Raw genomic sequence first — 72089 nt, 5'->3', positions numbered from 1 at the left:
TTTGTCTCTTTCTGAGTGTTGTCTCCCCTCTTCTCTTTCCTAGTTTCTCTCACAATCTCTATTAATCTAACCTACCTTCTGTTATATGTTCTCTTTCTCTTATTTTTTCCCTTTTTACTTGTTTCTTCAATTTACATACTCATTTCATTATATTCAAACATCATATTTTTTTAAACCATGAATCAAATGATACAATATTCCCCTGGTATTCACAAGAAAAGAAGTTGTCTTTTTTACCAAAAAATGGAGATAATAAAACTATGAGGTTTTTTATATTAATTTACAAAATTTTTACAAATATATGTATCTGCATCACATCCCAAAATCAACCACACCCCACCCTAGAGTGGGTGTATGGTTCTTGTGATTTTGTGGGCCACAAGATAAAATACAAATTATGTCTGTGTACAGATAGATTATGACAATACTTCTTTCTTTTTGTCAAAGTTGCATTCCAAGCTAGAATATCAGGATCTGATCTTCCTTATTCTAATCACCATAGTGATCATCTATCTATGGCATGCCATTCACCGCGCACGCACACAAGGGAATTATTGTCATTGCCATTTTTCGCTTGATAAGGTTCTTCCAAACAGTTTTCTACAATTTCCCTTTTGTTTGCCATCATCAATACTATGTCTATATTTACACAAGGAAGCACCGGTGTGTCTGGTTGTGGGTCATCCCTTATCTATCAAGTGTTCAAATCATCCCTTTCATGTCAACAATTAATTAGCTGGGTCTCTATCAGTCTGAGTTCGCTCAGGCTTTGGGGCGCTGTCACATCGTTCATTTCATTTCATTTATTCCACCTTCATGTGTAAAAATAATTAAAATGTATATTTACAATGTGTAGGCCTACAATTAAATCAAGCATTGATACATAAGGTGTGGGCCCTTTAAATAGCTAAGAGCTTATCACCAGGGGCCCAAGCATAGCATAGCATAGTCTTGCGGGATGAGTTACGGGCAATCCCAATGGAATGGTATCAATTATACATCCATATTGAACCTGAGCTAAAACTTCATATTTTGCAAAATATAAAAATGAAATAAAAAAATAATCATCTTGAGCTGAAACTGACAATATTTGCTTTAATTGCAAATTAGCCAGAGATGTGGTAGTGGTAATATGTTAACATAAAAAATTAATTTTCAGCAACATGGAAGAAAAACATGTATAAAAATAATTAAATGTCAATCACGTCCCCCCCCCCTGCCCCGATCAGAATAAGTTAGAAGTTTTTGTAACATTTGGCTGATAAGAACAAAACATTGGCATCCTTATAAAGTTTACAGTTTTATTATACCAAACTGATTAATTCTTAAGATTAAGTACAATATAACAGACCATCGCACAATAAAAATAATAATCTTCACATATATATAGTACATTGTAGATGTAAGCCTAGGTGTTCTTCTCAGAATACCCATCCACTCCCTTATCAGAATGATTGGGCTTTTTAAGCTTACAGTTTTACCAAACTGATAGGACTTAATTGAATCATAAATTATTTAGATTAAACATGACTATACTACATGGATCATTAACTTTACTATTATTTAACTATACATTTTTTTTTTATATTTCACATGATATTATATTGATCACCTGTTCATCTCCCGGAATGAATAACTCAACGAAAAGCCTAAAGTGTAATTTTTTGAACAACTGAAATGATGTATCTTCCTAAAAATTAGAGTTTTAGGTTTAATTATCACATAAGAATGTGAGATATATTGGGAATTGAAAGACAACAGAATAGACCTACATCCTAAATTCCTAAAGCATGTATTTGTATATCCAAGCCAGCTTTAAGTAGATTACTGAAGTTAAAAATGGACCAAGTTCCATAAAAAGTGACTTCCCATAGAGCAATGCAACTTGTTGAGAGCAAAGTAGTGCCTTGTACTATAAATCAATTACATTGTTTCCTTGTCAATTGATCAATGAATTTCCAACAAGTTTCCTTTTGTTAAAACAATATGCAACCCTAAAACTATTTACCCTAATTTCGTATCAAAACTTCATCTTATTCAGATATTCATCATCTCATTATATATTCCAAAAGTGTAATCAATCACAATCCGATGAACCAAAATGGCTTAAAATCTTATCCTTTATTGGGGCAAAGTTATTATTACAGGTAGGTACATGTATATATATATGGAGATCAAAACCATACATATTCTGTAGTTTAAAACCACCATATGAGATAATTATTTGTAGAGAAAAGATAACAAAACTAAAATAAATCATTATTCATTCCAAATTTCCCATACATCACACCTAGATTGACAACTGCAGATGTGCTCATGAATAATTGTAATATATGCTAAAATAATAGTCATGATCATGGGTTTCCTTTTTTTCTTCTGTTTTTGCTTCAATTACCAACCAGGTTTGATTCAATTTGAATAACTGTTTTTTGTTCACAATTAAGTTTTTATCGATAAAATAATTATACAACAATCAAGAAAAACGATTACATGAAATATCACACATAGCATTACAATATAAACAAAAATTCAAGAAAAAAGAATAGAAAAAGGATTAAAGGAGCGACATGAATTTCAATACATAGAGATTAATAAAGATAACCATGAACATTCACAGCAAATTACAGCTCAAATCCCCATTTGTGGAAATGAAGAGTAACCTTGCTTTTTGGCTATCCTATACTCTGTTTCTCTACTAACATTGAAATAAATTTTAAAAGCTTGGTGAATAAATGTGTTTTTTTTTGCCAATGTCTGTATTATTATTTGATTCCCATATCAAAAACTGGCATGTTCATAATGATTTTCACATACAGCTCAATATACCCCCTCCTCATCTCAACCCATGCTTTGTCTAAACAAATGGAATTTAATTAAGGTAAAGAATGTAAAGATTAGGTATCTTTCAAACATAGCACAACATCTTGTGAAAAGAAATGTGAGAATGGACAACATTCTACCGTCTTATCTTCTTGATATCAACTCCAATATCCTTGGAAAATCATCCATATGTCCAGTCTTGTCCAGACACCCAGGGTCATCCAACTGACCAGTAATTACTTCAGAGGTGCAAGATATCACATATGGGGGATATGTGATGATACATGTTGTATGGGGAAATATGTGATGTTGTTCTAGGGATGCTGTTGAAATGGTTTTAAAAGGAAAAATTCCTCTGCAATTGTGCAGGGTGGTTATTTTGTAATTTTCTTGCTTATTTCCTTTAACTTATTGTTATTGTGTTTCCTTCTTCAGCTGTTCTACATTTCTGTTAAATCTAGTTTATTCTAATTGTTTTGTTTCAATAAAATCAATTGGATGCTGCTTTTTCCAGTCCAAGCCCCTAAAAAGGATGTAGCACTAAATAATTTGAGTTTTGCTCCAGTGAGATATAAGAGCTTTTTTAGAGTCTACTGCACAGCGCACACACCTTCAATTGTGCAGCAACCTTTTTTTCATGAATTTAAAACATTAATATATACTACCAGAATATGAATTTTCTCTCAGTATGAGTTTATTCTTACAATACTAAGCAACATTATTAAAGAAAGGCAAAAGAGAAAATGAGAGTCATGTCATTCAACAAGTTGTCATACAAAGCTTAAAAATAAGAGGGAAGAAAAGGGGATGGAGAGAGGGGGAATGAAGAGAGAAGGTGAGAAAATGACTTAGGGGAAAATATATATATTACTATTTAAATACAGAGTCAAACTCAACAAAGAGTCTACTTTGAAGATTCAAATTGTCATTCAATTTTGCTTATTTAATCTCCTAATTATATGGGCAAACACATTCACAGGTAATAATTGAAGATGTGAGAACGTTACGATTTACAATGAAAAATTCTGATCACAGAGACAAAATACAGTTTAATTTTGGGGATAGATCGAATCACTTGATCAACCGATATCTGGTGATAGAGATACGGGAGAGGATCGGCCTGGGCAAGCTCATCAGCTCGCTGACCTTGGGAGTTGGAGGGGGAAATCTCGCTGCAAAAACATCCGCGCATACCAGGGGCTCAAATGCGAAAACTCAGCTCTAAAAAAAAAAAAACTGAATAGCTAGAGTGTTATAATTTAACACACAAACCACGCGGTCCGAATCAGTGAAAATTGTCCGCAAGGTTTCTTTTCATGAATAAGCGAGGAAAAGCGATGCGCATGATCTCCATAAATTACGAGTCCATGCAGCCTACACCGTCGGCCTGGGATTAGACGAAGACAGGCTGGGGGTATCATAATGCCTAACTATCAAACCACGTCAATTTTCTCACCTGTATTCGTCAACTTCCTCGCTTTGGCTTTCGATCGCATGATCCCCGTCGAATCCCCAGCTCCCTCTTTACTATACGAACCGAAACGTTCACTTTCCAACGGATTTTCCTCCGCTTTTGGCAGGTCCAGTGTTTCGCTGGTTTTAGTCCCGTTCATGCAGTTTCTTGGGGTTTTTTCCTCAACGTAGCAAAACCTTTTTTTCACCAAATATAACAATTTACCGAAGTGGATCCGTAAACATTACTCGCACACAAACAAGCGATCGACACAGACGTATAAAGTTAGGCACCTCGTGCGATTCATCGCATCGATCGTAAACTTTATCCAGGAAGGAGACACATTTACATAAACCACCTGTACGCCTGCGCAGTCTCTAGACTTTCTTCACCAATCAGGGCTGTGGGCGGGGCTAAAAGTGATTTTCTTCGTTTGGGAGCAGACGACTTTGCATCAAATGATTTTGGGGTATTATAATTTTTCTAAATATCGGTCTCTTAACTCGAGAGAACCATCAAATCATCCGAGTGTTTTTGACGGTCGTTTTGACTTGAACTTCCCCAGCTTTTTCTTGTATTACCGTAACAAAAGCAAGCCAAGACGCTCCGGGATACTTGAATCATGGACCGTTTATAGATGGCGTGAAAATTCATTTATTCAGCGCTGGAACTCGCAGCTAGTACATTGTAACTTATTTTATTCCAATGATCTCTCAATTTGGAGAGGGAGAGGGGAAAGGCCACTACACCACACTGCTGCTTATTAACTCGCGAAAATTCGAGTGTATTTTGATAATATGGGCAATGAATACAAAATAAGATTGAGCGAAATGGTCTTTCCAGTAGAACTACCAGTATTTGTGATATTTGTAAATTCCCCTAATTAGCTAGAATGTTCGATTCTCATTCACCACAAAATATGCACATAATCAAGGATTATTTTTTAGAATAAAACATAATTTGTTTTATCAGATTTCTTTTCATACATTGTCCCAAACTGCTACTCAAAATTAAGAATAACCGGGCATGGTGGCTCAGTGGTTGAGCGTCCTCCTCATGAACGGGAGGTCGTGGGTTCGATCCTCGGCCGAGTCATAAAAATGGGACCTCACAATATAATTGTATAGGGCCCGCTGCCGAGAGCAATTTCCTAACTGAAGTGGATACCCTGGGAAATAAAACGTTATATTATTATTGGTAGTAGTAGTAGTAGTAGTAGTAGTAGTAGTAGAAGTATTCATATGTTCCGATAAGTACTTGGAATTGGTAAAGTGCTATTTTAATATCATTTAAATTATGTTCAATTCTTGAGTTATCTTGCGACATATTTTGCCAGCAGTTTGAGTGTATTTTTGTGATTGTGCAATGTTTTTCGAGTTTAATGTTCAATCCTCAGTTATAGTGTTTGAAAATAAATCATTTTCAATTGTGTTTCTATTCATTCTATCAAGAAATCTCCTATATTTTTATAAGCGCATAGAGACGTAATGTTATCCCTGTGAAAATGCGCTATAATAAGCAATGTTTAGTATTATTATTATTTATTAATAAAAGGGAAATTTATAAATCTTTATTTACTAGATTTAGAGATTCACATTATTGTTATTTTGTTTATTTGTCCTTACTATCGCATCAAACATAGTCATATTACAAATAAAAAACAGACCCAAAACAAACGACTTCAAAGCTGATTCCCATCTCGAAGCAGTATAATAATATCTGCTCCTTTTCATTCCCGACGTCCCAGCAATTATCCTCCCAACACATTCGCACGGGTATTATCATGATTATATTCTCCTTTCATGATCCTAGTATCTATCCTCATCAACAATGATACCGCTCGCGTGTTACCATTTAGGATTACCTCCTATTCTCCTCGGCTCATCATCCTCTTCGCATCCCATTCTTCAGCGAGGAATTACACAAATTGGCGCCTTTATGAGTTTGTATATAGAGCTGCGCGCTATAAGAAACGGACCCCGTGTTGAAAAGAGATAATCGGATCGCAATACGTTGTTAATAAAGAGGATACGCTTATTGATGCTAATCAATTAAGTGCTATTCAGATGGACACAAGGTGTAAAACATGCTATTGTTGTAATAAGGTTAACGAGAATTTGGCTTTTGATTGGGTGTTGTATGGTACTCATCATTTTGATCTCTCGAAATAAAATTGTGTGTCAATATAAAATGAGAAGACACAGAGAGAGAGAGAGAGAGAGAGGGGGGGGAGAGAGAATAATATGTTGACAGATTAAACAACTATTTTCAAAATTTAAAATGCAACTTTTAACCGATAAATATTAGAAATTGAACTTTGCTGTATTTTGTAATATTTTGTTTAAAGTTCAGACACTTATCATTTTTACTGATGCAGCCAGAGCATTTATTTTCTTTATTCATCTAATTGTTTCTGGGTTTTTTTTCCTTCCTTTCTTTCTTTCATTCATAACTGTATTTATTTTTTTCATTAATGCTTTCTTTCTTTAGTTCTTTATTCAGTCATTTATTTCAATCTCCCTTCATTTCATTACTTCTTTTGTTTCTTTATTTATTTATTTAGTTCATTTATTTTTCTGTATTTCTTTCCCTTTATCTTTCTTTGTTTATTTCTTTCTTCCATGCAAGCTTTCTTCCTTTCTTTAGTTCTTAATATAAATATTTGTTTATTTATCATTTCATGCATTTTTGTTTTTTTTTTATAATAAAACATAACACAGCACGAAGTACTATATATACAGAACAGAGATAATGATAATACAACTAATGTGTGACTTAAATACAGCACAATCAAAATAATAAATCTGCGGCAAAATTGTATTTCTCCATATACTATCAAAAAATTAATGATACAAAATAATGTAACATAAGTGTTACGTTCTTAGAGTATTTCTGCATTTATATTTCGCGTACAAATTTAACTCCTATACTTCCATTCCATAAAATCCAAATAAAAAATCTTTCTTTCACAGTGTCTTTCTTTCTTTTTTTTTTTCTCTCTCTCTCTCTTGTTGTCTTTCTTTCTTCCTTCCTTCCTTATTTCTTTCTTTCTTCCTCTCTCTCTCTTGCTGTCTTTCTTTCTTTCTTTCTTCCTTCCTTCCTTCCTTCCTTAGTTTCTTCCTTAGTTCCTTCCTTCCTTCTTTCTTTCTTTCTTTCTTCCTTTCTTCCTTTCTCCCTTCCTTCCTTTCTTCATTTCTTTCTTTATTTCTTTCTTTACTCTTTTTTCTCTCTTTCTTTCTTTCTTTTTATTTTCTTTCTTTATTCATTCATTTGAATATTCATTTATTTATTTCATGATTTCTTTCTTTTCTTTTTTCATTTATTTATTTTTCATTTATTTATTCATTTTTATTCTTTTATTTATTTATTTATCTATTTATATAAATCTTTCTTCCTTTCATTCCTTCTTTCTTCCCTTCTTTCTTTTTTGTTGTTCGTTTCTTTTTCTATCCTTTTATCTTTCTTTCTTTCTTCCGAACTTCCTTCCTTCCTTTTTTCCTTCCTTCGTTCCTTCCTTCGTTTCTTTCTTTCTTTCTTTCTTTCTTCCTTCCTTATTTTTCTTTCTTTCCTCTTTCTTTCTCTCTCTCTCTCTCTCTCTCTCCTTCTTTCTTTCTTTTGAATCTTCAATTTTATTTCTTTATTCATTCATTTTTTATTTCTTTTTTTCTTCTTTATTTCTTTCTTTCCTTTATTCTTTCTTTTTTTTTATTTGTTGTTTCTTTTTTTCCTTCCTTTTTCCTCTTTTCTTTCTTTCATTCTTTCTTTCTTTCTATCCGTCTTTCTTTTTTTTTTTCTTTCTTTCTTATGTAAATAGACTCCTTGCAACATATAGGTTGTTCCATCTTAAAATAATCAACGTTTTTCTTTGTCATTAAAGGTATTGTTTAACTTTATGAGCAGCCGATTAAAAAAATTTTCAAACCAAGATGAAACATGTGTACAAGTGCATGTATTAGAACTAATAAACCCTGAAAACAACCATTATTGAGAATGAAAAGCTAAAACTACAAGGCAAACCCCGATTTTGTAAATAGGCATCTTATAGACGCCTAAATAGTACACATAAGTGTATGGGATGAAATTAAGATGGTGTTTTCGGTCACTTTATATTTCAATTTTTGAAGCACTAAATAATTATTTTCGAACGCAATATTTTATGGGCTTCATTTTTGTAACATATCACAGACACAGGTGACAAGTGTGACCTTCTAACTCAGATTTTTTAAAAGTCAAACCAATGTTAACCAATCACTTTAACTCACAGTTTTGGAAAGTTCCGAGTGGCCCCTCTTTACACAATACTCTTCTCGTTATAGCATGTATATAGAGTAGACATCAGGCTTGGAAAAGATATGAACTTTTGGCAAAACTTAGAACACTTAAACTTTGTTTTTCTATATGCCATTGCCAAAATCATACCAATTTTAAATTACCACAATAGTAATGTCATTTGATTATACATCTGTCTGATTGGTTTGTGCTTTTATCGTGGATAAGGAAAATAACCATTAAATCGTGATTTTATCAAAGAATTTCTGATAAACCTTGACCTTGGCTTTTAATCTATAAACTCTATTCAGAAATAATTTGCCCTTTGCTCAAATGTCATACCACGTTACAAAGTTACAATTTCTTAATTTGCTAATTTATTTTGAGTGACGCGTTTTGTCCATCGATTTCGAATTGCGTACATGGTACCCAACCTCATCGACTTTATCAACAGTCAAAAATTATCTAACAATTTATTTCAGTGCTGTACCGCTGGCTTGTTAGCTTGAAGAGAAAATGAAGTCCACATAAAAACTATATAAGAAATGCTAACAAACGTGACACTGTGAAGAATTCCATTGTCAACATCAAGCCAATTTGTACGCATTTATCACATTATCTCATTATTACCTAGTTGTATGGTGGCTTGTAGAGGAAAAAAGGAAAATGCGCTGGAGAGGTGGATAGGTCTGGCAAACGAAATATTCTGTAATTGTCTCCCTCTCTCCATCTTGAAGTGAGAATGAATTCCAAGAGCAGCACGATCTATTGATGGGCATCACGGGATACTGAGGGTAATGGGAGACTGAAATTAGCACAGGTCGTGATGAAATGAAAGAAAACAAAGTTTGATTTGTATTTTTTTTTATTCTTTACTTGAATGATTCAAGGAATTATAGGCCTACAGATCATCGGGTCAAAATCTAGTGAATAGAGGTACATCGACTTTGGTTTATGCACGTCTGTGACGTAATTAGCGCAAAAAATTGAGAGATCAAACATGACGTTTGGGGCAAAACGTCGAACAAGTCACGAGGGAGTGAAGCGAGCGAACATAAAAAAATACGAAAAGCTAGTTTTCGTGATAGATTTTGATAAATATTCCACATGTCTTTTTTACTTTTCCATTTCTTTCTTTCTTTCCTTTTTAAAGGTCTAACGGAAAACAAAATGACAGAGAAATTCGAAGAAAAATAAAATACATCATTGATGGTGTATAAGTCCTATTACAAATATGGACATAAATAAAATCCAACAATAACTAGAAATGGTAATGCGCTATTTCTGTTGAGATAATATGTCCGGATAGGCAGTCAAGTTCATATCAGGGAACATATTCTCGACTTCGGACAATGAAATTTTTGTTTTGTCTTCATAAAAACGTCGTGGACAATGTTACCATTCGTTTTTAATTGCCTGCGGAATGAATGGTTTTGTACTCTTTTCCACTACAGTTCTTATTAAGTGAAACTCAAATAAAATCATCTTACCTCTTAAAAAGGATCAAGAAAATAACATGTTTTGACTGCATGCCTATCGCATTGGCGTTTTTTTTTTGTCTATAGAATATAATAAAGGAGTAAAATGACAAGGAAGGCACCCAATAGAAAATTATCGTCGCACTTGGATGCGCGCGAAAACCAACTTTCACAAATTTAATGCAGCCGCACGCGCAAGTCGAAGTCTATCGTCTGCAAAGTCTAACATTTCACTGTGTGCAGAAATTATTAGACGATGCCCTTTTTTCTCTCTCTTTTAAGCTTTTTTTTTCATATAAATCATCGAAACAACGAACAAGAGACCTCCCTTCTCTTCCGACAACAAAACATCTTCTAATCTTCTTTCCAGAGTCTGACTTCGGATGAAAAAAAAATGATGATGTTAAAGTACAGAAGAGAGGAAAAAAAAGTTTTTTAAGGGGAAGTGAGAAGTAGCTTCGCCGTCCAGTGATTTTGGCGGGAGAATTGACTGAAATATCACGTTTATCCCGTTGTTGTGAAGATGTTGATCCTCTTTTTGGAGACAGTCGGGCGGCAGGTCCTCTTTTCTCTCTTTTAGTTGGTATCGATAACAAAAAAGACGATATTCGCATCGCTTGGCTGACAACGATGATTAAGGTTCTTGATCGACTTAAAACTTTGTTCCAAAAAATGGAAAGATGAAATGTTTTCCTTGACCTTATTTGAAAGGGGAGCTGGCCTATTATGCCTAAAGAGTTCGAGGTGTAAATCCATTTTTAGGATTACATACTCGCAAATCTTCGTTCCTTCATTTTCTTGCAGGGGGGGGGGGGGTGTGGGCGTATGACCATGGTGAAATACCAAATCCTGGTTTTTATCCCTCCAATGAAATTAATTTACAAAATGGTTTACATGAAATAATTGTGTCGCAGCCAAAAGCTGAATAAAACCATGAATATAGGCCTACATAGTTGATTTTGTTTGTACTTTAAATCACATTGCAAAATGGGTACAATGAGTAGCGCTTGGAGACTTTCGATAAACTACGCGCTATAAAAATTGATTATTATTATCATTATTATTTTAAAAGATGACACCAGTAAAACAAAATGGATGGGGATCATTAATCAAGGAAATAAGTTCTAAGTCACGTTAAACATTAAGCAAACTCGTCCTTTATTATTTTTTCACTAACAGAAATAATAATAATCCCTTTGGATGGAGGCGTTGTTGAAGATAACATGCACTGGGTGTCGGTGAGCTCTAAGGATACTGTGATAATTCTAACGACCTATAATATGAGAAAGTGCCCCTGATTATATTCTGATCACAGTTTGATTGTGTATATTGTTTTTACCGCGATGCAATCGTTAACAGACTAGGGCATTGTGAATGCTCTTAATTGTATTGAAGACAGACGATTTGCTTCGCGCCCAAATAAATGAAAATAAAGACGACTCTGAAACAGATAGCACCGATAGGTCCATGCTCCGCCATACCCGGTCTCGACAAAGGATGCATTTAACCTTGGACATAGATACAAGGGATGGAGTTACGGAATTCGCAGACCCACGCGGAGATAGGGATGCAAGGCAGAGAAGATCGGAAAATAAAAACAAGATCAGGGGTGTCTCCGGTCTGTAATGGATCGGGAGGAGGAGGGGGTGGGGGGGGGAATATATAGGCCGATCACCAGAGATCACGAAGATTAAGAAGCCGATCATCATCAATGTCATCATTATCTTCATCATCATCATCAGCAGCAGCAACATCAACATTATCATCACCATTAACATCATCATCACCATCATCATCATCATGATCATCATCAAACAACCATCATCATTATCATCACCATTATCATCACCGTGGCCATCATCATCATCATCATCATTAAACAATCATCATCATCATCATCACCATCATCATCATCATGTTCATCATCAAACAACCATCATCATTATCATCACCGTGGCCATCATCATCATAATCAAACAATCATCATCATCATCATCAAAACCACCACCATCCCCACCACTGACCATCATCATCATTATCATCATGTTGTTGTTGGTATTGCTATTTTCGCTGCTACGATTGTCAGAGAAATCTAACAATTCAAAATTACGCATCATTGAATTTCTTCTGATCTCCTCCAAAGATTAATCCCTGCATGGACCCTATGCCATACACATGGATCACACGGAAGGACACCCAAAGAAAGCATAGCTTGCTCTAGAGCCATTCAGAATTTATTTTTGAACCAATCAGAATAAAACTAACTAATGTGATGTATGCTGTTGATATGCAAATGGTGATTAACACAAACTGGTTGCCGTGGATACAGAATAGCGGATTCCAACAGTCGCGCTTCGTCAATGTTTTCCCCCCTCTTCTAAAGTTTCGGAATTATTTTTTCGGGAATAAGACTTCGTTTGGACGAAGATTATTTCAAAGATATTCCTTGATGTGAAGCTAAAGGACATAGATACCAAGGATGCGATATCATTGATAGATATGTTGAGGATATCGGATAGACCCACGCGAAGCTAACCCGTAGACATTGAAAGATCTCTAACAAAAATAAAACCCATCTACCAATGAACCTCATGGAATGTGCATTTAACATTATGCAGAGTCTTCTCGACAAATATACCATGCATCTTTTTCAGTTTTACATAACATTTATTTTCTTCGATTCCACAAATTTCTGCATTTAATAAAGTTTTTATAAGTTAAATACAAGTTATGTTTATTGAGGAAGGCGTAAGTCCCTATAGAAGCAAAAGCTAGTAGTGGGATACGCCTCTAGACATAATTATAAAAAATATATACATTATTATATAAATATGTAGCTGTATATAAAATGATTTCCGCGAGAAAAAAAAAAGGAAATTTTGTTGATGCGTATAGGTCATTCCTCTTTCTGAGAGCAAACTATTTTGAGAAATTAAAAAGAAAAACCTGTGGTTACAAAAGTCTATTTTTGGACATGTTCTGACATCATACATGTATTTTTAAAAAAGTGATATTTCAATCTTCCCCTTTCTTTTTTTTATTTTCTCCCTTTCCCTTGTCATGACACAATTGGGGGCCATGACCCCGACCCCCCTCCCCCATCTCTACATAAGTGATTTAGACCGTATGTCGGTATTAAAGGGATGCTCCGGGCTGAGAATAATATGATTTAAACAGATGAAGAAAAATCAGACAAACAAAACACTGAAAATTTGATCAAAATCGGACTGGGAATAACAAAGTTATGGCATTTTAAAGATATGCATTATTCTGGTGAAACAATTCTAGGCATGTCTTCATGAATATTCAATGAGCAACTTGATGATGTCATATCACCACTTGTTCTTTTGTATTTTGTTATATGAAATTAGGTTTATTCATTTTCTTTCTACCAAGAAACTGAAAAAATGGATTGACAACTGATTTAGTGCATGATATATTCATTGCTGCAACTTATTTCATTATAAAGGAGACACATCATTCACACATGTATGAAAAAATGAAACCACTATGATGTCATGTAATAACATAAGAAAAAGGAGAGTGGTATGTGATATCATCAGCCCACCTAATGAATATTCATGATGACGTGTATATAACTATTTTCACAAAATATTGCATACTTTAAAATTCAATTATTTTGTTATTTGTTATCCGATTTTGATGAAATTTTCAGCATTTTGCTTTGTGAAATTTAACTATATTTATTTAGATATAAATAGTTTTAGCCCGGAGCATCCCTTTAAAAATATCGACATTGATATTTTATCTTGTTAACATAATCATATAAACCCTATAGTTGTATAGGGGTTAATGTGCTTGACTGATGAAGACAAAAATATTATTTGGGGCTTATATACTATTGATAAAAATAATTTTGAAAGGAAGGCTTCCTTCTACAAGCTCCGCTTTTCTTTAGCATGTTTAGCAACCTATGACATGTATGATAATCTTGACTATAACGCAGAAATTAACTTTTATGTTCTAGTGCTTATATCAAGATGTACGAAACCAAATACTATATTGTAATCGCTGGAAAAGGAAATAAAAGAAGTAAAATGAATGAAATGAATGAATGAATGAATGAATGAATGAATGAATGAATGAATGAATGAATGAATGAATGAATGAATGAATGAATGAATGAATAAATATGCATCGCAGGACTATACCCAAACCCCATTATTACATATCACTCCCTATAATACTATACCACATTTTTATATCATTAATAAATAAAAGAGGCAGCTAATCTGAACCTATTTAAATTACTCATCAACAAATTTTTCTTAATTATTATTGATTCGATCAAATATTTTGTGAACTTCATACTTATCCACGGTAGTGTTAATTATTTTAAATTCAATATTTAATTTTGTATATAGTGTATATGCATTCGTGTTACAGTGCTTATATATATATAAATTTATAGAATTTTGCTGATTATTTATCATATAACCCTTGTATAAAATTTTGATAGGGGTCTACATCTTACAAGCTTTGCTTTTCTAGTAGGCCCCTCCACTATTTTCATTTCATTGGTACGTTTCTATCCTGCATGTGTTATGCAGTTGATGCATCTTTTCATTGTAAAAATTATTTATTATGAAATGTACTTTGATGATTTGTGGAATATGAATATATCAATAAATAAATAAAATCAGTAAATTCTGTTTTAGGCGAGAGCTCATATCCAACCTGACACCCTTCTTTGCTCTGGCGGATATAAAAAGGAGGGTTGAGATCAGGTCTGGTGGATTGAACAGGAAAATTGATTAGCTCAATCAGTCTCATCCAATTTATCTCACATTTGGCTTCGCTCAGTCGGGCTCACACCTCAAATTAGAATATATACACGAAATACTTCATATTTTGTTCATAAATCATATGTTAAATGTTGATTTTATGTTTTTACGAAACTATCAGTTTGGAGGTCAATTAAAATACCTCATATTCAAAAGCTTGGGGTGTCCCATCCCTCCACCCCTCCAGTGCCCTTTGAATGGAGCCCTGTACCCCATGAGGTTCCACTCGCCTCACTCTCTAAATATTTTGGATAGTGCACTCTAAGCTGGATCACTGTCCAAAAGGATTTGAAATGACTCTAGGGCCCTGGTCGGAGCAGGGCCCTAGATTCATTTCAAATCCTTTACTCGCATGGAATCCTCGATTTTGATTGGCTGTTGATCAGCGTTACCCTGGTAGTTGCAAGTTACCATTGGATGGCAAAGTTACCATAATAGTAACTTTTATGCAACGGGACCAGATTGTCTGCGAATAGAAATCACTAGCTGAATATTCGATTAACATTTAAACATTTGTGAATTTAAATATATAAGCGTAAAGATTTAAATTCAAATATTTTGAGATTAATCCTTTTAAAAGATTAATAAATACATCCAATATTCGGCCGGTCGCTATTCACGGCCGATCTAGATTTTTTTCTTCAATTCTTTGATATTTAGCGTGTGGCACAATACAGATTTCCGCTTAAAAAATATATTGTGGTTCTGGTCTGGTGACTTGATAGAATGAATGATACAATACCCCCCCCCCAGCTCCATTTCTAGTCTGCTGGGCAAACCCTTCACTCGAGTTAAAGGGTCTGAATGTGCAGCCTACTCATGCCTTGTGTACTGACGGCTCTCTCGCTCAGGTATTGCAAGGAGCTTCCTTGGAACAGCAAGTTTTGTATTTGCTAGTCTTTGCGTGGAAGCACACTTGTTGATCAAAGTTCCAACCAGGGTCTGTGCCTGCAGACTACTCTATTTCGTCTCTACTTGGTTGATAGGTGTATAATGAAGTCCTTCGTTTAAAGGTCTCCTTCCTCTTGTCTCTAGTTATACGAGGTTGAAGTGACATGATCTGAACTACTTGATGAACAGCAGACAAAGAAGACAACAGCCAAATGTAAATAGACACTCTCTCCTACAATTTGATTTTTTTTATCACTTCTAAACCACGAAGGAGAGCCCGAGAGAGGAAGTTCAATTTTTTTTTGAAGCAGCAGGACAAGATATGGAAAAGGCCTTGTGTTCAGACTAAAAAGGTTCAAGTACTCCCTACAGTTGGTACACAGTCATGACCATGGTCGTATGCAGCCGATGGGGGGGGGGGGGCAGCCCACGTTAATTTGGAAAAATTTACATGCATTTTTAAATGAAAATGTTCATAAAATTCATCATAAGAGTGTACAAAATCGTTCATTCAACTATTGTAAAATGCAAAAGCGCCCCCATGACAAGCTCGGTCACTTCGCCCCTCTCGATTCGAGTTTCTTCGAAAAAAATATGTGTCTTGCGCCCCCCCCCCCGAAAGAAATGTCTGCGTGCAGCCATGAAGAGGACACAAGCTTGTCGACGCACAATCAACCAACAACTACAAGCAATCAAACAAAAAACAAACAACAACTCCGTTCAGTGCTATACGGGAGCTGGAGAACAAAATTTAATGGATGCCAGGTATAGGCTCTTTCAAGGGGCGGAAAAAGATCACGGCATTTTGCCATTCTGCCCCACCCCAAAATTTCAACTGCAAAACACATCTTCATGAATACCATTCGCTCGATTCGCTCACTTGGAGTACCTTACCTTGTACCTTGTAGTTCCATTCCCTGAAGTCCTCCACCAGCCGAAGGGTAATTCAGGGCCGACGAGAGTGGGAGTATTATTACTCTGTTTTGTTTTGTTGCAGGTTTTGCATATTTAGTTTTCTATAAAAAAAAAAAATAATTTCGATCACTGGCGTAAACCCTTGCGTCACACTCATTGTTCTTTTGCCCCCCCCCCCTGAACAATCGATGCGACGCAGGGATTTACGCCAGTGATTTCGATCCCCATAATATTTCTTGAAAATATTAATGTTAAGGCGGTTGTTTTCATCGATGTCATGTATTTCATCCCCATCTTGGTTAGTGCCGATTCAGTGTGGCCTGTAGCATGTTTAGGCAGATGGGCCGCACTCGGTTGAACACGGAAAAAAAAGCAAAATGTGTTAGGGACCAATGGCATGGACCTATCCACGGAGGATTATTCTATTGTTACTGGGGGTGCTGAACATTGTCACAGCACCCCCAGTAACAATAGATAATCTTCTGTGGATAGGTCCATAGGGACAAGTCTTTACATTTGCAGATAAGATGCATATCAGAAATAGGCCTTTTTTATGTTATATAGAATTCTCCATTTGAGTTATAATCATCACTATTATAGTTACTGCAGTATAAAATAAAGAAAACCAATAAAAAAAATTAAAAAAATGAATGAATAAATAAATTAATATATAAATCAATCAATCAATCAATCAATAATCATCACTATTATAATTACTGATACATTTATTTCTGATATAATTTTCAAACTTTTTAAACACTTTTCTTGGTGGATTTTTGCGGTGAATCGTTTGATTGTCTGAACAGAGCTTGCGCCGTGAGAGAAGGGGGCAAGGTGAATAAAACCTTAATATGGATAATTGCAAAAGGTGACAAGGAAAAAGAGAATGAAGACATAAAGATATGGATCTCCACACTGATTCCGACCGCATCTCTACCATGCATCCCGCCCCTGACCTACCCCGGTGGATCACGTTACGGGATGCGGTCGAACAAAAATTGAAGAAGGAAGAAAGCGCGCGCTTCTCAAAAAGAAGTAAAATTGAAACAGTGAGGCAAAATATAGAGAGTCAATTGACATGATGATGTCGAACATGGATCCCAGCCGATTGCAAATGACATGTGGAAATTCGAGTCGGATAGAGAGGATGAACTCGGATATATCCGTTATACACAGAGTTCACAAGGAGTTATTCTCTTTGGGTCAAATTTGTTCTCCCAATGAAGAGATCGAGAATTTAAACTACTGTATACCGCAATGTGTTTATTCGCATTTAGTCAGTTAGAATCATTAGTGTTTTCGTCAATGTATATTAATCCGATTTTATAAATTGATGCATACTTGTAACCTGCTCATTGGAAATGATATGACAAGCGATTGTTGGAGTTAATCAATTTAAATAAGAAGACAAATAATTCGATACAAGGTATAACACGGTATAAGATCCAACTAAAATAATCCCTTTTTATTTCATGTAAATCTTTTTTACGTGATGATTCCACATTTACCTCTTTTAAAGAATTCATCTTATTCTCAAGGTATTTTTCGTGATATTAAAAGAAAAAATCGCATGTCAACAGTCACCAAATCAAGAAAAATGTTGCAAATATAAATTATTCATTAATCATTTTTCTCACAAAAAAAATACATTTTGACTCCATTGTTTCGCTCCCCCTTATCAAAAAGTGATGTCGATAATGCCCCCTTTGATATTTCAAATATCGACTGGATAATGTATTTATAATATGAAACTAAAATGTTATGATTTCTATTAATGGCAAAAAGAAGCTGCTGAAAACTGCTTATCTAATAAAAGAGAGCCAATGGAGTAAATAAGAAAGTCAAAAGGGGCCTAAAAATAAGCTTTCGATCCTAGCAGAATCTTCGTCTTCGTCCGACGAAGATTCTGCTAGGATCGAAAGCTTAGGCCCATTTTGACGTTCTATGATTTCTATTAGGATAAAGAGAAATAAAATAGGATTGAAAATTTAAAATGTGTAAAAAAAAATCATTGGATTCCTGTCAGCACACTCTAAAAACACCGAGTAAAAACTTTCCCAATATTGGGTAGAAAGGGAACATGCATGTTTGCTGGGAAAAAATGTTTCCCCCATATTGGACAAAATGCAAGTTTTAAGGATATTTTTTAACGCAACGTTGCGTAAAATTTACAAATTGTTTGGTATATTTTTACCCAACAAACATGTTCCAATTTTACCCAATATTGGGTAGACTTTTTTTTAGAGTGCAAGCACTCTGAAATGTAATTTTATTCGCCAGACCACTACTAGTAAAATGATGATGATGGGGGGGGGGGGGTTAAAGGGGGATTTCATGTATTTTCTCTCTTTTTTTGCACCGTTATATCAAAGTCTGCCGTTGCTTCAGTAAAAAAGAACGTCTTCTTAAACTTCAAGATATTGAACAGTCATGACCTTTTTTAACATTAATAGAGTTAAATGACACTTAATGACCTATCGAAAACCACCTCAGATTAACATGACTTATATGCGTGAGCGAGTCTTGTGTATACTATATTTGTTGGATGGAGACAAGTAATAACAATTAATTAATAAGAAAAAAGGAGGGTAGAAATTCGGGATAACCCTCCCTCAGTCGAAGGCTATTACCTTCACTTGTTTATCATCCAAACGCAGAATGCATGACTACACAGGAAAGATTTTTCATGAAAATCATTTTGCCGCCAAAATGGTTTGCTCTCAAGAGAGCGTGGCGGCAAGCAGACGACGGTCGCGATGGTTTTGGGCGGGGAGGATAGAGGGGTTCAGCCAAGATGCGAAGAAGAAGAAATAAGCAAAAAAGGTTCATCTTCATGAATCTCAAAAAGATGATTAATATGTTTTTCAGTTGTCATTTTACAACAAGACCATTTTTAAACATCATATTGTTGATCTTGATTTACGATTGCCAGTGGTTTGTCTGATGATATGATTTTGTAACACGAAGGAAACTTTTTTTTTGGTTATGTTTTACGACTTTTCAGTCATATATGACTATTTAAGCCGAGGTATTACAAATTGTCAGGAAACAATAAAATAAAAGATGTAGTTACACAGGCACTCGTGAGCTAAAGAATATAAAGATACAATGAAATTAACTGGCAATTTTTGGTGTACTCATTATAAATCACTATCAACATAAAGCAAAAATAAATGTTTGGATATAATAATGGAATGCACTGGCGTACAAAATGGGATGGAGGCTTGGGGGCCATGCCCCCCCCCCCAAAAAAAAAAAAAATAGTTAATTAAAAAAAAAAAGTTCCACGACCAAGAAAAAAAACGAAGAAGAAAAAGGAAAACAAAGCAATGATGTTATGTCATTTTTAGAAAGTTATGTCAAAATCTATTACCAAATTAGTGTATCTTTTTAAAAAGGTCCAATATTTAGCTCGCTCACAAACGCCATATGGCTTTGATGTACAGATTGGGGAAGGTGAGCGTGGGACCAAGGACCTAAAAAGTTCCACCAAGAAAAAAAATGAGAAAAATAAATAAATGCAAGGAAATACATTGTTGTTTATTTTGGGGAAAAATCTATCCCAAAATTAGCTTTTCATAATTACAAGTTCAAGTCTATCTTGTGCCTTATTTCGCCACAGAAAATTGTAAGTGTGGATGTTCATATTTTGTTCATATGCTGTTTATCTTGTGGTGAGTGCAGCAAAACAATTTACGACGTTAATACTAATAGATAAATAAATTATATTTTATTGTAGTTTTTTTTTCTTATGGCTTGCAATTACAGAACACTTTCACAGTTTTTCTTCCAAATAGAGCTTGCATGGGTCGAGGAGGGTATGTCGAGTGATTGTGCAACTTTTGAGTATCATGTGATTATTTTATTTGTAGGTGCACAAATCCATAGTCAAACACTAGACATGACATTGATTTTTTTTTCTTGCTCACGGTGGCGCTCATGACAAGTTGGAGCTGATATCAGCCGAAGTACTAATTTGGTACGAGACTGTCTACTTAAAGTTATTGTTTAACTTTGTGAGCAGCCGATTTAACAAAATTCTCAAACCAAGATGAAACATGTGTACAAGTGCATGTATTAGAACTAATAAACCCTGAAAACAACCATTATTGAGAATGAAAAGCTAAAACTACAAGGCAAACCCCGATTTTGTAAATAGGCGTCTTATAGACGCCTAAATAGTACACATAAGTGTATGGGATGAAATTAAGATGGTGTTTTCGGTCACTTTATATTTCAATTTTTGAAGCACTAAATAATGATTTTCGAACGCAATTTTTTCTGGGCTTCATTTTTGTAACATATCACAGACACAGGTGACAGGTGTGACCTTCTAGCTCAGATTTTTTAAAAGTCAAACCAATGTTAACTAATTACTTTAATGAAACAGTTTTTTTTAAGTTTCCATACAACGCTGTTTACTCAATGAACTCTATAGTACTGGTAGTTGCTTGACAGTTTAAACAAGTGTTTGAAATCTTAAGCAACAAAGTTTACACTCTTAAAAAATGTTGGGCAACATACTGTCCACACAACAATTGGTTAAAACTTTATCCAATTCTGGGTAGTTTTAAACCAATAATGTGTGCTTTGGGTGAAAACTACACAGTATTTGTTGAAAACTACCCAGAGTTGGATAATTTGTTTTAACCAACTGTTGTGTGGACAGTATGTTGCCCAACATTTTAAGAGTGTATACCCAAAATGAAACACTACTGTAAATTTCAATTTGTATACAACCATGTGTAATTATCTAAACAACGTTTTACTGTGTTGAAAAATCTCCCAATAACACTAGTAACAATTGAAGTGATTAAAAGAAAAGGAATGCACGAGAGATGGGATAAAAAACGAAACGTTGTGGGAGCCAACATTGATAGGTCAGACAAACAAATTTAGCAGAAAATTCAGATTGTTGTTGAAAATCGTCTGAAGATCTGAGCTGATAAGACGACAGATGGCAGCAGATAAACATATACATCAGAGAGGACTGATCACAATTGCCCCTGTTCCTGATTACTTACTGAATAATCGTAATAATCCCGTTCGACCGAGCTGATGAAAAGTACTTTGGTTTACTTTCTCATCTCTCTGACTGATGTAAAACATCGAACTATTACGCCTTCTCACCATTTGACTAACAGCCTAATAATCATGATTTTTGTCGCAACAGAAAATATCCTCACAATCATTATCATTCAACTATATTCCCATTTGATGATTGCAAATTTCAGACCCTTGTTGTGTTTTCTCCTTTCTTTCTTTGTTCAGTGCGCTTTGCATCTACAATGAAAAAGGCGTTTTATAAATAAATTAGTATCATTATTGTCAGTTTCACATTTTGTTAATTTCTTAATCCTGTTTAGATAAATTTTTCGTATATTCGAATATTGGAGTACTAAAGAACAGTTGGCGAGGTAATCTAACTCGTAAGGTCTCCAAAATAATAATCTTGCTTTATTTTCTTTTTTTTTACTCGTCAGTCTCGTGTTTTCAAAATTTAAACGAAGTAAAATTTAGCGAAAGTGGACAAACTTTTATGAAATCGGATTGTTTATTTTAGACGAATTGGATGCGTGCATTTGCTTGAAATACTTTTTATATGCCTATTTTTGCATTTTTTTAAACTTTCGACTGTACTTACTGTGATGATGGTATTCCCCATGCGGTTGAATCTCTAAAAAAAATATGGCAAAATGTGATGTCATCCCTCCTCTAAAACTTCTCGCCTCAGAAAATACGAATGCTTCATGAGACATCATTTTCTCATGTTTTTTTCTTGTAAGGAGAGCGAGAAATAGAGAGGTGTATAGAGAGGCTGGGAGATAGAGAGAGAGAGAGAGAGAGAGAGAGAGAGAGAGAGAGAAAGAGACTTCAAAATGAAGACATTTCACGAGAGCTTTCTGAATCAATTTCTCTTGCCGAGGTGTGACGGCTTGGCCCAAGTGTTCACTCGATGATCTTGAAAATTTGTGATATAATGTAATCACTTTGCAAATTTCCCTTCATCACACCGAGGATTAAGCCAGGTTAAACGGGAGGATCGTTTGATCTCTTCATACAGCCAAATTTATGTCCCAGCAGATTACACTTCTTCGCAAAATATTTGTATGATATATATACAAGCTCGAAATGTGTGGTTAAAGAGGGGGAGGGGGGGGTCGTTGAGGGGCTATGGGTGCGGGAGTGGAGTGTGGAGTAAGGAAAGGGGGGGGGGGTGGGTGGACGGAGGGGAGAGGAGAAATAGAGAGATGGAAAGGTGCAGGGCAGAATGGGATGGATGTAGCTACCATAGCTGTAGCTAAGGTGTGAATCGTTCGTTCATATCCTCATCTGGAAGATGAAACGTCGATTACCCCCCCCAAAAAAAAAAAAAAAAAAAAATTATAGATAAATAAATCAATAAATCAAGCAATAAAGTAATAAATAAATGAATAAATAAGTAGATAGATAGATAGATAAATAAATAAGCAAATAAATAAATAAATAAATAAAATAATAAATAAATAAATGAATAATTAAATAAGTAGATAGATAGATAAATAAATAAAAAATAAGCAAATAAATAAATAAATAAATAAATGAATAAATAAGTGAGTGAGTGAATGAATGAACAAATGAATATATAAGTAAATAAATAAATGAATAAATAAGTAGATAGATAAATAATTAAATAAATAAATAAATAAGCAAATAAATAAATTAATAAACAAATGAATAAATAAATGAATAAATAAATAAATAAGTAGATAGATAGATAAATAAATAAAAAATAAGCAAATAAATAAATAAATAAATAAATGAATAAGTAAATAAATAAATAAATCAATCAATCAATCAATAAATCACTAAATCAATCAATCAATCAATACATGAATGAATGAATAAATGAATATATCAGTAAATAAAGAATGAATAAATATATAGATACAGAGGATTTGCATTGACTGGCGTTTTCCTCACGGGACAGGCGCAGGGGGGTGTTGAACACAAAATAATTCAAGTAATTTACCCACTGAACTTCAAGAACCTGACGGTTTTGACAATTATTTGAAATGATCAAGTGGGATAGAAGAGTCCACGATGCCCATGCAAATTCCTCTTCCAGTAGAGGAAAAAATAAATATCATCTTCCCTCAATGGCTTAACCCTCACCCTCCCACCCCCTCCCCCTCTTCAACAGGGGGAACCCGCGTTCGGAAAAAGAGTCTTATGACCTTAATTCCCATTACCAGCATGGATATAGCTTGATGTAGATGTCAACCCGAGGGACTTGGGATTGCCTTATTCATCTATCATATTCATTAGATTAATTTATGACGAATTGAATTACGCCCCAGTCTAAAACTATTTTCCATGTCGAGAGTAAGACGTTATTCAGCAAAAGGAGACGGGTGTTTTGGCAAGAAAGACCAACATTTTAAAGGGGTATGATGCAAACGCGTAGTGAACCCCTAAAATTGAGGAGGCCAAATATGGCATATGGAGCAAATTTTTTTTGTAAAGCTGCAAGCGAGCGAATAGGCAAGAGAGCAAAAATAAAGACATTTAAAGGGGAATCCAACCTTGTTCAGAAAATGTTGTGTGAGAGAGGAGAAAATAAGTAAACCACGATGGATGACAAGTAGTAGGGACACCTATCCCATAGGTCATTGATTATCAGGGATTTGTGTTTTTCTCCTATATCATATTCGGGGGCAATAATAAAAATATAACCAAGGTGGCATATTGTTTTACACCCCCCCCTGAAAGAATAATATTATTTGAAGTAAAACTTTGAAAAAACGGGCATTTTATGTACTGGAGTAAATGGAAGTGTTCATTGCCTTACATCACTATGACATCAATTCGAAGTCTTCATGATTATCAAGTTTTACAACTTTAAAAAATTCAAATTTTACTTGTTTATCCGATATTATTTAAACTTTCACCTATCTACTTGTCTGATTTTTCTTTCCCCTCTAAAAACATTTTTTTTTTTGGGGGGGGGGAGGGGGGTAGGATACCCCTTTAACTCGACGAAGACCTAAACGGGTAAGTCCTTGGTCAGACACGTACATAGTTGATGTAACACGGAAGGAGCTCTTTAAATGGCTAAGTTAATAACATGATGTCTTAATCATGGAGTCACACTTCACAAGCGTGGAGTCTCGAGCAGACATCTTAACCGTGTTTGACAGTTTAACTTCTTCTGACAGACAGGGATGTGACATACGCCAAGTTCTACTTCTTGAGAGAGCGAACCCTCATTTTTAGGTCGAGGAGGGGAGGGGGTGCTGCTGATGATGGTAGTGGGGGGGGGGGTTAGTTGGTTGATCTTATTCAAACGTTCCATGACATTTGCTCCGGCGACAATTGCTCCACTGTGAAATCCACACACCGATGGAATCGCCAACTTCCACCCTCGATTAACACTATCCCCTATCCTAAACCTAACCCTAAAACAAAACACTATTGCCATCCTAACCCTATATCTTAGACGAAATAAAGCCCGGAGCGATTGTCGTGTCACCATTTCGGCATGGTTAAAAATCCCAAACAACAGTGGCATGATCGATTTCCACTGGGCCATGTAAACAATTGATATATATATCAGTAAACATTAAGAACAGTTCGAAACAGATAAGTAGAAGAGTCAAGAAGAAATTTTGTAACGAGTTGAATATTCTGAATACAGAAATGCATAGGGATGTGGGATTCATGTGTTAAATATTGGGGTAATTGGGGAGGAATCATTTGCATTTTTTCTGATTCTCTACCTAATTAACACAAATAGAATGTAAAAATCAAATAATTTGTGTCGTTACTTTTAGGAGTATTCCATTAATTTGCAGTGTTGTGTACTGTGACCATGTGACTCAATCTAGCAAGAAGTGGCCAGGAAAGGTTCTGTTATTAGGAAAGAAAATCATTTGGTCCTCAAAAATGAAAATTCAGATTGCTGAAAGTTTTACACATATGTTTGAATGAACCAAAACTGACATTCCCCTCCCCCCTCATCAGCTCTCAATTAAATTCTCCCATATTGAATCGGGAACTTTTATGGATTCTAGTTGATAAAATTTGCCAGGTGGTATCATTTTAAAGCATCGAATCTGATTTTCAAACTTGAAACAAATACCAAAGATAATTATTTCCCCCCAAACTTATAGATGGCCCCCACATGAGATCGCCATAGAGGACATAACAATGAAAAACCTGTGCATTAGACTATAAAATCTTAGATTGATCATGGTTTGATGCAGTTCTATATCATTCATCCTCCATCACGGCTGCCTTGTGGGGACCCATTAGTTATGGGCTGTGGGGCAGACAGGCATATACATCTATATAGCACAACAAAAGAAGGCCAGACACTCAAAAAAAATCACTCAATAGACGTTTTTGATTTTTGTTTCTCCCAATTGTTATTTTTCCAGTATCTCTCTTCAATTTATCAAGGAATATTCAGATGAAAATTCAAGTCACTCACGTAATCTCATAGCATGAACATTGTTACACACAGTATATCGAAAGTTGTGTAATTTTTTCTTTGAATTCTTCTTATTATGTCACATGAACTCATGGCGCATCACATATTTTCAACTATGTACACAGGCACATGGATGTATGTTAACTCCATAGTCATTCCTACTAATATATATTTTAAAATGTCAATTTGAATTTGTAGACTTAAGTAAATCATCATTTTGCAGTCTCCTTCAATCGTATTTCAATTATCTGCCCAATTTCCTTTCCAATATCTTCATAATTCTTGTTTTCTTTTTGTCAAAGTTTCATCGTATTCATTTCAATACACAGTTTTATATAGAATAATACATCTTCAAATAATCTTCACACTTCAATGCTGTATAAAATTTGTAAACTTTTGACAATTTTTAATTTTTTTTTTCTTACGGGAGTTCCCTTTTTCTCCCATCAACATATTTCTTTTCGTTTTTTTAAAATCTTTACTGCTTTTCATCAAATGAAACAAAAATAAACTTAAATAATAGTCACCACAAGGGTGGATAGGAAATGTAGATATTTGTAATAATAAATCAACAATTCATTTTTTTTCCCTCAAAATTTCCTCCAGTCGCCTCAGAAATTCAACAGACACACGAATTCTAATAAAGACAGATAAATTCCAATCAGAACATATTATTAAACATTCAACATCAGTTGCTTCAGAAATCTTTCAAAGATAGTAGGAAAGTAAACCCGATCCTCTTGAACACTTGACAGCTTATTTTCTAGTCCACAAGTTCACCTTCATGTACAGGGACGAGCTTGAATAGGAAGGATGCCCGGTAAGAAGGAATCATTAACTTCACACGGGCAATGTTTTACCACCGCGACATCCGAGTACGGTGAACTCAACGCCTCTCCGTGATTTGATGAATGAATGCCAAGAGAGTTGGGTCCAGTGGCGGACCGTGACCCGGAGGAGACAAAGCGTTGGAGGGGCACAGCATCGTTCACAAAGAATACAGTGCCCCTCCAATGATTTGTCTCCTTCGGGTCACGGTCCGCCACCTGTTGGGTCCATTCTCAGAAGAGTCCGGGAATCTAACTTCTTAGGTGTCCCGCATCACATGTTCCATCATTTGAACATATGTTACTAGGGACTGTCCATGGACTGATCAGAATTAGAAGAAATGCTCTCAGATGAAACCCACAACTGCTTGATGACTTAAACTTCTACATCTGCATCAAACATAATTTCATTCATCAAGACGGTGATCATTGCAAACCGTATTTTCAAAACAGTCCTTTCCTCACAATCACTGCAGCCGTAGCAATGTTATACATCTGAGGAACTAAAGAAAATTGAAATACCTTTACCGAAACACAACCCAGAACAAGTTGATTCGTCGTACTCTTTTTGAAAACTTAGTCAACCAATATTGTCCCTAACCTCGCAATTATTCCCACAATAAAATATCAAAATCATTCATTATGCAGTCTATATCTAACTTTAAGTTGATGATAGTATTACGATAATAACAGGGCGTATTATTTAATTTCTTTCTCCATAAGACAGTGAACTGGATATCTCATAGACATCCATAATATATCGCGTATGCATAGCAAGCATCATCATATTCTTGGGTGACATATACATCTTCATACAATAATAATAATAATATATACATACAAAATACTTATCATAAATTAGTGAAGTGAATTGCAATACAGAATTCTCCAAATACGCCACGTTCAACCTTATTCATTCTTTTGAAGATGAACAAGGCTACACGACATCTGTTATGTAATCATCACAATAAAACATCCATGGACTATCATTTTGTGAAAAATAGTGAAGTAGAAAAGGTGAGTAAATATATAACATGCTGCTTTTTTTCCCCATGCTAATAACAAGAGACCAACCCCTTGGTTATAGGTATGAAATGGGGAATCTTAAAACAGAAGCACGTCAGTTAGCTTTGAGTTTGGCAAATCCCAACACACACATCATGTTGAATCACAATGAACATGTGAAAGTGACATTGAAGATTGAGAAAATGAGACAAACAAAAAAAGTATACTAAACAAGACTTCAATGCACGGCTTACTCTTAAGTCAAAGATGAAAAATCTAAAATGGAAGCACATTCGTTTCTGAAATTATATAAAACGGGGGAAAAAAATGAAAAAAGGCAGAAAATTGAAAGGCAGGGTTGAGTTGGATTTATTCCAGATAATTTCATTGGTGACTCCATTACAAGTTCATGCAGAAATAAAGAAAAATTGAACAGGTTCGGTTGTCGTCAACAGCATTCAGGATGCAGCCTTGCACGTGAATGATGATGATGTTATGCGATAAAGGGATAAACATGTATCTACAAAACTTCTTGCTATGTGAGCTCATCTGCATGAGGGTAACGTTTTAAATTCCTATTACGGTTTGTCGACACTTCCGCACCATCACAGGAGTTGCACAGAAGATCCATCCATCCATTGAGTAAGCTGATATTCACTCAGGCCAATGAATAACAGCACTCGCAGTTGTTGAATAGAATAGTCAATTGAGTGGATCCGAGTCATGATAACACAAATAAATCTTCTGCAGTTATCATCATAATAAATCTAATACCTATATATCATATATATAATAACAATATCATATAGCAAAGACAAAAATCATCATCTCTGACTCTCATCTTTTCATCAATTTTATCATTTTTTTTTCTTGAATTGGGAGAAATCGTTAATAGTTCATTATCTATCCCTTGCAGCGCCCTCACACGTCAGGGGGCATGGATCAACATGGATCGACATCGGCTTCGGCTAGCCATGTGAAGAAACTCGTCACGGATTTGAGTGCCACGCCCTTCCCTGCGCTCTCCTTGGGATCCTCACTCTTCTTCCAATCGTAGAACGCATCCTCCGACACTACGTCTTCATCATAGAGAACGTCAAATAAGATTCGGAGTAGACCTGTGAATGGACATTGGACAAGTTACAACGCAACTTTCTCACATTTAGGGCAGAATTTGCAGAGATTTAGTTGACTACATCATGACAGTTGTTTAATAAAGTAATTCTAAAAGGTGCTAGATTCTCGACTGCACACAGCCGAAATTTATGCCTCGTCCACTGCCATATCTGAGCATATTACAACGCAACTTTCTCACATTTAGGGCAGAATTTGCAGAGATTTAGTTGATTACATCATGACAGTTGTTTAATAAAGTAATTCTAAAAGGTGCTAGATTCTCGACTGCACACAGCCAAAATTTATGCCTCGTCCACTGCCATATCTGAGCATATTTCATACTTAATTTTGATATTGTGAAAACTATCACATTAATCTGATCACGTTGTTAACCTCATATTCATGGAAGAAAATAAGTAGTCCATTATCCTTATTGATATTGAGAGGCCTTTCATTGATTCAACAGGATCTATGAGCTTGATCTTAATCCTTGACACCACAGATTAATGACATTAAAACTAAAGATCTTTGTCATTCCTCTCTGATTGCATGCATAAAACAAGTTTGAATTCAGTCCTTCAACATTTCTTGATTCTCGGGGGGGGGGGGGGGGGGAGGGGAGCTGATTCATCTTGGCTGTCGATTGCAACAATTTTTGTTTTGTTTTATTTCATTTCTTATGGATTTCTTTGTTTTTTACTTTTGTTTTTTGTTTTTTCAATGGAAATTGTCAGGGACTTTATCTTACAAAATGTTGCGTAATTTCGGAACCGCATACCCGGTTGTTGCAATTTTGGTTTCAAAAGTTGATCAAAATTTGCGTGGCAGATTTATCGCATAAAATGTATGTTGGGGGGGGGGGGGGGAAGGTGGCTGCTGCATCAGCCCCCAGTCTTATCAGGGTTAAGTCATACTTAAATCTTTGTGAAATACCCTCCTGTTCTCCAAACTAATCAGATAATTGTCACTCCAATAAGCATAAACGTCCCAAGTTTCAAGTTATGTCGAACAGTGCTTGAGTTATCGTGGAACAAGGCATTTCAGGTATACAATGACCTCTGTGACCTTCAACCTTTGACCTCTTATTTTTCAACATCTTTATGAAACAACCCCCCCCCCCCCCATCTTATCTTGAGATTCCTTACCTGGAGGGCTATGTAGTGAATGGTTGAGCGCCTGGACAGCATATAATGCTTGTAGCTCCAGTGGGCGCTTGCTATCGATGTATCGCTGTAGTATAGGACCTCGTTGTTTTAGAATCTCAGGGTCGATTCGGCAGTTCTGCATTTCACCTGAATAATAAACGACAAACGAAGAGTAAATAAACGACAATGAATGAATCAATTAACTTCTCTTTGACATGATGTGATACGAGATCAAATATTCCGATAGGACATAACTTGATAGATTAAGGCCATGTCACACAAGCCTTGTGTGTGACTATTTTTGCTACCTGCAGGTCGCCCGCATTTCACATGCAGTTGCCCGCAGAAGCGCACGCAAGTCTGATTTGCACGCAGAAAAGTTTTGAACACGCTCAAAACTTTGTTGCGGGTTAGTTGAGGGCAATCATCGACAAGGCTTGCAAGGAACGATGTGACAGGGTCTTTGTCTCGTCACTGGAGTATATCTTTAGTTTCGGTAAATCCCCCAAGTGAATGTCACCATTACAATTAATTACTAGATTACATGAATGTGTATGCAACAGTATGATATGAAAGAATATGAAAAAAAATATTTTATTGAATGAATTTTGTGATTTGCCCAATAAATAAATAAAACAGCCAAATTTATTCCCTTTTCTATATAAAACAATGTCTTGAGGATGGAATGGGCTGGGAATATCAGAATATATTTTTTTGTCTGTAGCTAACTAATATTTCTAAATTTAACTGGTAAAAAGTGTAATTTCTTAAAGATTTAAATATTACTGATAAGGTGCTAGATAAACTCCTGGTAAATAATCCACATTCAAATTTTACACACAAAAAAATCAGCTGTTGAAAAAAGATGATATGGCCATGACACTTTGTAAGATTTTAAAATTGAATGATACTCAAGTATAACTCATATCATTTACCCTTAAACAAAGCTGTACATGGTTTATTTAGGCTGGTGTAGAGTTAATGGAATAAAGAAATTAATACACATGTTCTTACCTTCTGCTGCATGCTGGCAGATTAAAGTAACTAAGGCACGAATGAATTCAGGATGCTGTTTGTGTGTGTCTGTCACATTAGACTGAGAGAGAGAGAGGGAGAGAGAAAATAATAGATTATTGCTGAGTTCGAGTTCTGGCATAGATATCTAATTTTGATGGGAAATAGTTGGAAGAAATCCTTATGTGTCAACAGTGTTTTCAGTAATCTTCTAATCTTCATTCGCGTATTTCTCTGTAATTACACATTTTCCTGAAAAATTGTTTGCCCACGTGGGAAATAGTCGCCGATGACACTTAGAATTGATTTTTAAAAAGTCTGAACATCATCTGCAATTTTCCTGCATGAAAAGTGAGTGATTTCAAGGTCAGTGTCAGTGTCTTTCTTGGGTGTTGGTGTTAGGTCAATTTTTACATGAGTGGAACACCAAATATAACATGAAGTTGGTCCTGAAAAGCCACTCACTGTATGTTGAGCTGTCAATGTTGTGATCTGGATAATTTTGTTTTTAACTCGGCAGAGATTTTGTAGCTGGGAAACGCAATCCACACCAACACCGAACTTGAAATCAACCAATGTGTTTCCAACGGCAAAGAGTATGTTGATAAGGTCTGCATTCAGACCTGAAAAGTGGCTGCCCAGGATACTAGTTAACACTTGTAAATGCTGGAAAGTACATGAGGTGTACAGGGAGGTACAGGCAAATGCTAAAATATGCTCGAGAAACACCTGTACTGACCGCACAGAAACGTCGGCGATTACAGAGGCCCTGTTACAACCCGTAATGTGGCAGCGATGCCTAATGTTACAAAAAAGCATCACTTACACGTTAAAGTATGATGGTGGACCCCAAGTCTGCGCACCTAACAATTTGAGTTAAGATTTACTATGAATTTCTTCTTATTTCACAAAATCTTTTGGTTAATAGTGTTTCTTATATTATTAAGAGTAAGTGTACCAAATTTCTCATTAAAAAATGAAAGAAAATATAAGATTTTCTTGAAAAAATCTTGGGCAGTCATTTTCAGATTGAAAAAAAAAATGGTACCCCATGTCTGCGCACTCATTCACTTTGCACACGATTCGGGGATTTTGATGAAAAAGGCTGCATTTCCTAAAATATTGTCAAAGCTGTATTTACTTCTATTTTCCACCATTATTTCCCAATCCGGTGGAACTGTGGTTATACCACCTCCTAGGGTACAAAGAACTGGACGATCACGATATATACTCTAACTCACCTTTATCCAGTCAAAGATCCTGTTATTATCTGGTCTCTCGTTAAGTAGATTCGTAAGCCCTCTGTTGAATGTGGCTACCCAGTCACCTTGGACACTGTTAAGGCCATTGTCAGTGGCGCTTGCACCGTCTAATGTGAAGTCTACACCCTGTAAGAGAACAACCAATACCAAAAGTAAATGCACTGTGCTCTTATGAGGTCAACACGTTACACTGAAAACAGACTAGACATAAAACCTAAATATTATATAAAGTCTGTGACTTTTTACAATCAACATTGACGTCAAGACATCATTCTCAAAATTTAGATTTGGAAGTAATGCACTGGGGGAAGATTATTGGTTACTTTACTTTAAACGAAATGTTGATCAAAAGAATCCAATCGGATCTTCTCTGTATGTAGCAATTACTGTTGTAATATCTTACTTTTTCACATCCCTGATAAGGGTATTTGCATGTAATCCTAGGTAAACTTGAATAAGTCCACCTTCCCGATGTTGAATATTCATCAAATTTGAAGCAAGTTATAGATCGGGTTATGCAAAACATGTCTTATACATTCGCTTTTAACTTAATGTTATCCATGTCAAAAAAAAATTTGTGGTCCCCAAAAATATTTGACATAGGCAAAGTTACCTGTACTTGCATTCAGAATATTAGCTTTATAACAATTCATATGGGGGAAATATATACCCCTTTCATAAACCCAATTATGCGGCTAATAGCAGCATAATTTGGTCGTAAAATCGGAGGAGGACCAGAGTTATCAGCATTATTTTGATGCTGCAATTATCCGCATAATAGCGGCATCGGGACCAGATTTTGACTTTATGAACGCATTTTCAAATAATGCGGATAATTGCCATGGTGCTGTCACAAGGTCACCCTTTTCCAACACAACCGCATCGGAGGGGTCGTGTGCAGTTGTCATGACGATTATCCGCCTTTTTCTGGACGGGCGCTCGTAAAATAGTGCGGATTATTTTCGGAGTTTGTGAACGCAATTTTTATTGAATTATCCGCATTACTCTTAGGCGGCTAATTGGAGGATGGGTTTATGAAAGGGGTAATATATTTCTAAACTTGCCTTCCTTTGCACAAATTCCTGAACATTTTCACCGTCGGGTAGGAAGGTTTCCCATTTAAGACCAGATTGCTGCCATATATGACACACTGCACTAGCACCCTGGAAGAGAAATGATATAAGTAATATTTTTTATAGTATGAACTCTGATTAAAACCAAGTAAGATTTTTCACTTATAATCATCATCATATCAAAAAATGAACATCATAATTATAAATATGAAGAATTTTGTTATTGTTTTGCTAATCTAAACAGTATCACATATTTTGACTTGTATGGATGTCAAGTGTAGATTCATTTACATTCTATTACAAACAATAAACCAACCAAACCAAGCTGAAATGAATGTAAGAGAGAAAATATGTAACAAGAAATCAATCAATATCAACAATCATAAAATAAATACTGATTTTAATTACCGGCAATTACTAGGTCCTCCGTTAAATTATACTACAACCATAATCCCTTGTTGATAATAGTATTCCATTAGTCACAGCAGTAGATTCAAATAGATAAATGAACATAGCATAGTGAAGTACTCGACATTATACAATGACAAATAAAGTTACTTGCTGGACTTTTTTTTTTAACCAGGGCCATGATGTATTTGAGTGTTATCATTTTTATTTCAAATAACTTTTGAGGGAACTCGTCTTAAATCTAAATTTCCCCTGCTTTCTTGAATTCTTCATGTAGCAAATCAATCAAGAATGCTTGTTATATCATATTTCATGACTATCACATGTATGTAAATGCTGTTCATCATAATTATGCTATTACATAAAAGATTTGTAACATTAATTGTGGAAATAAAACCGGCATGAAATAAATCGACTCACAATTCTTCTTGAAGCTGTCCTGAGGACCTCAGCCATAAGCACACCAGCCGTCTGACACTCTTTTAGAGACATAACTGCAGTGGCTTGTAGCTCTAAGTACTCCACCCTCTCAATTACTATAGCACCCATTATCTCACCAAGATACTCATAGATCTTAGGGATGTCTATTGCCATGTCTTCTGCAAACTCTATCATATCTTTAATTCTAGAATAGAAATACAACAAAAGAATGAGAAACTAGGAAGGTCTATAGCCAAGTCTTCTGCAAACTTAATCATATCTTTCATTCTGAAAGGATTGGAATACAACAGCAAAAGAATGAGATCTTGAGGAGGTCTATTGTCATGTCTTCTGCATCTCTATCATATCTTTAATTATACAATTGGAATGTAAAAACAAAAGAATGAGATCTTAAGGATTTCTATTTCCATATCTTCTGCAAACTATCTTTAATTCTAGAGGGATTGGAATTTATAAGCATAACAATGAGGAAATGTACAAATAATGATGTAAAATAACACCAGGGCTCCGAAACACAAAGATTAGCGATCAATCGCTAAATGACCTGACCAATCAAAATCAATGTTACACGCGCATTAGGTTTAAAATACTGACCAGGGACCAATCAGTGCGATTCTTTCATATTTGCAATTCATCGCAAATCATTGCGTTACGGAGCCCTGTATAGAGCGTTCTCTTATGTTGCCACAGTGGTGGGCATAACAATGTGCATTAGACCATAAAACAATGATTTTCACGGTTCGATGCACAAATGTTTGTTTGAACTCAAGTCTGCTCCTGAGAAAGCTCTATACAGCTTCATCTGTGTGCTGCCCCCCCCAAAAAAAAAAGTTTTCATGTTAAATTGGATTCTCAATCAAGAAAAAATATGATCTTCTAGATTAATTTATACGACACCTAGATAGATCCTTGTCATTTGAATGGTTGTTTGATATCGATCATTCAGCCCATTTTACAATGACATAATCTGTGCAAATTTAGATCGGTTCATTGTGCTTTTGTGTATGTGTATTCTAACTCTAATACACACTTGAACTCATACTCGGTCTCAATCTCTACTCAATAACTAGGCATGTCTGGGCGAGTCACATTCACAACTGACTTTATTCTCTATACTACACTACAATATATAATTCACTGTACATAGTTACATAATATTCTAAGGAAGGCAAAGTGATAAGGAAAGTATAAACAGATGGAGTTGAACAAGGGGTTGTTCATGGTGGGGGAAATACAGCATGGTCAATATTTACACAACTGGTATGGGGTGGGAACATGATGAAAGAGAGCTTGTGAACGGAGATGGAAACAGTAGTTGAGATAATGAGGCATGAATTAATAGCAAGATAGAATGACAGAATGAGAGGATGGTTTGATGAAGAATGAATTGTGTGTATAAACACAATACGTGCAATTTTGGATCCATATAATTTTGTCCATTACACGCGCGCACCGAGATTCCACGCTCCGCAAGCAAAAACACTCGTGTGCAGCAGCACGCGTGTTGTATGCACGCAATAATCAACAGACTGAGCTCCCACTGCATGAGCATATTCTGCATCAAAATTCATAAAATTCAAATGACAAAGGATCTATTTTGAGGTGTCATATAAATCATATAATGAATGTTCCTTCAATTCGTGCAATGGACAGAATACTTCATTTGGTGAAAGATGAAATGAATGATCCATTCAACTCGACTACTCCTCGCTGAATGGATCATTTCATCTTTCACCTCATGGAGTGTTTTGTCCATTGCACTCCTAAACATTAATTATTTGTATATTTGTCAATAAGTATCTCAATGCAAAGTTGATTACTTGTCAAGAGTTTGAATCGGTTTACAAGAACCTCAGTCCCATTTTGTTACCCATTTGCACGCTGATGTCGCAATTTTGCACATTCGTACAATTAAATTCAACAATCGCAACAGTTAGTTTTCTCCCCTACCTTCAAATTAGATAAGCTAATAAAAGGCACTAGCTCTTGGATGACATCTATATAATAATAAGTATAAATGGTGCAATAATGATATCTTGAATTAAAGTAAATAACATTGAAACAATTGTCATTATTATCCCCCAATATTAATTCAACGCGCAAAGAGTTAAAACATCAGGGGAAATTTGGTTTATCTCATTTAACACGTAACCTACATTTGTAAAGTTGTGCATTCCTTCGCGAACATCTTCCAGAGACGGAAGCAGCCCTCAGCACTTTGATAAACAATACAGTGTCGCCTATATCCTAGGTGAAGGATACAGCTTTACGAGTTGCATGCTGTTACGCAAACCATCAGCAAAACGCCTACAGTGGAAGACTACAAACCTATGCACTCCAGTCTTGTATTACCCGTTTTTTTTTTTACTGACAGGAGTCCCATAACACAAAGGTTAGCGATTGATCGTTGATTGTAGTCAATGGAATCAATCGTAGAAAAATGTTCTACAATCATTGCTAAGCTTTGTGTTAAGGAGCCTCGAATTCTCTGCGGGTTTCTCGTTTTGAAAAACTGCCACCGCACATTCTTCGGGGAAAAAAAATACAAGACTGAAGTGTCAGGTCTTTGTAGTCTTCCACATCAGATGCTTTGCTGCCGTTTTGCGAAACAGCTCTGGAAACTTAAAGGCAAAGACAAAGGCTGCAGCCTCCATCTAGATTAGTCTATTGTCAGTGAGGAATTGCTGCAGTGTATAAAAAGTGTGTGATAGAGGAGGAAATAAAGAATACTTACCCTGTTAAATATTGCTCTTTTGTTACTAGATTACTGTTTAATAGCGAGTGGAAGAGAACGCCAACCGATTCCCTCATGTCCTGCTTCTTCTCTATTACATTGTCTACTGCAGATTGCACAAAGATATGCCTCTGTTTGCTTGGCAATTCAGAGACGCACCTTGTTGCTTCCTGTGGGGGGAAATAAACAGACAGAGATGGCCCATCAATAGTTGTACATGAGGGCCCCACCTAAGGAATAGTTGTGATTGATCCGATCAACCGCAACTATCAAAAGCCAGCAATGTCAACATACAAAATGCACAATCGCTCAAAATGTTTTTTTTATAGATATGATGTATATTCAAACATTCGTTGTTTTCTTGACAATTCAGTATGGTCCTCTGTGTTAATAATAGGACATTGTGCAAATTCTTGTTAAAAAAAAAATGACAATACTGGATTTCCATATATAGTTGAGGTCGTTAATTACAACTCTATGTAAGATGAGACGCAGGTAAATGCATAAATTGTCATAGTTCAATGTGTAAACATAATAATAATAATAATAATAATAATAATAGCGGCATATTTACCCAGGGTAGCCACTTCAGTTCCGAAAACTGTTCTCCCAGCGGGCCCTGCTATTATTACCCCGGCTTTAGCACGGCTACCTTTATCGGGCGCTCGAGCATTCGAGGAATTTCTTCCTACATAGTGAGTACTTGTGACATTACACAATGCTGCAACATTACCTGTTGTGACAGGGCCTCTGTTAGCACATTGTTGGCCCTAACAATGTTTCTGTGCAGCCGGCATTCACATATACCTAGGAGTGATTCCTTGACGACTTTCATTCGCTATAAATCATCCTCTGTTTCACTGTCATCAAAACCACCCAACTCTGACAAAAGTATAGCAGTGACAAAGTCAAAACAACAAATCATTTTAATTGTTGAGTAATTGTGGAGCGTTGTGGCCCAGTGGATTAGTCTTCTGACTTTGAAACAGAGGGTTGTGGGATCGAATCCCAGCCATGTACTTTCCTTCAGCAAGAAATTTATCCACATTGTGCTGCACTCAACCCAGGTGAGGTGAATGGGTACCCGGCAGGATTAATTGAATGCAAGAGCGCTGAAAGGCAGCGCGAGCTGAAGACGGGGTAATAATAATAACATCGTGCCTCGGAATAGAATATTTCTAGAAAGATGGTGCTATATAAATGCTTATTATTATTATTATTTAACTTACAGTAAAGTCCTTGAGATTGAGGAACTCCTCGACCGTTGCTACTGAGGTATGCTTGACCTTGGAATCAGGCATGGCAGGCTCTTCCTTCTTCTCTGGTTTGACAGGTGCAGCAATCTCTTTAGATCCTAAAACAACAAATGATATAGAGAGGTTTGCTTAGTAGTAGTCTCCCAAGATGATGTACTAGTCAATATATTAACCCTAAAAGAGCAGGGTTTTTTGGGGCCCATCTCACAGCCGGGGAGGGGCAGATTCCGCCCCCCCCCCCCCTGAGATCTCAGCCTTCGACGCGCGAGCGCTGCGAAAATTTGCACAGTGGTAGTGTGCGATTAATCTACAAGGCCGGAAGGTTAATTTTTTTTTAATAAGACTTCATTTAATGAATTAATTATGCTAATTTATTCATGAAATAAAACATTTGCTCTAATCAACTATAATACTGCCTCAACCTGCTAATTTTTTATTCACAGACTCTTTGTAGGGTCCCGATCAAATGTACTCCCCAAAAAATTTGGTATCGCAATTTTTTTCGTATGTATTTTATTGGTTTTTTTCATTTATTTATTTCTTTGTTTTTTTCCTTTGTTTATTGTTTTTTCGATGGACATTGTTGCAGACTTAATTTTGATCATAATCAAGACAAAATTAATTCAATTTAATCAGTGAAAGTAGAAATAATGATACATTTATAAATTTTGGCTAAATACACAATTTGCATTGGATTTGTACATGAATTCACGTTTTTGAGCAGTTTTGGGTCCGACATGCACATACATAAAGTTGCGTAATTTCGTAATCGCCTACCGTAAATTGGCAAAATCCAGCAAAATCGTAAATTTGGTCTCAAAAGTTGCGCGAGATTTAAAAGTAAAAAGTCAGCGAGTGATTAACCTTAGGTTAAGATTTTGATGTTGATTCCCCCAACATGGTCTAAGTTCATTGACCCTAAATGACCTTTGACCTTGGTCATGTGACATGAAACTCAGGCAGGATGTTCAGTAATACTTGATTAACCTTATGGCCAAGTTTCATGAACTAGGTCCATATACTTTCTAAGTTATGCTGTCATTTCAAAAACTTAACCTTCGGTTAAGATTTGGTGTTGACGCCGCCATCGGAAAAGCGGCGCCTATAGTCTCACTCTGCTATGCAGGTGAGACAAAAATCAGTATTTTTGCCGTGTGAGATAACTATTTTGTATCTTTCCCCAAAAAAGTGTATTTCATAATAAAATTCTTGGCGCACTCGCCCATCACCCCGTTCAACCTGCATGCAAGCTAAAATGTGCACTGCTCTTGCAGATGAAAAAAAAAAAAACATTGAAACTTGTATATATCTCACCCTGGTTTTTACAAAATGATTGAAAAAAAAAACAAGTTACCTGCAATTACATTGATCTAATAACCATATTTGTGTACGTTTTATGTAATAGAGACATATAGAGATGGTTTTTCTCAATAAATTACGATTTTGTAAAAAAAACACATTTTTAAAAGAAAAACGTACTGCCGCATTTTGGTTGCAAAAACGTACTAAATACGGCTAAAACATACTGGTTGGCAGGTCTGTTAATCACTATCTCTCAAATCTATTTAGGTTTCTAACAAAATCGCTTCCACTGATTTGCAGCATGCTTGAATTTGAAAAATAATACTACTTCTGATAAGAAAGCCTATTACGGCAATCCCCGTAGTAGTGGACTACACCCGATTTAAAACCTGGATGATACTACTGACCTCTTGGTTCAGCTGGCTCCGGCCTTGCAGGTCTACTGATCCTTTGAACCTCGGCAATGGCCGCTTCCTTCTCCCTCTCTCTATCCCTGTCCCTATCTCTTTCTCTCGATCGTTTACTCATTGGCGACTGACCCCTACCTCTCGAGTCTCTTGAGCTGTATCCGCCTGAACCTCCTCTACTGTTAATGATGAGTGTTCAAACATAATCAAATAAATTGAAAACCAAAGTATTTGTGAGCAGTAACAAAAACAGGTGCCAAATGATTCCGGAAGCAAATGTGCAATTGCTGAGAAATACGCAAAATAAGCATGCATGCCAATTACTGGTAAATGTTAGGTATCTTCCAAGCAATAATAACACTGTCCCATATGTGCTTATCTGTGTAACCAGTCTTCAGTGTGATAACTTTCACCCAAGATTTCCTGACATCACAGGGTTACGATTATGCAAATAAACTATATTTGGATCTACAATGAAGTGGTAGCTATAAAGATTGGTCGCTATTATTATATATTGCCAATGCCTGATTGGTCATTATTAGGATCTATTTCGATTACCCGATTGGTCACTATTAAGATCTACTTCCCAATCAGTCATTATTAGGATCTATTCTCATTTCTCCATTCGTCACTATTTAGAACCATTTCCTGATCAGTCACTATGAGGATTCATTCCTACTACCGAATTGGTCACTATTAAGATCTATTTCCTGATAAGTCACTATTAAGATCTACTTCCCAATCAGTCATTATTAGGATCTATTCTCATTTCTCCATTCGTCACTATTTAGAACTATTTCCTGATCAGTCACTATGAGGATTCATTCCTACTACCGAATTGGTCACTATTAAGATCTTTTTCCTGATAAGTCACTATTAGGTTTCATTCCCATTACCCAGTTGGTCGTTATTAGGTTACATATTTTGTTATTACCTCATTGGTCTCTTTGCATCTTCACTCAACATTGAGAACCTATTCGCCTGAGATGGTGCTTGTTCTTCTTGCGACGACGACGAAGCCGACTCCGGCGTCGATTTGTTCTTGCTACCAGCACCGATACTACCTCTTTGCCACATGTTGAAGCCACGCCCGCCTGGGCCCAACTGAATGTTCTCGTCAACATTCGTCATCTGAAACAAGAATGTTGAAGGAGATAAGTGTCACAATGGTACTCCACAGTTTAATCCCCTAATGAATAGCTCTTCTAAAATCACACTTATCTACAGTCCTCTAAACAAAGATACAAACTAGATTAACATTTCATGATGATACTGTGTTCAACATTGTCATTATACCCACTGTAATTGATAAAACATCAATAAATAAAGTAGAAGCCAATCTTCTGATAAAGCTGTTTGTAAGATGCGAATAACTTCACAAAATACCTCGCAGGTTGGATAAGAATGACATAATTCTGGATTGGTGGAATAATGAAGTTAACAATGAATATTCCTTCCAATAACAATCACATCATTGGGGCAACTGCTGCAATCAAAGATAATAATCCTGCGCAACCCAGAAGCTAACAAAGCATCAAACATTTGACGTGAAACATTCTTTACTACTTTGTCAGTCCATAAGACAAGCTTTATTTCTATACTTTAACCCTAAAATGGCCGGGGGGGGGTTGAATCAACCCCCCCCTCAACATTTTCTGCGATCATTCCGCCGCGCAAAATTTTTTGACCGCGCCACTCGCAGAGTTTATACTTTTAAGTCTCGCGCATCTTTTGAGACCAAATTTACGACGCCTGGGTACGCGGTTCCGAAATTACGCAACATTTTGTAAGTGCATGTCGGACCAAAAACTGTTCCAAAACGTAATTTTGTGTACAAAGTCAATGTAAATTGAGTTTTCTCATCATATTCATAAAGATATGATTATTTTTACTTCAAACAGCTGAAAGCAATTGATTTGAGCATAATTATGCTTCAAAAAGGTTGTGCAATAAATCTGGTGAAAAAAACAAAGAAAAGCAAAAGGTTGAAAAACAAAGAAATACATAAGAAATTCATAAAACAATAAAATACATAAGAAATTGATTTCCAAACCGAAGTTTTTTTTCAATTGCCGTTGTTAAGAATGCTACAAAGAATATTTTTACCAAAAATTAGCATTCTAGGAGCTTTATTTAGTGAATTAGAGCAAAAAGTATGATTTACGCATAAATTAGCATAATTAATTCATGTAAAATAAAATCTCATTATTTTGGAAAATTTTACCATACAGCCTTGTAGATTACATCGCATACTACCAGCGTGCAAATTTTTGCGGCGCTCGCGCGATCGGCGGCCGAGATCTCAGGGGGGGGTTGAATCAACCCCCCCCCGGCCACAGAACAGCCAAAAAAGCCCGGCCTAGTTAGGGTTAATAATCTTCAAGGAAGGATGATTATTACAATCAGTTTCATCAATATCAATAACTACTCCAGGGTGCTACATAACTTTTTAGAAGCACTTGCCAGGTCGGGCAAGTAAATTTTTAAATAGTTGGAATATACTTGCCCAAAAATCTATTTCACTTGCCCTAAAACATCCTTGAAAAAAAAAGTTTTACCTCTTCAAAAGGAAATTTTGCGGTTTTAATAAACCATTGACCATTTTCTCTCTTTTGACATTAACTGATCTACCTTGTTATTGCATTTCTTTTTCCAAAGTGATTTTATCTTGCCTGCCATGACCAAAATTAGGGTTAATATATCATCGACCCTAATTTTAGTCATTCTACTGTGAGAATTTTGCCTGCCCAATCGGGCAAGTAGTTTTGGTCGTTACTTCAAAACACTTGCCCGACTCTAACTTTTACTTGCCCCGGGCAATCGGGCAAGTGCTTATGTAGCACCCTGCTACTCACTCTTGTAAGTTTAAGCTTTGATGGATCGTATGGTGTTCTCGTCTTGTTGGACGTTGGTACTGTGTTCCAGCCGTCATCGGCCTGGGGCGTGACCATACGTGGAGGGGGAGCCTGCTCCCTACTCCTACTCGGACCATTATAACCCTTCAGCTCTTCAGCTTTCTTAGCCTCATTGACGTGCCATTCTTTATGGAGGGCGTCGATGGTAGTCGGTTTATTCTCCTGCCTCCTTGGTACCCAGTTATCCTGCAAGGAAAATATTTATTTTGAATTAAACATATTCTTTAAGATAAATGCCAGTTATTGTAACAAATTCAAAATGGGTTCATGCAGTATCCAATCAAATGAGCACCCAAGAGTCTGTATGTATGAATAACAAATATGTGCTAAAGTATTCTGGAAGGAATTGTGTAAAAGCTATTTAATTTGAACAGGCAAAATGTTAGGTATTTTTCCAAAACAATAATATTAAAGCAGATACAAACCAGTAGCGCCATCACGAGTCCTCAACTACTAATACCTGGCCAGTTTCCTGACCCATAATGCTAGTGTAGTCCAGTAATATAGTCCCACTTGAATGATAACATGCTAATTAACTACTCAGTACATTTATACCCCAATATTATGTTATTCTGAAGCAAAACAATTACTTTTCCTCTCAAAACATTTTTGGTTTCCCTATACAATTTACAATTATAGGTGAATTTATTCTTTGTAGTATTAGTAGATATCTGAAAACGTATATTTAAGACTATGTATTTATAACAAATAGTCAATGAGAGACAACACACAGTTCACTCCCCTTAAATACACTGTCCCACAAATACTTATCTGTGTTGGGTGATCTACAATGTGATCGTTTTTTCATGATTCCACAAAATCCAGTTTACATAACTGTACCAGAGCTAGATCTACAATGATACATGTATAGTGACAATTAACCTTGGTTTTACAGACTTCCTCATGATATCAGTGTTTACTGCAACACTACTTTTATTTATCTTTAATTGCGATTTTGCTGTCAGCCTTTCAAACTGCAGGGCATTCAGAAACTTCCAGCACTGGTTGCAAGATCCAGAGCTCCGTAACACAAAGATTAGCGATCAATTGCTAAATGGACTGACCAATCAAGATCGATGTTAAACGCGCCAGGAACCAATCAGAAGTGTTTTTTAATATTTGCTATTCATTGCTAAGCTTTAAGTTATGGGGCCAAGACAGGGTTCCAGCTTTTCAAGAAAACAAAATTCCCTGATGAAGTTTAAAAATTCCCTGAAAATTATATTTTAAACAAATTCCCAGTTTCCCATGTTTTCTAAGCTGTTGCAGTGAATTACATGGATTTTCAGTATAAAAACAATAATGTGAAACAAATACCACCATAACCAGTCATTCAATGGATGTTGTTTTGATATGCAACAAAATACAACAGAGTCTGACTGACTATCGTGCTTTCAACATTTGGGCCGATCAAAATTCCCTGATTTTTCCCTCATTTGACGCATTTTCCCCTGATTTGAGGTACTTTCGATCAAATTCCCTCATTTTTCCCTCACTGGAAAAAAGTAAAATAATTTTCCTTGATTTCCCTGATGGGCGGGGAACCCTGCAAGATGAGGTTACTTTATAATCACAAATGGTGCAAGATTACTTATGTTCAGAAACCGATGTTCAAATTTTACTAACTGATATCATCTTTGTGTCTGTTAATTTACCAACAATACCTCAAAACCACTGAAAAGATTTCCCCATCCTGTTTTTCCACTCTCGTTGGGCACTAGGCGAATGTCTGTCAAATGCCCATTTATTATTGCAGTCTATCTTATTTGATGAACAGGTATTGGTCAATTTAGCTAATATACAAGTACCACAGAGGTGTGCCTTTGTGGTGAAGCTACACACTCGAGGATATTTACATTGTGATTTTTTTCATTATAATAAAGTGATAATTTGATCATCCAAAAACGCGTTTCAAGGACATTCCAATGATGTACCAATAAAATCAGAGACAATTTCAAGGCCGGTGTAAGCTCTAGGGGACTAAACCGGACTACAAGCCTGGATTACTACTACTAGCATACTCACCTTCCTTAAATCTACAAGATCATGCATTAGAAATCGTATCCTAGGTTGATTAGCCTGAGAAGCAATGATCTTGTCAATCTTGTTAAAGTACTGGTCAATCCGATTCTGGAGGAAGTAGAAGCAGCATACAATAGTTATTGATTAGCTTAGTCTGTTATCCACTATTACCATGTTTCAGCTATTTCTTGGTATCAGGAATGAGAGAATAAATATATATATATATATACATGTATATATATATATATATTTATAAGAGAGAACAAAATTCAATGTTATTAATGCAAAATCATCCATCATCACCATCATCACCACCTGTCCACCATCTTCATCTTCATCACTATCATCATCATTATCGTCATCATCATAATCATATTTGCGAATATATTTTTGGACAGGAATGATAATATCATAAAAACTGTAGTCATTTTAAACATGTAGAAATCAACTATGCACCTTTAGGGCATGTTTTTTATATCGAAAGCAAGGTTTACCAGGTTAGGCTAAGCATACAATGCTTTTTTACATAGACAAATGTAATCCTCGCCCTTTGTGGACCCTTGGCCTTGTGGAAAGACCCCACGAGACTTACCTTGGCCTTTTCATGGTCAAGAGCCTTGCCAATGGTGGACATGAGATTACATAGACACTCTAACGACTCGTCGTCTTTCGCTTTGAGCAGCTTCATGACACAGCCGTGCATGATGTTCTCAGTCAGGATATTCAGCTTGAAGAGCTCGCCGATGAAGCGGATGTTGCCCATCGTTCTCCTCTTCGCCTTGGAGAGCTTCTCCTCAAGGAGTTCTAGCTGAGCGTCTTGTTCTTTGGCCTGTACCGAACACAAAAGACACAGGACATACAAACAGTGTTGATGCATATAATATGCACATTTTATAACTTCAAGTTCAGTGTTGACCTTTTGGTGTTGGTGTTCGGTCAATTTTTACAGGATTATAACACCAAACATAAAATGAAGATGGTCCCGAAAAGTCACTCACTAGTTGTTGAGATGTCAATAATGTGATCTGGATCAGTTTTACTAACTCTGAATAAGTTTTGGGGCTAGGGGAAGCAATCCAAATTTCAACACCAACACCAAGGCCAAAACCGGACTTGAAATCACCCAATGTGTTCATTTGCATAAGTAACAGAATTCACACAGACAGGGCTGGACCAAATAAAAACTTGCAAACATGCACAACTAGAAATATCACTAAAGGTGATGAATATCCCCGCCGTATGCCATTACTATAGCAACGCACATTCTAACACATTTGAAAAATGGGTCTTGCATTGCCTTTACCCAAGACCATTGTGCCAAATTTCATGAGCAATGGTCCAGAAATAAGTGGTTTGATCCGCAATGAGTTTGGGGGGCACATGTTACCATGGCGACACATTTTCCGACACATGCAAAAAAGGTGTCTCGCACAGCTTTGCCTCCAGACCATTATGTGCTATATTTCATGAAATTGGTTAAAAATCTTAGGAAGTACTTCGAACCGCAAGATTTGCTAGGACCGACCATCCACCAGTATGCTGATGCCTATATACCCGCCTTCACACTTCGCTTGACAAGGGTATAAATATCTTGAATAAATGATATTTTTTCAAGACTTTTCAGAAGTAATGACTTTTCCTGACCCGTATGAACCCTTAAGATATCTCATACCGTCAAAAGACAGATTTAGAAGATATCTAATTTCACCATCAAAAGTTTTTTAAAAATTGTAGAATATGTCTGATCAAGACAAAAACCTACAAAGCAACAACTATAACTGATGTTATGATTACTTGTAAATAGTTTAATTATGTTTGATTTGTTATTTTTTTGTATACTTGATCGTGTTGACCCAATAAAACAAATGTAAAAAAAAACAAGATGAATGCCTCTGGCCGTCTCACCTGCATCACGCGATTCAATATAGCAGCAGTGCTGATTTTGAAAACTACTATAACTCGCACAAGATGTTCAGTGATACTTGGTTACTCTTATTTCCACGTTTTATAAACTAGACCAATACACTTATAGAGATATGATGGTAATTCAACAAATACCCCCAACGTGGCCAAAGTTCATTGACCTTACATGACCTTTGACCTTGATCATGTGACCTGAAACTCACACAGGATGTTCAGTGATACTTGATTACTCTTATGTCCAAGTTTCAAGAGTAAGATCCAACAACTTTCCAAGTTATAATGGTAATTAAAAAGATACCCCCATTATGGCCAAAGTTCATTGACCTTTGACCTTGGTCATGTGACCTAAAATGCGCACAGAATGTTCAGTGATACTTGATTACTCTTATGTCCAAGTTTCATGAACTAGACCAACATACTTTCAAAGTTATGGCGGTAATTCAACAAATACCCCAATTAGACCAAAGTTCATTGACCCTAAATGACCTTTGACCCAATCATGTGACCTGAAACTTGCACAGGATGTTCAGTAATACTTGATTACTATTATGTCCAAGTTTCATGAATCAGATCCATAAACTTTTAAAGTTATGATGGTAATTCAACAGATACACCCAATTCGGCCAAAGTTCATTGACCCGAAATGACCTTTGACCTTGGTCATGTGACGTGAAACTCATGCAGGATGCTCAGTGATACTTGATTAACCTTATGTATAAGTTTTATGAACTAGGTCCATATATTTTCTAAGTTATGATGACATTTCAAAAACTTAACCTTAGGTTAAGATTTTGATGTTGATTCCCCCAACATGGTCTAAGTTCATTGACCCTAAATGACCATTGACCATGGTCATGTGACATGAAACTCAGGCAGGATGTTCAGTAATACTTGATTAACCTTATGGCCAAGTTTCATGAACTAGGACCATATACTTTCTAAGTTATGCTGTCATTTCAAAAACTTAACCTCAGGTTAAGATTTGGTGTTGACGCCGCCGCCGTCGCCGCCGCCGCCGCCGCCGTCGGAAAAGCGGCGCCTATAGTCTCACTCTGCTATGCAGGTGAGACAAAAACCGAACTATAACAACTTACAGGAAGCTGAGAGATTTCTTTTCTCCTCTGGACCTCGTCAATCTCCGTCTGCTTCTCCTTCTCAAACTCCTGCTGGCAGTTGTGTAGTAAGATCGGACGGAACTGAACCTGCTGTCCTGGGTTTGACGATGATTGCACCTTGAGTTGGGACAGTCTCTGGCACATGTGGGCGTAGGCCGTGCTAAAGTTGGGCTCGCTAATTGCCTGTGGAATAGAGAAATGTATTCTAAAGTGATCATTTCACTTTGTTCTGATTAAAAAATTCTCATTTTGGTTCTTGAAAATGGGCCAAGCATTAGGATTTAGTGTAAAAATACCATCCCAAAAGTTTCAAAGTATCATATCTAGAGGAACAATTTTAAAACCTTGGAAATGTTAACCAAAGTTTGAAAGTAATTGGGGGTTGGTTTCAATGACTACGTGTATAGAGCGAATCTGTGCACAACGCATAAACTCTAGATGAACACAGCATGACCAACATACAGTGTGTTCAAGGTATACACTGAATGTACAGTGCAGCTAATAATAGCTAGTGTATTATAGGAGATACACACGGCAGAAAGCAGTCTACACAGCCAACAGACTTTTTGAATTGGAGAAAACTGGTCATAACCTGAACCCGTCTCCTAGACAGCTCTCAAAATCAGGCTAATAAATTGCTACTTGTACCTAAATTAGAGTTTTTCATCCTATATTTTGGTCTGTTTCAGGGTTTTTGAGGACAAATACAGGCACTCATACACATGTTTCATCTCAGTTTGAGAATTTTTAACAAAGTGTTCACAAAATGAAACGATTCCTTTAACCCTTATTAAACTGGGGGGGGGGGGGGTCAATTTGACCCCCCCCTCGACAAATTTCGTCACTACGCCTTCGTGCCAATTTTTTTAACCGCACCGCTCACTGACTTTTTACTTTCAAGTCTTGCGCATCTTTTGAGACCAAATTTGCGACGCCCGGGTACGTGTTTTCGAAATTACGCAACATTTTGTAAGTGCATGTCAGACCCGAAATTGCTCAAAAACGTGATTCCGTGGACAAAGTCAATGCAAATTGTGTTTTCAACCAAAAATCATTGATGTATGATTATTTTCATTTTTGTTGGTTTTAATGGATTTATTTTATGCTATTTATGATCGCAAAAGGGTCCCTGACAAAGTTCATCGGAAAAAACAATAAAAAACAAAGAAATACATAAGATTTCAAAAACAAAATACATAAGAAATTAATCATATTTTTGCAATTTTTTTGTAGATATTTGTTAGAAATGTAATAATTGATACTCCCACCAAAAATTGGCATTCTTCTAGCTATATAAATTGAGTTAAAGGCAAAAACATACACAAAAAAACAAATTTAGGGCAAATTTCATACGCTTATTTGCATAATTAAGTAATAAAAAAAATATAAACAATTAATATTTAATTTTTTTTCCAGTAGTCTTGTAGTTTACATCCGGCTCTACGCGTGTGCAAATTTTTGCGGCGATCGCGCAATCAGCGGCCAAGATCTGAGGGGGGGGGGGTCAAATTGACCCCCCCCCCCCCTAGTATATACTGGTCCGAAATAGCCCAGTTAAGATAGGGTTAAAGCCCAGCACGCACATCACAATCTGTTGTGAACCAACTTTTAAATAAGTTATCGCATTTGACACGAACATGCCAAATTATAAAATCTGAAATAATAATCGGGTAATAGAATTCATAAAGTTGTTGGGCTACGGAACAATATCAGGAAGAAGCCTTAGTCAGTGCATCTAGTATTCAACTTCAAGTGAAATGAATTCAACAAATTCTTTCATGCTACGTTAAATCTTCATATTATTATTAACCTTTTCATAGGTGGGCGAAAAAGCTCATCAAAGTTGGAGCAAAATTCTGACTTTTCATTCACAATTAAATGAAGATGTCATTATGGAATTAACAAAGCAAAGAGAGGGGAGCAGCTCTTCAAGGGCCACTACCATATGGGCAATAGTATTCAACCCGGCATAATTCAAAGATTTTGACAAATTCCCCCAAATATTTAGAAATAGGGAATTTATCTCAATTTCATACCTTTGTTATTTCCAGGGTAATCTGTCGTCTGTATTTTCTTTATCAATCGGTCGACTGTATGCGCGGAGGATCAAATTATGCGACGATGACCTTTTGCACTGAATTGCACTCGTATTCAACCTAGTGATGATAAATAGCGAATCTCAAAATGGTTTAGATTGCTAAACTAGATCTAGATCTATGTAAGTCTCTGGCTCTGACTAATTCCCTGTTTGGTCTCATCTCAAATGGTCTAGTCCATAGTCGGATGGGACAAGGGCAGATTGAGAGACGGGGCCATCTTTCATCGCTAGGTTGAATACTAGTGCCAAAAACCATCGCCGTATAATTCAATCGCCCGCGCACACAGTCGACGGGTTGAAGAAAAAAATAACGGAAAAAGAATAACCAGCATTTGCTCTTGGAAATAAGACGGGTCTGAAATTCAGGTTAATTCTTTATTTCTATATATTTGAGGAAACTTTCCAAACGGGTTGAATACTAGTGCCCTTACGGTACATCGTACCTACCTTTTCAAACACTAACTGGATAACGCCTTTTAGCCTCTCCTCTGTATTAATGGGTAGCTGTAGTGCTTTCTCAGTCAGTCTGTTAAACATCTGAGGAGTCAGCTTATTCAGAATACTTGTAAAGTTGCGGAACAATTCCTAGTTCGGGCGAAGTAGATAAGAGTGAAAACAGTTAAAAAAATCTTTTGGCATAAAAAACAAACCACCATACAACACACTTTATTTGTGCATGTTCTAGAAATTATTTTCATCAATATCAAGTTTTAAATACTCAATGTTTTCCATAATATAGGCACCAATATATAAAAATAATAATATAGGTATATTTACCCAGGGAATCCACTTCAGTTCTGAAAACTGTTCTCCCAGCGGACCCTGCTATTATTATTACATTATTATATTGCAAGTACAAGCTATTAATCCCCTTATCAAATATCAAGTAGTCACTACTTACTACTTTTTTCCCCCATTTTTCTATTTTTGGCAAAAATATAACAAAGTTGTTGTATCACAGATGTACACAGAACTGAAACGCAACTCCAACCTTGAAACCTTCAAATCTGAACTGAAGACCTATCATTTCCAGCAAATGTGTGAATAATATGAGACAATTTGTGGAAGTCTGTACCGTTGGATAATTTTTGTTTTTAAAAAGGCGCTGTACAAATACTGTTCGTCAAATAAAAAACACTGGTCTGTATTCTGAACTCGGATTTAATTTAAGCTCCTTAAAGGGATGGTCTGGGCTGAAAGTATTTATAGCTCAATAAGTAGAGTAGAATTCACTGAGCAAAATGCCGAAAATTTCATCAAAATCGGATAACAAATAATAAATTGAATTTTAAAATTTAGCAATATTTTGTGAAAACAGTCATCATGAATATTCATTAGGTGGGCTGATGTCACATCTCCACTTGTTCTTTTGTATTTTATTATATGAAATTAGGTTTATTCAAATTTTTTCCTCCAAGAACTAGAAAAATTGGATTGACAACTGATTTCGTGCATTAGATATTTATTGCAGCAAATTATTTCATAAGGGAGACATATTATTCACACAAGTATGAAATAATGAAAAAATTATGATTTTATGTAATAACATAAGAAAACGGAAAGTGGGGATGTGACATCATCAGCCCACCTAATGAATATTCATGACGACTGTTTTCACAAAATATTGCTTAACTTTTAACTTCAATAACTTTATTATTTGTTATCCGATTTTGATGAAATTTTCGGCATTTCGCTCGGTGAATACTACTCTATGTATTAAGATATACATATTTTCAGCCCAGACCATCCCTTTAAGTTAATCTCAAGTTAATCTCAAGTTAACTTAATCTAAAATTGTGGTTTAGCTATGAATCCATACACAAATCTCTAACAATACAGTGGCGTCCCACAAAAAAGGAAACCCCTTGTCAGAGATAGATTCACAATCATTAAATATGTTTTTACTATAAATTTACGACTCATGGCAAGAGTGGAATCCCATCTCTGATTTGAAATAATTCATTCATAATTCATTTGCTTTTGAAGAAAAAAGGACATGGGAATCCCGGTTTCCTATTTTTGGGGACGCACTGTATTGACTTCAATTATCAGCTCATCTGCCACCCGAATCATTCACAAGTGTCTGGGAATGATAACTTAATTTTCTTCACCACTTATCACATGAGGAAGGAGCAAAGAGAGCATGAGAAACATACAATGGTAAGAAATTTTTTTTGACATTGTTGGCTTCCCATAAGTGTAGCACACAGTTAGACCATGGCCCACGTTAGACCGGACTTCGGGCCCATAAACATGGGGGGGGGGGGGACAAAGTGTCGAGCTCACCTGTGTCTTGATATCCTCTCCATCCTTTTCTTCTTCTGGCGTCCGCTTGTGTCCAGGTTTCCAAGCCTTATCTGATGTCGCTAGTTTAGTCTCGGCTGTATCTTTTTGTCTTTGGATCACCTTGAGGGGCTCTCGGGATGACCTCCTACCCTGACCGGTTGGATAGTTGGGTTGCTTGCCCTGGATGGATGGTGAGGTGGGGAAAGCAAGAAACAAAACAGTCAAATGGGTGTAATGCGAGCATAAGATAGTTTAGTCTCGGCTGTATCTTTTTGTCTTTGGATCACCTTTAGGGGCTCTCGGGATGACCTCCTACCCTGACCGGTTGGATAGTTGGGTTGCTTGCCCTGGATGGGAGGCAAGTAGGGGAAAGCACAAAACAATACACAGTCAAACAGGCTTCAAATTTAAAGTGGCAAATTGAGCCTAGTATTTACCTGTACTCTTGGTGACTTCATAAAGTGTGGCATGAAGTCCGAGCTCTTCTGGTTTCCGCCTTGCTGTTGGTTCAGGTTTAATTTAACAACGGCCTACAGGGAGGATAGAAGAATGAAACATATTAAATGTAATTTCACATTCTTTCTGGTTTTAATACATTAGAAATCCAGTTCAAAGTATATATTTCAGTTTATATATGCCGAGGCGAACATCAGGGCATTTTTATTCTTGAGCCCTAGCAACTGACTGGCCGATGAAAACAATGCACTAGCGACCCAAACAGCAGCGCTGCATTTTGGCATGCCTACTATGCAGAATACACAAACATCGCATTCATACTTTGTGCTGAACGTCGTGACAATTGAGTTTACTGTAGTTTACCATTTCGTTATCTGGAAGTTTATGAATCTTTCTGATATTTTCAGTGCTGCTTCTGACATTATTTTATTGTGCTTCTTATACTTTGTTTTCATTGCATTAAGGTCAGTGCTGTCGTTGAGACTTAAAAGAAAACTAAGAAACTCAATCTAAACTTCAATTTCTCCCTGTTTTTGCTATGTTGATTATAAGCAACTTTGCATCAGTGCAAACTTCTCCTTCAACCTGGTTGATAAGTAGCAGTACAAACGAAGGCTGATCGACTTACTTTGTCCAGAACAATGTCAGGAATGTTTGGAAGCCCATCAGGTTTGTCCGTGCATCCCTTCTGAAACTGGAGGAGAAAGTCACGGTCGTATTGTTTCTTGCCCTCTGGATTTTTAGGGCTCCACTGGTCTGTAAGGTTCAAAGGAATTCAAACCGAAAATCAGCACATCAACCAAACTTTTAATGCGCACTTGGGTCCCTAGAATCTGGACATTCTAAATACAAATTTTAATTAGGAGAAATCATGCAGAGTTACGGTTGATCCGATCAACCACAACTATGGAAAGCCAGCAACGCTTAGTTCTAGAATGTATGTCTCAGGGATGCCATTCAGTTTGGGTCACTACTGTTGGCCTGAAAAGGAGCTAGAATATGCTAAAGCCCCATATGTTCTGTCAATTATAAAGCCTGAAAAGGCCAGAAATGGGAAGATGTCGTCAGTGGCAATAGCCTGAAGACTAGCACCGCTGTGGTCGGTTACAAACACTAAAAAAAAAAAAAAAATAAGATGTGTATTCATGCATGCATCATTGTCTTCACAATTCAGCAAGCTCTCCTTTTTTTACAAAAGGATATTGTGCAAATTTCATGTATGAGAAATGACATGGATGGATTTCCATAGTTGGGGTTCACTCTATCAATCATAACTCTTTGTAAGACAGGACATTGGTCTGACAAACCACTTGGTTTCATTTCTTGCTGGGTTGTTTTCATTCGGGGGTGTTTCACAAAGCTTTTCTTAAGAGCTACTTTAAGCACGACTGGTGATCCTTTCTTGTAGTATATGATTTTCACCATTAAATGTTTATTGGCGATTATTAAGCGTGTAAAAATGGTTCACCAGTCGTTACAGTCCCTCTTACTTACAAATAGCTTTATGAAACACCCACCTGGATTAGCTCTTTGGCCCAAATTCACATCGGTGATATCAACGGTATGTTATAAACCGTGGCCTGTGCAGATTTCTTATACACAATTACACTTGTTTCATCACATACACCAAGATAAGTCTATTTATAAATGCACACTTTTGGCAAAGGGTGCTAACTCATGCTTGTATGAAGCGTGAAATGCGTGAAATCTGCATGGTCCATTGTAAAATTGAAACATCTTTTGTGAACTTGGGCCATCTGGTCCAGGTTTTGTCTGACAATTAGTCTTATAACCACATGCAAATAATCTATATGGAAAATAATCATTTGGTCTAAAGACTGCTAGGTCTATAAATATCATTTAATATAAGCTGAAATGGCAGTTAGACCTAATAGAGTGTACTAAATGGGGTTATTCAAACTGGATATAAGATGAAACAGCTAAGAGATAAACTAGTTGTGCATAGACAAAATTATGATCACTTTTCCTCATGTTTGCGAATCATCCCTTCGGCCTCTTTTCATGACGAGCTATAACTATGGTAATTTGTCATGGCAACTACTATGGTAACAAGGTTCATTGTCAAAAAACAACCAAGGTCTAGTTGCCATAAAGGCAAAGTTACTACTGTTGGAACTCTATGAAATGGGTCTTGGATAAAATGAATTTAGACCACCTGGAGTTTGACCAAATTGTTGGCGACCTAGTGAGAGTGTTATTAACTTAAATCAATGATGTGAAATAAAACTAAAATCTCAGATAATTTAACATTTTACTTTCAATAATACTGGAGAAAATGGATCTCAAAATCCAAAATCACACCAGCTTGCTAACAGTCAAAATGGTTGTGCAGACACTTCTGGTGTAGCCCCATGCATGCTTATCTGCGTATAGTAAACGCCATCTTCAAAATAATTTGTCAATTTCCGATCACATCACATAGACACTGTTCTCATTATACTTTCTAAAACTAGTTTACTGGAAATGAGTTCGGGAAACCAGTTTGGAAGATAGCTTGACTAGCGTTCCCATTTGATCAGCCAAAAGTGGTTTTCAAAACAACTGAATGTAAGTGGTCTTGTTGCTATGGGAACACTCTCAGTGGGGTGACATGTTTTGCGCGAAATTTGAAACCACAGCATAGGCATTCGACATACAGTGTGTGGATTAGCGCGCTCGAAATGTGCGAAGATCACTTCCCGAAGAACGGTTGTGTCCTCATTTACACTAAAATCAGTTTAACGAGGCAAAGCGATCTTTAAAACTACATCGCGAGGTGGTTTTCTGAACCGGTTTGGAAGATCGCTTCGAAGACGGCTTTGACCATTTTCATTACACGTTGAACTAGACGAGTTTCCAGTAAACTAGTTTTAGGACTGTAATGAGAATGGTGTCATAATGGGATAGTTTCTTGTCTTATTCAAATTCACAACCAGAAGAAATGTTATCTTTTAAAGTCCAGAACATAAAGGGGCTTAATCAAACATGAAGGGATTAATAGATTAAGCTGAAACTTGGCACAATCATTGACTGTACATAATCCTTTAATCTCCTCAATTCAATGTCTGAAATGACCCTTCTATTGAGTTTTTGTCCAGTGCTAATAAAGCCTATCTAAAGCTTGAAGATGACTCAAGAATGTGTATTATCATCCAATAACCTATTGTTACACAATGTTGCGGCTGTTTGACTTGTTTCCATCTGAAGTTGTTTAATTTCTTTTTAAAACCAAAAACATATTTAAACCCTAATAAAATGTTTTGGCTCCTTATAACTCCCCTCTGATGATCTGCTCATTTTTTAGTTGACCATTGCACATTTTGCACATATCCTTTCTCATTTTTATGTTTGAAAAAAAAAATTGAATTTGACATGTACCTTTACACAGATGTATGCACTCCTTCAGGCAACATCACAAAAATGGCTTACATACGTTTGCCTATGGCCAACATGGATTAACTGTTAAAAGGGGAACTTCTGATAAAGGAAAAAGCAATTTTATGGAAACATTTAACATTCAGAAAAAGCTCCCACACCCAGTGGCGGATCCGTGGGGGGGGGGGGGGGGGTTCACAACCGGCACTGCCGCCCCCCCCCCTTTGAGAGCCATAATAAAAATAATCTCCTTTAATCGCATAAAGAAATTGTGAGATAATACGGCTTGCCATAGCCTACGTTCATCAGCACAGGCTGACTTAGATAATCTGGTAGGTGTTTCATAAAGCTTTTCGTAACTTACAAGCGACTTAAAGCACAACTGGTGATCTCTTCTTGTGGCAAATGATGCACCCCAGATTTTCAATGGTATGGGTGTAGTTCCTTAGAAAGGATCACCAGTCGTTTGCAAAGTCGTTCGTAACTTACAAAAAGCTTTATGAAACGCCCGCCAGGTGTGGCAGCCTTTATAAAGACTATGCATTCCATTTTCCAACAGATCTCCTCGCGACATGGACGTTGTTGAAACAAAACTGGATTCCAAATTACCTTCCCTGTAGGCATACTTCAATTGCATCTTATTGTCCTTGGGATTTGGCTTTCCTTCTTTGTTTTTCGAGTTCTCAGACTCCACATTGTCCGCCTCGTTCACATTCTCCCTATCCTCTGGGGGATCGATGCGATCCGATTTCTCCTCCTCCTCCTTTTCCACCTTGGTTGGAGCACTCGTGTCGGGAACCACCGTTTGCTCCGATTCCTTTTCACTCACTACAGAGGATTCTTTCTCGCTTTTCCTCTTGGCCACATCACTAGGAGGCGTATCATCAGTCTTTTCTATAGATTTCTTGTCCTCTTGCGGCTGAGTTGTCGTTTCCTTAGGTTGCTCTGATGGAGTAACATCTTGCACAGTTTCTTCGACCGGTTCCTTCGAGGCTTTCGCTTCCGGCTCGAGTTCGCCTTCCTTTCCAGGGTTCTCCTGACTCGAGGTGGGTTCCTTTTTCAAAACAAAACATATTTTGACTGAATCATCCACCTCTCAAAAATATTTCTACGATCAGTATGTAGGCCTTAGAATGTCAGTTTGGGTAAGGTTACTTTTTCATTACATACACCACGTTAGCACTGACAGAATTACATATTCAGATTATCTTCATTTTGATGAATCACAAAATAAGATTATAAAATTTTGACAATAATGTACAAATTTTAATAACTTTGGAATGGCATTCAAAAGTTTGTTAAAACTTTAAAGACTGAATGATATTGCAATAACACATGTTTTGCAGACTCCAGCCCGCATATATGTGGGCTCGGTCTCTGATGGGTTAACACAAAGGCATTTAATCTACAAAGTTCCGAATTTGACTGAAGCTGATCAGAATACAGAACTATTGAGAATCTTGATTTTGCACAAGAAAGGGTCACCAATTGCTCGTAAAGCCATTTGTAACTGCCGCACGTTCACGCCAGCTTTATGAAAGACCTACCTGGACATCATCTGTCTTATACGCATCAAATTCATCCGAGCCTTTTGTCGTCTTTTTGTCCAGTTCTTGAAATCTCTTCTTTTGACTTTTCTTCTTAGCGTCTTTACCTGTAATGAAGATTGATTGATAAAAAATTAACGACACTATCAACACATGCGTGTCATATAAGTGTCGAACAGTTAATCTGGAAAGGTTACTATAATACAGTACAAATTACCCTAATGCAACTTAACAAAGGAACAGGATTATAAATAAGTGATTATCAGTAATAAATTAATACGGTAACTACTTCCCCGGGATAACTTCCCTACTCTTTACGAAAAGAGGAGTAGGTTTTTTAACGTGCAAATGGTGTGACTCTCCCTTACACGGGACCGACAGCTTAGAGTCTCCTCCGAAAGACTAGACAATTGGAATAAAATACCTTGCCCAAGGGTATACCTGTTGTGATTGGGAATCGAGGAAATATCCGGACACCATCATTACTACCGTTCCCTCATAAAAGCCTGATTAATAAGTCACAAAGAGAAATCTTTTCAATTTTATGATATTTATATTACATGACATACTGCATAGGGAGCTATTTGCATGTTACATCCCAAATCAAAACTAAACCTATAATTGTGATTAATTTTTTTGCTCCAAACCTTGGTAACTATGTTTTTCCTCTTTTTCTGCCTTCATTACCAGAACTACATAAAGGTGGACTTTTTGCTGTAAAAAGCTCAATTTCTTTCCCAAATAGACAACAGGTTATCATGACTTGACAACCTACTGCACACAAGAAATAAAGCGGAAATAAAAAGGCAGGAAATATACACAATGCATTCTTAAAAACTTTCACTTCCTCTTAAGGCGACCGCACACCTTACAATTGGTCTGCGACCCGATTACATAATAAAATGTCGTAGAATTTTATGCTAATATTGAGACTTGGAATATCTTACTGTGTAATGTTCTAAATCATCGTATGTATACCCATGTTCAAATCTGTGACTATGCTATCATCCTTCTTAGAATAAATAATATCTAGTCGTAATGACGTCATAGCAGTCGTACCATTGGCTACGATTTGAAACTAATTTGGCCTTTACTCCAAGATAAAAGCTTGCAATCTTTCAAAATGGTTACATTAGTATTCTTTCAATTAATTTTAATCTCAAATAAAATGATATGTTCCATTCACATTTTCAGAAAATGAGCAAAATGCGATTTGTTCCAAAATCGGATCGCGAACAGTCGTAAGGTGTGCGGTGGCCTTGACACTTCCGCCATCATCAGTTTTGGGATGTCTTTCTGAATCATGACCCACATTGTATCACTAGAGTATTTCATGAAAATTGAACGAAAAACAATACACAGACAAATAAAGAAAGGGAATTGAAAATGTACCAAATTAAATACCAAAGAAACTTACTTTCTGGAAGGGTTGAAGCAGCCTCTTTGCTCTCTGGCTGAGGAACTACTGATGCCGGCGTTGACTGTTGCACTGCCTGGTTATTTGCACTTATTTGTTTGGGGTCATCGTCCACTTGCTTGGGATTTGTTTCCGTCGTTGGTGGCACAGTTTGTGGTACAACTGGAGGTACTGCCGCACCATCAGGAGCAGCATCCTCTTGCTCTGATGGGGATGCTTGTCCTATCGTGGATGCAGTGTTTACACTGGCAAGTTCATGTTTAGAGGGTGGTGGTGGTGCTGCTGCTGTAGCTTCTTGGACAGGAGCAGCTTGCACATTGGCTGGGGGACCTGCAGGGGTAACAACTGGTACTGGAGGTTGGACAGCTGCAGGTATTGCTTCAGGCGGCACATGCTGGGCAGGTGTCCCCTGAACTGGTTGCACCTGCGCAGGTTGTTGAACCGGTAGAGGTGCTGGCACCGCTGCTGCTGCTTGTGGGACAGGCCTTGGAGGTTGGACTGCCTCTGCCACAGGCGTTGCTGCGACAACTGTATTAGGTGCTCCTTCCGGCACTGCTGGCTCCACTGGCTGGCTTGGAAGCTGAGCGGCCACGGGTGCGGCACCTGGAGCCGCCACTGGGAAGGTTCCTCCAGCTACCACAGGAACGGGCTGCCCACCAGGCATGACTACAACTGGCGGTTGCCCTGGCTGCATTGGTAGTTGCTGTGGTACAGGTTGTGGTATAGGTTGTGGTACCTGTTGAGGAGGTGGTTGCTGTTGTTGAGGCGGCTGGGTTTGAGGCTGTTGAGGCGCAGATTGTGGAGGTACTCTGTGGGGTGGTGGTAGGTCGGACTGCGGGTCACCGGCGGTAGCGACCATCGCAACTTTGGATGCAAAGGCGGCCTGTATTCTCTTTGCATCCTCACTTGACGTGGACTAGGGGACAATAGAAACAAACACAAAAAGCTCAAATTCAACTGAAAAACATTCAAAGCAAGTTGATATACGGATAACAGCAATAACACAAGTATCTGATCGCCAAATCAATGAAACATTATTTGCAGATGTCAGCCTGAAATTCAATTTTAATGGAGTTGTAAAAAAAAAACATATTCATCAGTAATTTTCAGTCCATCATGCAAGTGCAATATGATCTCGGCCGTCAATGCGATCGCGACGAAAATTGGCACGTGCATTATCAAAGGCATAATCTACAAAAATACCAGATCAAATATTGCGAAAAATCTCATTGCTAATTAACTATGCTAATTTATGCGTAAAATCCTAAAGTTTGCTCTAATTAACTAAATAATGCCCCTAAAATGCTTATTTTGGGTTCACAGACTCTTTACAGGAATCTGATCTAATGTACTTCAAAAAATTTCGACAAAACATTTAATTTTCTTATGTTTTTTGTTTTCTAAATTTCTTATGCATTTGTTTTTCAATGGAAAATGCCAAGGACTATATTTTGACCATAAACAAGATGAAATTAAAAATTAATTATTTCTAATCAGTAAAAGGAGAAATAATGATACATTTATGAATTTTGGCTTAAAACACTATTTGCATTGGATATGTATACAAATTCATGTTTTTGAGAAATTTGGGTCTGAATGCACTTACAAAATGTTGTGTCATTTCGGAACCGCATACCCGAGGATTGCAATTTTGGTCTAAAAATTTGCAAGACTTGAAATTAAAGTCAGCGAGTGACGCGGTCAAAAAAATTTGCGTGGCGGATTTAATGCAAAAAATGTCCCTTGACATTTTATGCATCAAATCCGCTGAGCAGTCTTATTAGGGTTGAAGCAATGCTTACCACCGGGGGAGTGACATTTGCACTTGAACGACCCGAATGAGGAGAGCTAGACCCTGATGTATCACGCAGGAGGACATCTGTGATATCTTGGTTTGTATTAGGGTCTTGGATGCGTATAAGCTTCCTTTCCCTCGTACTATTTGATCTAGAGACGGGAGGCTGTGGGGTAAACGTCTGCCTTGGAGCTGAAGCTGGCGCCGTATTCAACCAAACACCTGAAGTACAAAAAAGGAAAAAAAGTAGATGCAATCAAATTCACTAAGCATACATGCTATAATAACAAAATAACAGTTTTTATATAGTGCATATCACATATGACATAATGTCCCTTTGTGCTACTAAAGGACTTAGCTATATTACCCTAGATTTAGCTTTTTGCAGCACAGAGGCATTTCAAGGAATAAATTACTGCCAGGTACCCATTCATCACACCTGGGTTGAGTGCAACACAATGGGTGATTTCAAGTACATTGTTGAAATCCGGTGTTGGTGTTGTGACAACACCAGGCACAACACCGTACTTGAAATGATGCTGGTGTTGGGATTGACCTTGGAAAATATGACATATTACGGCAGTTCATGTTGAGCGCTAGGGTCGAATGTTGTCTGCTGAACTGATCATCCCAGCTGGTGTTGACAATCTACTTGTAATTTCCCCATTCACCAACACCAACCCCCAGGGATTGGGAAAAATCATGATTTTAAGTTCATTGTTGGTGATTTGAAGCCATTAACAGGCGGCGAGCAGGATGAAACATCCCGTAAAATTAGATTTTTACAGTTAAGATGAGTGCAAATCGTTAGAGCCTTAAATATTTTAATAGACATCAACATTTATTCTTGGATTCTTGAAGTGATTTTAGCCTTTGCATTAAGCACAATGAGATTTTATTGTAATTTCTCACTGATTTCACTTTTGTCGAGAAGTTCTAGCATAAGGTTGAGATGATCAGCAACCATATTGTATTAAACAATGGTAATTCCACATGTTCAGGGAGGAATGAATCGTTGTTTCACTTGACGATGAGAAAATTATAATATTTCATATGATAAAATACAAAAGAAATAGTGAGTGATGTCATCAGTCTCCTCATTTGCATAATGGCCAGGAACTGTTAAGTGAAATTAGGTGAAACTTTGAAATGTCATAACTTTCTAATTTTACATTCAATTTTGATGAAATTTTCAGGGTTATGCTTGTTTAATTTTTCTCTTTTTATTCAAATAAACATTTTGTTGGGGTAGACTTGTCCATTAAGACCTGTTAATTTTGGTTATCATGCATTGAATCCATATCATAGTTGGTTCAATCTTGCTTTCAAAGGACAAGTCCAGCCTCCCAAAAAGAGAAAAATCAAACAAGCATTACACTGAAAATTTCGTCAAATCGGTCGGAAAATAAAAAAAGTTATGACATTTGAAACTTTCACTTAATTTCAGAAAACAGTTGTATTCATATCCGAGTCAGTGTGCAAATGAGGAAGCCGATGACATCCACTCACTATTTATTTAAATTGTATTTCATTACATGAAATATGAATTATTCTGATCTTCTCATTTTCATGTCAAACAAATATTTATTCCTCCCTGAACATGTGAAATAACCATAATTTTAACATTCTGTTGTTCAAACAAGTTAGAAATGTATTGTGGGACAATCCAAACAATAAAAAACAAAACAAATAGCGAGTGAGAGACATCATCGATTCTCTCATTTGCATATCACCTAGTTGTGTATATAACTGAAAAATATACTTTATTTTTTTAATGTCATAACTTTCTTTTTTCCAAACAATTTTGATGAAATTGTCATTGTTATGCTTCTTTGATTTTTCACCATTGATTCATACCAAAATTCTTCTTGGGTGAACTTGACCTTTAAAGGGGAATCCAGCCTTTGACATAAAATGTTGTGTTGGGAAGGAGAAAAATAAATTAAACAGAATGGCGAAAGTTTGAAAGAAATCGGACAAGGGATAAGAAAGTTATAGCTGCTTTTAAATTGAGATCACTAATAGTATGTAGATTTCAAATTGGCAACTGGGTAAGTAAATTATGGCAAGGGGCAAGGACAACTTTCCCATAGGCCATGTACTTTATTATCAGGGATTCGTGGTTTTCTCCTAAGTACCCATTCCCCTGGGGCAGTAATCTAAATATAATCCAGGTATATTGTTTTATGTCCTCATGATGAAAGAAAAATATAATTTGAAATAAAACTTTTTGGGAAAATGACATTTTAGCCATAATATGTATTGGAGTACATGGAAGAGTAGTCCTTGCCTTACATCACTATGACATCCCATATGCGGCCAATTTGAAGTCTCCATGGGTATAGTGATTACCAATATTTACAACTTTTAAAAAATCATAACTTTCTTGTTGTTTGTCCAATATTGTTCAAACTTTCACATATCAACTTGTCTGATTTTTCTTTTTCTTATAAAAACAAGTTTTTATTTGGGTTGGATTCCCCTTTAATAGTTCCTTTGTCTGAACTGCACACCTTCATGAACTGAAGTTAGGAATTAAATTTCTGACAAATTTTTGAGAAAATGCAATCGTGTGCTCACTGCAATCACGTTTGATCATTATTTCTTGAAGTCATCATGGGTGACTTCATGAACTCGTACAGCGCAGACGGTTAGTTCAAATAATTATGCCAGCATCCAAGACTAGAATGAATCTATTCCAAAGTAAAAAATGGGTCAAAATCAGGTGATATAACACCACTTCCTCAAATTCAGATAGCAACAAAGATACTTTTAATCAAAATCATAAAATCCTGAAATATCCTAAAAACCCTAATATGAAAACTAAAAAGAATATACAGGCTGGCGAGAAAAGCATTTTCGGTGTCACGTAATCAACATTGGAAATAGGTATGGCTCAATTGTTTAAAAACTGCCAAACTTGAAGTTGATTTTATTCAATTTACCTGGTTGTGGAGGGGAGTTGTAATACGATGGCGTGGTCTGTGTTTGGTACACCGTCGGAAAAGATTGCTGATACGGTCTGTGAGTCATCTGCTATAGATAAAAATAGTTATACATGTCCTTTTATAGTTACGTTCAAGTTCTGTATTTATCTAATTACTAAGTATCAAATGACTACGATCATAATTTTCTTGAATATTTTACATCCAATTTTCTGTGCAATTTTCCGCATTATTCCTCTTTGATTTTTCTCTCTCCATTAATATCAACTTCTTGCTGAGGTAAACTTGCCCATTAAACATTACGACGGACAGGCCAATAAACCATTATAAATTACTGAAATCATTCAATGTGATTGGCTAAAAGTGAACTTGTTACAGATCTAGGCATTTGTATGTAAATAGTCTTTAATGACATGTGACCCAGACTAGATTACAAAGGACCATTCAAGTAAGGAAAATATATAGTCATTTTTCCCCCTCTTTTACTATCTTTTTAAAAAGTCTCATTGGCAGGTTTGATTTAGCAACTAGATACTTTTAGTGCTCTAAAGATGCCCAGATTGGATCAGACTGGACTTACCGGTTGTTGTACAATATTCATCGGGCCCGTCATTGCCCCCGTCATGATGAACTGAGGTGCCCCCTGCTGCATGTATTGACCCGACGCTGCTGCACTAGACTGCATCATCTGGTTGGCACCTTGCTGGGAGGCTGGCCCACCGGCTTGAGGGTGCTGCTGCATCCCCTGCATCTGGGCTTGGTTCTGATGACGGACTGAATACACCTGCTGCGGGATTTGTGGCTGGAAAGGAAGGACACCAAAATGTAACACAAATACGATTTACAGGATTTTAAAAAAAGAAAGATGATTTCTAAGGCTCTCCAGTCTTAATTTTAATAAAAATAATGATAACATTACAGGTTCTTGTCATTTTTTTGTAACATTACCATAAAATTTTCATCTATGTGTTCCAAAGAACTTGGAAAAAATATTACCAAGCTTCGGCCCAGCACCCGTTCACAGTGGTCAACCATTTCATGGACTAAATCCTGCCAGGTACCCATTTACCTCACATGAATTCCTCGCTAAATTGACACCATGGCTGGGAATCAAACTCAGGACCCTCTGATTGAAAGGTAAGAAAAAGAACCAGTAGACCCCGACACTTCCACGAATATGCTAAATTGTATCAGTCAACATTAGACCCTGTTTCAGAGCATGTTTTCAGTTTTCCAGGGTATATAATAATACCAATTATAATAATAGGCATTTAGGCGCATTGTTATTATTATTAATTATTACCCCGGCTTTAGCTCGAACTGCCTTTCAGCGCTCATGCATTCAAGGAAATAATCCTGCCGAATACCCATTCACCTCACCTGGGTTGAGTGCAGAACAATGTGGAACAATTTCTTGCTGAAGGAAATTATGCCATGGGCACCTCCAAGGCAAATTCAGCCCAAGCTCCCTTGTGACACCTTCCCCCAATGTTGAATACGGTGAAGGTTGAAAATACTTTTATTATGCAAGCAAGCAAAAACTTGGAAGATAAGCTTATTTTGTTTGGTCAGCCTTACTTATCCAATAAGCCAGTTCGCAGTTAGCTCATGATCAACTTTTCTCAAATGACCTTTGTGATTTTTCATTAGGATAAGCATTATCATTTTCAAATGTAGATGTTGCGTAAGCTTTACCGGTAGAGTATTCAAATTCTAAGAACAAAAAGGCATTGTATAGACCAGGTGACTAGAATAGTACATCAGGGATAAAGTTTGGAAATCTGTTTTATTGTCTGCCTTTGGCACATTTGACTATTGTTTAGGCTACTGTCAAATACCAGCAGAGCTGCCAACCTTGTGCAAGCAAAAAAAGGAATCATTATGGCCAAAAAAAGGAATTTCCAACAAAAAAAAGGAATGTGTTAAAACGAACCTTAATCTTAAAACCACACGCGACAAACATCCAATGCAAAAAGTATGTATGCAGTGAACAATTAAAAAAAAAGTTAATCTCTAGGCCTAGTCTGGGCTAAGTAACGGAGTGTTACAAATTGGACCCTTAGTCTTGGGCCGTTTGATATAATCTACCAACTTTAATTAAGTCAGTAGCAGGGTTTGAATTAAGAATTGAGAGGGGCAAGGCCATTTTTAAATGGGCACTTTCAGCTTGGGGCAACTGGCAAAGTGGCCTTGGATGCCCCAAAAAACAGTTTTAGGGCTCCATTTTTCTGGGGCTTCCTTTCCACTTCTAAAATAATTCATTGTTTTATGTTGAGTTTCCTGACAAAACTACCAAATTGTAGACTAAGAGAGAAAAAAAAAAGTTGACATCAATTCAGACTTCTCTTTCCAAGTAACATTGTTTTTGCCAAACAGTACCCTTTAAAATTAAAGTGTCATAAAATGGAAGTGTACATGTAACATTCCACAAATATAGAAAAATTATTCATAAATCAATCTAATCTAAAATTCAAATAGATCTATAGATAAGAAGTTGAAATCATTCCACAAAAGTCCCATCGTAAATCACTTCACGATGTGCACAGCTCAGCCTCAATCACACTGCACGCACACTCAATCATCCCCAGCAGTGACAGCACTATAGAGCAGACATCTAGGCCGCCAGAACCGGGGAAGAAATCTTCCCATTCCTGCTAAACTGAATGCTAAAGTGCCGACTTTTTTAATGAATTCCAAAGGCAGTAGGACATCTCTCTAGTATAAATCATGTGAAACTATCAATAAATGTTGAATATCACCCAAAATTTTTACTTCAGGGGACAATGAAGAGTTTTCCAGGTCTTTTCAAAGCCGAATTCATCGTATTTGTTTGATACGAGTTGATGAAAATTAACCAGACAGTACCGTTATCCGAAGGGAATTGATTATTAATCAATTCAAGAAAATAGCCTCAAAATTTCATTTCTTTATCACTACAATTAATTTTAAAGCATATGAAAAATATCTTTTGATGATTCAATCTTTAATATATATGATGAGTATTTTTGTAAAATTTTGCAAATGGAATAATATTTCCCTCAAACCTCCAAATCCCCCTCCATTACAAATGGACTCTTCTCTTACTACATTTGGGGAATTACCCTACCCAATTCATCGTACTCCTCGCTCTGCGCTGCAAGAACAAACGTTGGCTCCACTCACCTGAAGAGTGTTGGCCCGTGCGTAAAGACAACGTATTAGCAGAAACGTTAGATCTAACATTCGGCGGAAATCTGATTTTCGGATCGTTTTTTTGTACATAAAACATCACTTTATAGGAAAGAAATTACATGCAAATTTAAGATAAAATATATAAATTCAGAAATATCGTACCTTAGACCGCAGTTACTGTTATTTCCTTTCAAATGATGATCAAAACATAATCATCCTCGATCCTTTCGTTTGTCATCGTAAGTTGCAATCTTGGATGACGTCATCATCCTTACAGACGTATTTACCAGTCGCTATACATCGCGATTCGTACCATGCATGCCGCTCGCATATTCAACTAACGTATATGTACGTGCACGCTATCAAATTATTAAAGTGCGTTGGAAAACCGGCTGGCGGGCGACTACGCACGCGCAAGTACCAGGCTCATCTCGGGCTCAACACGCACTCCACATACATACAATTCATTATGTACACACATTATCAAAATTGTCAAAAAACGTAATTTGAAAAGAAAAACCATAATGCCGTAATTTGAATGAAAAAACGTAATGATTACGGCAAAAACGTAATGGTTGGCAGCTCTGTACCAGTGATTACGAAGGCTCTATTTATTACTCTTCAGCTAGGATGTGATAAAATGAATATTTTTAAAGGAATACATGAATAATCATCAAATCACAAATGCCTATGTCAGTGAATTTGAAAGCCACCTTCATGGTTTATCTCAAATGACCTTTTTCTGCTCGTGCGCAGTTTACAACCGTGAACAGGCTTATTGTAGTAACTTGAATAAGATATAGTTCAGTGGCCATGAATTGCTTCTGTTGTTCCTGGATTAAATTTGGAATTAATAGCTTCACTCTTTCTCTGGCACGAAGACGTTTACTCATACATTATCAACACACATGATGCATTCCCCTTGGAACTTGGTACCGAACCTCCAATTTTATCTTCTCATGTTCATATGACCCAAGTTTTACAACCATGTTTTTCAAGTGAACATAGCCACAGGATTTTGCTGGCAACTATAATATACACCACTCAATAAAAGTTAAGTTCAGCAACTGATACAATTTTTGATAGTTTTAGTTGAATGTGATCGGTTGAAACTATGCAATGGATGATTTCAAGTTCAGTGTTGACCTATTGGTGTTGGTGATATGTCAATTTTTACACTCGTGAGTATAACACCGAACATAAAATGAATATGGTCCTGAAAAGTCACTCACTAGCTTTTGAGATGTCAATAATGTGATCTTGATCAGTTTTACAAACTCAGAATAGATTTTGGAGATAGGGGAAGCAATCCAAACTCCAACACTAAACACCAATGCCAACACCGGACTTGAAATCACCCAGTGATTCATACTGCAGTGTATTTACCTGAAAAGCTCGCGGCAGTGCTTGCCGTGGTGCCTGGAAGCGCACTTGGCCCATGTTCATGGGGTTGGGCTGGTTTGGCAAGATCCCCTGCTGGGGGGACGCGGCCATGGCAGGCCGGCTCGGTGCCCCTTGCTTGTTCATGTCATGGGTGAGTGTGTTGACAGCCACTGGGCTGACAGAAGGGGATGGAATACGTGGGCTCTGCGACGGTACAGGGTGTTGAGGTCGTGGTGCCTGGATAGGACAAAGAGACCGGCAGAGTTTTTTAAATAAAAATTCCTTCATGTGTTATCCATCGTAAATTTCATAACCAAATACATATAAATCAATTAGATACAAGTCCAACATGCTCCGTATTGGTTTGAATTAAAACTGGGTACAGAATCTTGTGTTTGCATTTCAAATACCCCCAATATGACCAAAGTTCATTGACCCTAAATGACCTTTGACCTTGGTCAGGTGACCTAAAACTCGCACAGGATGTTCAGTGATACTTGATTACTCGTATGCCAAAGTTTTATGAACAAGCTCCATAAAAATTCAAAGTTACGATGGAAATTCAACAACGACCCCCAACATGCTCAAAGTTCATTGACCCTAAATGACCTTTGACCTTGGTCATGTGACCTGAATCTCTGGCAGGATGTTCAGTAATACTTCATAACTCTTAAGTGTAAGTTTCATGAACTAGATCCATATACTTTCCAAATTATGATGACATTTCATACACTTAACCTCAGGTTAAGATTTCAATATTGATTCCCAACATGGTCTAAGTTCATTGACCCTAAATGACCTTTGACCTTGGTCATGTGACCTAAACAGGATGCTCAGGAGTACTTGATTACCCTTTGTCCAAATTTCATGAACTAAATCCATATGCTTTTTAAGTTATGTCATTTCAAAAACTTAACCGTAGGTTAATATTTGATGTTGATGACAACGCCGCTGGAAAAGACGCGCCTATAGTCCCGCTCTGCTATGCAGGCGAAACAAAAACCAAGAAATATTGATAACCCTTTCATGATGCCTTCTTGAATTCAAATTACCCCTACCCTTCTATAAATTAGATACAGATAATTGCTGGAACCGGGCAAACTCTAATAGAAAAAAAAAAAGAAAATAACAAGATATGGAATGCATCATGAAGTAACATGCTTGTGTGCAACCTTTTGAGCATAATTGTCCATAGACTTCCAGTTAAAAGGTGAATGGTACACTTGATTTTATCTTCAATGTAACAGGTTCTACAAGAGTTAAAGACCATGTTATGGAATAATGAATGAATGTTTACCTGCTGTTGTATAAACGCTCGAGGACGATTCGCTATTTCGTCTGCCCTCTGTTGAGGATAGCGATGTCTCCTGACACAGTGTTAAGTTAAGGAAATATCCCACATTGACCAAAAATTAACAAATTTAATAAAAAAAGGCAATATGAAGAAACCATACAAAAAGTCTGCACTGCCCCCCCCCCTCTCTCTTGAAAGGGGGGGGGGGGGGGTCCGCTCTACAGGCACTTGGCCTCTTTTACGACACCATGGTCTTCACAAGGCAATTTGCCATGATGAATGGAAAGAAAATGCCAAGTCAATCAGTAGCACTGACTGTTGCTCAAGGGGGAAAAGAAGAAATCTTGTTTCAAAGGGACTGTCCAACTTCATTTTTTCATTGCTTTTTTTCTCTTGCAGCTAATGCAAACCTTTGGGTCAGACAGGAATCACCCAAGATTTTTAAGCTAATCAGTCACTTAAATGCTGTAACTAGTCATAAGCGTCCATATGGATGCCTTTAGATAAACACTGTAAGATATGGAGAGAAAATAATAATTAAAAAATAGAAAAACTTACTGCGAATAACTATGGACAAAATGAGGAGCTTTTCGAATTAATGTAAATACTTTTCTAGAAAGTATCATGATTGTTTGAAATAGTGTAAATAATTACCACACACAAACACGCACACATACGCATCTGAAAACGCTTGATGAAAAACAAAGAAATACATTAGAAAATGGAAGAAAAAAATAAAATACATAAGCAATTATTACCACAACCTATCTTTTTCTTTCAAGAATTGATGGAGTTATGAAAGATATTGGTACCAAATATTACTATTCCTGAGACTTTATTTTAGTGAGAAATACAAAAATTTATGATTTCTCACATAAATTAAAAAATAAAAATAAATAAAGGGACTTTTGTAAAATTAGCTATACAACTTTGTAGATTACACAACTCTTGACCCTTTTGCGAAATTTTGAGGCAATCAGGCAATCAATGCCCCCCCCCCCCCCCCCCCCCCCCGGTAATAACAAGCTTTGAAATACTCCGGGAGTATTAGGGTTAACCTCTACTGGATATCCTCTTTACACATTGCATACAATGACAGCATGAAGGACCACACAGGCATAGCTCAGATATTTGCAAACCTCCACAAAGTTCCAAATCCCTTTAATGCATACATGAACAATTGCTTAATCGACCCTGGGTACTTTTGTTCTTAACTACAGTATTTCTTTTGAACAAAATATCATAAATAACAAGCCTTCAAAATTCTAAATTCTAAAGTTTTCATATAAATTTCGTCGTTTTTAGATGCATTATTAAGTTTTTCTGTCTTTGTTCAATGTGCTTTGCATCTCATGAAAAGGTGCTAGCTACATGTAGATATAAATGAAAATGAAATGTATAATTTTTATTATGAACTTTAGGGAAAGAAATGAGTAACCATATTGCACATGAAAGGGGAAAAGCAGGTGCCCCTCGAAAGCTCCGCTGAGAGCGTATTATGAATTGATAGGCATCGGCAAGCTCTTCAGGAATGTGTGGTTACATTTACTCTTGCTATGTTTAGAATCTCAGTGACTAGTCTATACATCCAGACCAAGCATGAATACTAGAAACTGTAAGCACACTAGTCTGCTGTGCAAACCCTTCACCCAATTTAAGTGGACTGAATACACAGCCTACTACATGTATGACTTGTATACTGAAGGCCCTCTTGCTCAATTCATGGATCCTAAGAAACAGCAAGTTTCAAGTGTGCTAGTCTTTTGTGAAGACCCACTTGTTGATCAAAATTTACATCAGGGTCTACATGTATGCCTGCAGACAACAAGCACACATCGGAGGGGTCTGTCTTCAAATCTAAATGTATTAACATTATTTTCATTCACCAAGAATATCCCCAGTACACTGCACTATAAAAATGGACAAAGTTATTATCAAGTAATATGATGAAAACTTTGTTTCAAGAACACAGTAAATACATTTGTGTCTAGATCTCTTGGAAAGCAACAATTTACAGGTTTTTATTTTAATCAGCTGCGCATCAAATCTAGATACCAAAAGGTACAGATGTGATAGCTTTTCTTTATTTCTATGAAATTTAGAAAATAAAAATAATAAAATAGGGACTTGGTACATGATGGCTTCATACAAGGATGTTAAAATCTTATTTCAACACAAATATATCGGTCTTATAACAAAAACACATCCAAAAATAATTATACTTTTCATCTGTATTGTGTCTTAATTTAAAAAA

The 72089-nt window shown here is 36.6% G+C and overlaps 1 protein-coding gene across 1 annotated transcript; it reads right to left on the bottom strand.

Annotated features, from left to right (window-relative positions):
• Positions 1-26876: 26876 nt before the first annotated feature.
• Positions 26877-69902, bottom strand: LOC129275710 (eukaryotic translation initiation factor 4 gamma 3-like). Its single transcript, XM_064109580.1, has 26 exons — positions 69839-69902; positions 68545-68778; positions 64568-64789; positions 63988-64078; positions 61050-61264; positions 59248-60163; positions 57831-57937; positions 56893-57337; positions 53537-53664; positions 52890-52982; positions 52453-52632; positions 50614-50751; positions 48048-48251; positions 45623-45859; positions 45034-45138; positions 42949-43194; positions 41028-41224; positions 40094-40272; positions 38358-38482; positions 37129-37298; positions 34374-34578; positions 33537-33635; positions 32452-32598; positions 31211-31292; positions 30197-30343; positions 26877-29053 (listed from the first exon to the last, which is right to left on the bottom strand). Exons 2-26 carry the CDS (start codon positions 68683-68685, stop codon positions 28878-28880), a joined length of 4995 nt encoding a protein of 1664 aa, XP_063965650.1. The 5' UTR covers positions 68686-68778; positions 69839-69902; the 3' UTR covers positions 26877-28877.
• Positions 69903-72089: the final 2187 nt, after the last annotated feature.

The sequence above is a fragment of the Lytechinus pictus genome, chromosome 14 (genome assembly GCF_037042905.1).
Source record: "Lytechinus pictus isolate F3 Inbred chromosome 14, Lp3.0, whole genome shotgun sequence".
NCBI lineage: Eukaryota > Metazoa > Echinodermata > Echinoidea > Temnopleuroida > Toxopneustidae > Lytechinus > Lytechinus pictus.
The sequence above is the reverse complement of the archived record's forward strand: the minus strand, read 5'-3'. Positions and strand labels throughout refer to the sequence as shown.

Bases quoted from the DNA above. Each gene is read 5' to 3' on its own strand.
- LOC129275710 (XM_064109580.1), bottom strand. From the start codon at position 68,685: ATGAACAAGCAAGGGGCACCGAGCCGGCCTGCCATGGCCGCGTCCCCC. The intron at 64,790-68,544 runs GTAAATACACTG...CTTCCTTTCCAG, and splicing joins CACTGCCGCGAGCTTTTCAG to CCACAAATCCCGCAGCAGGT. The intron at 45,139-45,622 runs GTAAGTCTCGTG...TACTTCCTCCAG, and splicing joins TTGACCATGAAAAGGCCAAG to AATCGGATTGACCAGTACTT.